The sequence below is a fragment of the Haliotis asinina genome, chromosome 10 (genome assembly GCF_037392515.1).
Source record: "Haliotis asinina isolate JCU_RB_2024 chromosome 10, JCU_Hal_asi_v2, whole genome shotgun sequence".
NCBI lineage: Eukaryota > Metazoa > Mollusca > Gastropoda > Lepetellida > Haliotidae > Haliotis > Haliotis asinina.
In genome coordinates this window covers 40,667,110-40,739,198 of record NC_090289.1, presented here as the reverse complement: position 1 = coordinate 40,739,198, position 72,089 = coordinate 40,667,110, and the positions used below count along the sequence as shown (strand labels likewise).

At 40.9% G+C, this 72,089-nt stretch overlaps 3 protein-coding genes across 4 annotated transcripts in view; 1 reads left to right on the top strand and 2 right to left on the bottom strand.

The window, feature by feature from the left end:
* LOC137298693 (melanoma-associated antigen E1-like) overlaps positions 1 to 466 on the top strand; it is a 1,065-nt gene extending 599 nt beyond the window's left edge. The window contains exon 1 of the mRNA XM_067830974.1: positions 1 to 466. This exon is cut by the window's left edge and continues 599 nt beyond it. Within this exon, the coding sequence (XP_067687075.1) occupies positions 1 to 466 (466 nt within the window).
* A 13,825-nt stretch (positions 467 to 14,291) lies between these two features.
* Positions 14,292 to 54,715, bottom strand: LOC137298389 (innexin unc-9-like). 2 transcript variants are annotated; one of them, XM_067830646.1, is made up of 3 exons: positions 54,444 to 54,715; positions 35,359 to 35,631; positions 14,292 to 18,151 (listed from the first exon to the last, which is right to left on the bottom strand). In XM_067830646.1, coding segments are annotated over exons 2-3 (1,227 nt in total). In that variant the 5' UTR covers positions 35,361 to 35,631; positions 54,444 to 54,715; the 3' UTR covers positions 14,292 to 16,926. The 2 variants fall into 2 exon arrangements, with proteins under 2 accessions (XP_067686747.1, XP_067686746.1); XM_067830645.1 differs by lacking the exon at positions 54,444 to 54,715 and having other exon boundaries at positions 35,359 to 35,716.
* Positions 54,716 to 60,033: 5,318 nt separating this feature from the next.
* Positions 60,034 to 67,131, bottom strand: LOC137298390 (uncharacterized). The gene is made up of 2 exons (XM_067830647.1): positions 66,994 to 67,131; positions 60,034 to 62,318 (listed from the first exon to the last, which is right to left on the bottom strand). Exons 1-2 carry the CDS (start codon positions 67,066 to 67,068, stop codon positions 61,185 to 61,187), a joined length of 1,209 nt encoding a protein of 402 aa, XP_067686748.1. The 5' UTR covers positions 67,069 to 67,131; the 3' UTR covers positions 60,034 to 61,184.
* Positions 67,132 to 72,089: the final 4,958 nt, after the last annotated feature.

Sequence of the window (72,089 nt, the reverse complement as noted above, 5' to 3'; positions counted from 1 at the left end):
AGAGTTCACTACTCCATCGCCCCTCTTTACTGAAGGAGAGTTCACTACTCCATCGCCCGTCTTTACTGAAGGAGAGTTCACTACTCCATCGCCCGTCTTTACTGAAGGAGAGTTCACTACTCCATCGCCCGTCTTTACTGAAGGAGAGTTCACTACTCCATCGCCCCTCTTTACTGAAGGAGAGTTCACTACTCCATCGCCCCTCTTTACTGAAGGAGAGTTCACTACTCCATCGCCCCTCTTTACTAAAGGAGACTTCACTGCCCAATCGCCCCTCTTTACTAAAGGAGACTTCACTACCCCATCGCCCGTCTTTACTGAAGGAGAGTTCACTGCTCCATCGCCCGTCTTTACTGAAGGAGAGTTCACTACTCCATCGCCCGTCTTTACTGAAGGAGAGTTCACTACCCCATCGCCCGTCTCTACTGAAGGAGAGTTCACTACTCCATCGCCCCTCTGTTACTAAAGGAGAGTTCACTACCCAATCGCCCCTATTTACTGAAGGAGAGTTCACTACCCGATTGCCTGTCTTTACTAAAGGAAGGTTCACTACCCTATCGCCCCTCTGTTACTGAAGGAGAGTTCACTACCCCACCACCCCTCTGTCACTAGACGAGAGTTCACAACCCTATCGGCCCTCTTTACTAAAGGAGAGTTCACTACTCCATCACACATCATTATTAAAGGACAGTTCACTACCCCATCGCCCCTCTTTTACTAAAGGAGAGTTCACTGCCCCATCGTCCCTCTTTATGAAAGGAGAGTTCACTACTCCATCGCCCGTCTTTACTGAAGGAGAGTTCACTACCCCATCGCCCGTCTTTACTGAAGGAGAGTTCACTACTCCATCGCCCCTCTTTACTGAAGGAGGGTTCACTACTCCATCGCCCGTCTTTACTGAAGGAGAGTTCACTACTCCATCGCCCCTCTTTACTGAAGGAGAGTTCACTACCCCATCGCCCCTCTGTTACTAAAGGAGAGTTCACTACCCAATCGCCCGTCTTTACTAAAGGAGAGTTCACTACCCAATCGCCCCTATTTACTAAAGGAGAGTTCACTACCCGATCGTCTGTCTTTACTAAAGGAAGGTTCACTACCCCATCGCCCCTCTGTTAATGAAGGAGAGTTCACTGCCCCATCGTCCCCCTTTATGAAAGGAGAGTTCACTATCCAATCGCCCCTCTTTTCTTAAGGAGACTTCACTACCCAATCGCCCCTCTTTACTAAAGGAGACTTCACTGCCCAATCGCCCCTCTTTACTAAAGGAGACTTCACTGAGCTATCGCCCCTGTTTACTAAAGGAAAGTTCACTACCTGCACGCCCGTCTTTACTAAAGGCGAGTTCACTGCTCCATCGCCCGTCTTTACTAAAGGAAGGTTCGCTACCCGATCGCCCCTCTATACTAAAGGCGAGTTCATGTAAACGTGATAACCTTATTCCATCAATATATATCTAGAAAGTATACATTGGGTTCACATTTTCGCTCAACTTTGTATACAGTTGTATACTTTGTATACTATTTGAAAGTAAAATATCTCAGTTTGATCATCAAACCAGATTTGCATGCTTACCTCTGAAAGTATTTAATATTTTCACAGGTACAATATGTTTTACATATTCATGAATCTTAGGATTCTTGTGACATTTATACACATGCAAGCAAAAAGTAAACATTGTACAGACATACGACAACGGCGTAGACAATAACAGATAACTCTAATCTGCAAAACCCCACGTCGCCCGTCTCAGTCCGACATCACAGACCTCTTATGACACTTAACCATCCTTAAGTTTTTCCGTTCATTTTTTTGTGTGGCAAGTTGAGTTAGCTTACGTCATAGGAGTCCACTCCGTTGTTTGTTTAAACCATTGGGTACTTACCTGGTAAAGTACGCCTTAAGAGATAAAAATGAAATGAGTGGAGATTATATTACAGGTAAGTTTTAATTCCCTGTTGTAGACAAATCCTCTCAGTTGTTACTGGTTACGTGGTCAATGTCACTGTGACCTGTGTGGAGGTAATACATGTGTCACGTCCCGGGAGTCGTAAAAACAACATGCGTTGCTCATTACGTGAAAATTTTTATGCCCTTTCAAAATGCATTTATTTTAATTTTGGACGTGCAGTTTCAAAGGTCATCACAACGGAGATTTGTATTTAGTCTTATTGTAGAAAATAGCTGGCTTGTATTTGTACATTTGCTTATATTTATTCATGTATGCGTGCGGTGGTGTGTTCACACGTGCATTTTATCCCACGAGACAGCACATGCCCGCCTCGTGTTATTTGTGGTAAGACTGCATGCTGGAGGGTATGGATTCCACGTGTGTTAAGTCGACAAGGATTAAAAAGGTGTTTGTGTTAAGGAGCAAAAAAATATTCTGGGATTCTTATACCGTTTATTAGATTAATATGACAATGGCTTTTAATATCCATTAGATTTAAATGTTTATAAACTTTTACGTCACGAATTTTTGTTTGGCATCATTACCGATATCATGATTGTGGAGATTATTATAATTATTATTATGATCGTATAATAATACATATTTACGCAGGCACCAAGCAACACACACACGCTCGCTCGCCCGGACGCACACACGCGCATACATACATGCACACAAGTATACAGCCACAGAGACAGATACACAGGCGGGCGGGCAGGCAGGCAGGCAGGCAGGCAGGCAGGCAGGCAGGCAGGCACGCAGGCACACACATACATACATACATATGATACATACGCACGAAGCGTTAATCCTATGCCCACACATTCTAATCTCCTGGTTCTCTATAACACCACTCAAAACATAGGTTACACATACAATGGTGTAATTAATCCTAACCCTTTGAGGTAGACATAACCCTGATAATCTCTCGTGTCACAGAACACGTGTAAACATGTAACATATACTCCGCACAATTGTTGATGTGATCTCACCCATAGCAGGGGGTGACATATACTTCGCAATAATATCTATACACACAATAATACCGTTCCCAATGTAGCTTTGATTAATTGAAGCGTGTAATTCTAACACGAGTTTCTTTACAAATTGCACGAGAGCAGCTTATTTTTGTTTAAAGCTTCGTAATAATATTCTGTTCATATGAACGTACATCAGTCCATAAGAATGGCTATGGTCAGTAATCTTAATCTATATATTATTAAACCGATACTGGTAAGTTTGTTCATTTGGAAAGATTATAGTCAGATGGAGGTCTGCCAATATACAGTGGTTATTGTAACAGCATTTAGTTTAATTGTGTAACCAACCGGCGCAACATGCCAAAGAACACTATGAATCTATAGGTTGTTTCAAATAGGTGATATAAGTACTAGAGCCGTGATATGGTTAGCCTACACAAGCTATATTACAGCGATTATTTTGGTGAATGAGGGATAACACATTCGTCTTATTGTCGATATTACTGCAGATTATATACTCGTTAACAAATTCTGATTTATTGATTTGATAACACCATTTTTCTCTACCAGTCTAATCTTCTGTCGCGTGGTTTCGGGCGGTTGGGTACCCGGACTTGTCGCGTTGAATACTAGAAACAAATTTCCCATATGGACACTACGTGCTCCGAAACTGCTTACATATTGACAAACGCGGCACACAATCATACTCACTCAACCACATGCTTATTCATTTATATTGCCAGACACTCACGCAATTATTCACTTCACTGGTTTCAAACACTTGTAATGCCATAGACATCGTATCCCACTATCGTAAATCGATGTTCATGTTGTTGATCACCAGATTGTCTGGTCCAGACTCGGTTATTTACAGACCGTCGTCATGTAGCTACAAACCAATCAACCAATGTCATGCCATAGCACTTAATCACGTGTGTTCGATGTTTTTTTTAGCGACAACACAAAACCCTTTGAAATCATACTACTTCTTATGTGGGAAAAGCATTGATCTAGATATTACCATTTTCAAGGCTTCACCTCACATACATATTTATTCCGATTTCCATATGGTAGTTTAACCGCCTAACCACAGTACCTATATAATAATGGAACGACATATACCTTTACTCTCGGGTTTTAACTTTCACAAACAATTGCGGTTTAAAAAATCTAATACTTTGATTCCTCATTGCAACTTTGTCTACTTGTAATAACACGAACTCCTTCAAGTTCAAGAGCACTTGAACACAACAATGATAATGCAGATATTATCCTTCGTTGTAAAGGAAGGGTAAAGACGTGCACATATATTACGTTCACTGTACATTTCAATGGTGAATGGTGACATTGTTAATATACATTGTATGTGGTTTCAAAGGAGTGGTTTGCTGTTACCGGTTATACTAGAAATCTATCTGAAGACAGAGAAAGTCCGTGTTGACTATAAAGAAAGGGTGTGTGATCTACAGAAATAACGCGAGGAATTGCGTCATGCAACGAGGAGGGCAGTAACGCGCTTATTTGGTGGTCTAATCTGTGTGACAAATCGATCTATGTATGACTCACCGTGGTAAGAAGTGCTGCCAAATTGTTGAGTGACTTTTAATAAGGAACTTAACACTGTTTTGTGACTGTATTGAGTGTGTATGGTTTTACGCCGATTTCGGCAACAGTCCATCAGGATCATAAATAAGCCTGAAAACACTTTACATATTGTACCCATGCTTGGTCTCCAATGTGAGGAGCGGACGCGTCGGCCATATTGGGCTATCCCGCCCTGACACTGTCTTGCTGAGCTCAGATTAATTTCAAATGAGCTTGCGTTGGTTTTATCTCACACCAGTTTGTTTCGAAAATGTTGGAAGTTATCAATGCGGTTCGGTGTGATCTTTGAACCTTGAAACGCTTCCGTAGTGAGTGAGTGAGTATGGTTTTACGCCGCTTCTAGCAAGATTCTACCAGGAATTAGGCTTTACAAAATGTTCGTAATTAGCAATGTGGAGGAAACGTTAGCTCGTCAATCAGAAGGTTGGGTTCGATTCCCAATATGTACGAGATCTATTTCTGGTGTGGGTGATGGCTGGAATACACGTATATACTCACTCACTGAATACATGCATATTAGGTTGATATAAGTAAAAATCTTAGAACAACGTCCAGAAACCAAGCTCGGGAAATTTTGTCCGCTCTGAAAGTGAGTTTTACTGCAGTTTTACGCTGCACTCAGCAGTATCCCAGCTATATGGCGGCTGTCTGTAAATAATCGGGTCTGGACCAGACAATCCAGTGATCAACGGCATCTGCGCAATTGGGAACCGATGACGTAACAACCTCAGCAGCGGGCCTGACCACCCGACCCCGTTAGTCGCCTCTTACGACCTCCTCTTCAAGACGCCCTGGATGATAAACCTGATAAAAAAACGAGTTGCAGGACAATTGGGAGATTATTTACAAGCTGGGAAAGAGTTCCTTCCGTTATTTCGAATGGGGGAACGGGAGGAACTCTTGCCGCAGGCTGACGAAATGAATATTTTAACTAAGATTCATTGCAAAGCGTGTTGTTCGACCACACCTCTCGAACCGATTTCACCAACCTGTGACCAGTGTGCTGACCGGTTCTTAACCCTATTATTTCCCACGGGATTAACTTTACAAAAGTTACAAAGAAAAGAAAGATAAGAAAAAGGCAATTTAAGCCAAAATGAGACGGTGTCGTGCCGAGTCAGCACTATTTTAGCAATATCGCAGCGGGAGACACCAGGAAAGGGTTTTACATATTGCATCCTGGGGTGAATTGTCCGGGGTGTTTTACCTGACGAGCCAAAGCATGGACAATATGGCTTCAAAGTCGCCCGGTGGCTTCCTGTAATTGACCATTGATGGTCTTCAGTAACCCATGCTTGTCGTAAGTGGCGACTGCCGATATCGGGTGGTCAGGCCCGATGACTTGGTTGACACGTCATTGTATCCCAATTGTATAGATCGATGCTCATACTGTTGAGTAATGGATTGTCTGGTCCAGACTGAGTTATTTGCAGACAGACGTCATAGAGCTGGACTCTAGCTGCGTGCGACATAAAACCTATTTATGACGAGCTACAGCGTTGACAATATGGCTGCCACATCGTCCAATGGCTGCTCGTAATTGTTCTTTAGAACCATCTCTTCGAATAACCCTGACGTACAAAACTTACTCTGTAGATGCACGTGTATTCCTCTAAGGATGCACGTGAAATGCCTGTGGTTCGTGCCCCACGCAGTATATCTTCTCTTGCCACATTCCATAAGTGCACGTGTTGCCTCTCCAGAGCAGGAGGCACGATATCATCTACATGTGTACAGCGAGTTGTTTCACGTGGAAATGTCAACTAGGAAGTTAGTTAGATCATGACTTGATGCCTGTGAAAAATAAATATTGGGTGAGTGAGTATGTTTTAAACCGCTTTTAGCAGTATTAAAGCATTATAGCGGGACACCAGAAATGAGCTCTGTAGGTTCAACTGAACCATGGCCTTCGGCGTGTGGAGAGAACATTCTAATCACTAAGCCTCCTAAACACCCATGAAAAATAAATAAATGTATTTATCAATGCATTTGGAATGCATGTAGGTTCTAATTAACTGGTACGTATTTGTACAAATGCTGTATTTTGAAGGTTTTGACCCGGAATGTTTCCTGAAGGTCACGAAGGAGATGTGTCCAGGCTTGTGATCACATTGATCAAGTCATTAGTTTTTAGACCAAGGAAGCAATTGTTAAACAAACAAACCCTTTGGCAATGATGTAGATGGAAAAACTTAGTAGATGAGCCCACAGATGGTATTCTTATGTTGTCAGCTTGCTAACGGAGCTAACCATTTTGGTCACGTGGACAAGGCGTCCGACTTTGGACCAGAAATTGTTCGAATCCCGGCCCGATTAACTGACCAGATTATTAGGTCCCGTACAGTGGTACCCATCGTAGGCTGAGAACAATATTAATCATGATAATTTTGAGCAGAAAAAAAAATCTCAGTACCCTGCCACACATCTCAGTAATCGTCAATTGACGATGATGTCTGTGTAGCAGGATCTGAATCTTCCAACAACTCATATACCTTGGTAATGATGACAAAGTGTCCAACTTCGGATCAAAAGGTCCATGGGTCGAATCCCGGCAGGGTATCCCTGACTTTTATGGCCGCTGAACTGACAAGGTTACGGCAAGGAAAGATAACTCTTTTGTTAAATTCCGAACTAGCTCACATTTAGAATAAGAACCGGATCAAATGGTGAAAATCATAACTCCTCTTTCTTTTTCTCAAGATGTCAATGTACATGCATGTTTTGAATGCCCCGCACAACACTGATATTTTTTAACGTTTAAGGCCAATGAAAAGAAGAATGATTTTCCGAAGTAGCGTAAAATCTAGTGAATTTATCGAGGCAAATCCCCCCAAAACAGTTCACCGCAAAAACTTTGATTGCCCAAACCATTAGCACGCCAACATGGTATACGTATTCTAGACAGTGAAACCATGGCTACCAACAATTCAAAATACAACAGTTATATTACCAAATTCGGATTTATAAAAAAACAAACCCCCCCCCCCCCCCAAAAAAAACAAAAACAACTGTACAGTATTCTTTTCCTGACACCATTTCTTTCGTAGATGTGTCTATTTGACTATCCTTCAACACATAAACTTCCAGTCTGCGGATGACATTTCATTTTCGATGGAAACAACATATGATTGCAGGCATTCAAATTTGTTGTGGTTAATCAAATATCCGAAGTACCAAAATAACAAAATGATTTTCTGACAATGCGGATAATAATGTTGTGCTTTTGTCAAACTTATCAACTCTGACGGCCACAGATGACCACTCGGCATTAGTGAGTGAGTGAGTGCGAGTTTGGGTTTCACACATGCTGGGCTGTACCCATGTGGGGAATCGAACCCGGGTCGTCAGCATGAGGAGCGGACGTTTTAACAATCAAATTACCCCATCTCCCCTTATACCTGATATGTGTCGTCTGAAAGCAATGTTGTATCAATAGTACCCATACAAACTAGACTAGATATGAATTGATGAGGAATGTTGCGTCCCATGGATTCGAGGATGCTGTTGTCTGTTCGAATTCCAGATTCGCTCCAGTAATGAACGCTAAACGGCTCACAAAACAACAAAACCCCATAACAATAAAACTCACAAGCAACTCCAAACAAACACAAAAAGCAAGGCTCCTCTTACAACATTGTTAATGTGGACAAATTCTAACCAGGTTCAACGACGCCACACAACACTTATTATGAATGTTTACTATGGGATTCACTAGCTTACAATAGGCTTCGGTAAAGCTGTGTGATACCTTAACTGTACACACACATGCGTTATGCATTCGTGTTTGACGTAAGTACTGTTTTACAAACACTGAATGCATCCTGCCTCTGTGTATGTAATTGCATGGAACACAACGACGTGCTTAAAATCCATGGACCTAAATTGATACAAAACGTCGTGAACAATTCAGTAATATATATTTCATGAATATATCACGAACTGAACACTGTGTTTACACGTTACTCCAAAACACACACGGTGCCTAGCGTGTTAACATGCACATGGATAATGCAAGTCATTGCTTGAGTCATTATTGTAAATAAATATCTTACCCCTACAGTGTACCCTAGTGAGGAGAGGAGGAGAGGAGGAACAGAGAGTCATGAGCGCACGCACTAACCACAAGACTACCGGTACCCCCACCGTCCCCTGTCATGAGTGAGTGAATTTAGTTTTACACCGCACTAAACAATATTTCAGCATATGACGGCGGTCCGTAAATAATCGTATCTGGATCAGACAATCCAGTGATCAACACCATGAGCATCCGTCTACGCAACTGACACGTGACCCGATCCCGTCAGTCGTCTCCTACGACAAGAAGATCAATTCTAACCCGGACGTTCAAGGGCATCCCTTGTAGTGATAAAGGAGACACGAAACCCGACAAACAAAGAGACTTCCCACAAGGCTGTACATAAATATCTGTAGTCGGGATTGTACATTCCGGTTGACAATGATAATGAGACAGCACGGTTATCAAGATTATACATATGACTTGCCGCTACGAACGCGCATGCACATGCGAACGTACTCAAGTATTTATTACCCAACCGACGCTCTATCCTTACCTAAGTATATGTTTGTCAATCACATTCAAACATCCATTCTGTCAACTGGTCATGAGTTTTCTTGAGAGTCAATACTTACTGTTATGTGGTCGTTGTGATAGATTGTCGGTTTGCTATCAAACAGTGAAACAACCCAAGTAATTATTGGAACTAAGGTCTACTCAAAAGAAGCATGGCAGTTTAGTATACAAGAATTACGCTTGCAACGAGTGAGTGAGTGAGTGGATGAGTAGGTGCTTGAGTGAGTGAGTGAGAGTGTATGGGCGGGATGAGTGAGTGAGTTTAGTTCTTCGCATCTATTAGCAATTTTCCAGCAATCTCAAGGCGCCGGAAAACCAGAAATGGGGCTCACACATTGTACCCATGTGGGGAATTGAACCCGTCTACGGTGTGACGAACGAACGCTTTAACCTCTAGACTACTACACCGTATCCATGCATCCTTAACGACTTGTTTTCAGTCTCGTTTTAGTATTGTAATAAAACGTCAACAACACGCGTGTCGAAGTATGGACGCATACCAGTTTACAACCTGGTATACCTTTTGCAACTTGAGCATTGAGTGCCTGGATACGTTTGTTAGCTATAGGATTATGGTGTGTGTTAGGTCGAGTCTTCATTGCAGTGTGTGGGTGTGTCGGTGGGCGAGTGAGTGAGTGAGTGAGTGAGTGAGTGAGTGGGTGAGTGGGTGAGTGAGAGTGTGTGGGTGGGCGAGTTAGTGATCATTGGTTTACGGACCAGTTAGGTTCTACTGATAAGTTATTAACCAATATTTCAACTACAAAAATAAATAAAAAACCCACAAAATTAATAATTAAGCGCCGCTAAGAGGCCAAAAATAAAACTATCAATTGCCACGAAATTCTTATCTCAATCTAAATATACAGTTTGGTCTGAAGGTATGCATTTCACCGTGCAATACGTACCTCTTGGCAAAATCCCAGTGTAATATATGTAAGGAGATTAGCCATGTCATGTTAATGTCGACTGTGTCAAAAAGTCAGGGACACCAAGTAGTATCAGGAACGCGACAACAGGTAGACACCTGGTGCCTATCACGTGTCTACTCTGCTGATAATTACTGTACCGCCAAGATCAATCCAAGGTTTCATGCACTCATATTTGTGACTATACCATATATATTAAAGGCGCGTTCTTCATTTTCCTTGTCTGTCTTTTCTGTTGTTGGGTACCACAACCCTCTGCAATGCACCAGCAATACCCCAGTGGTCTGTAGATGATCGAGTCTGGATCAGACAATCCAGACACTAGCATCATGAGCATCGAAATGAATCAGCCAGTCAGCATGCCTGACCCACGATCCTTTCTCTCTTACGACAAAGCTCCGCTTGCTAAATACCCATATGCATAGCTTTAAAAAATACATTGAAATGTAAGTGCTCGTCCTACACGATTTGTGGGATTTTATGCAGATATATGCAGATTTATTAGCATTTCTATATGTGAAGACAAAAGCGTTGTCACAAATGTAATGTATGTTCGGTAGAACTGCGCATCAAGAAAGCCAACATGTACAGGCATAACATGTATAAGCCGATGACGCATGTGCAAACGGAAACTGTGAACTAAGATCAGTTGTTCTTGAGTTACCAAAAGGTCAAGGTCGTTCATGTGGCATGACGATGCCATTCGTTTATATCCGTCTCAACTCTACAACAACGTATATCGTAAAAGATTGTATTCTTGACTATTAACTCGATAAAAGTGATAGGGTAGCCTAGTGGTTTTAGCGTTTGCTTGTCAAGCCGAAGACCCTGGTTCGATATCCCACATGAGTGCAATATGTGGAGCCCATTTCTGGTGTCTCCTACGGTAATATTGTCAGACTATTGCCCAAAGCAGCATTAAACCGATCACACTCACCCACCCAAAGTAATGACGATCGCTATCTCGATTAATAGCATTTTTAGTTAGCACTGTCTTTGTCTGTGTTGATGTTTTCGAAGGTTAGATATTTTTTTATTATGAGATCGTTGCCAAACTCTAGGTCAAGAGAATAAGTTCATATGCATAAAGTAAGTTATTGTACCGACGAAATACCGACCTCTATTGAACATCTCACCTAAGGGGCTCAGGATTTTCCAAACATGACTGTTTCAAAAAGACGGTATGCAAATGATCAAAATATACTATTTGGTGCTTGGTTGGCCGTGTATATCACATCATGTAAAGATCGGTATATGAACAAGCCTTGCGACATGAACAGAACCTATCTGATTTACAGTGAAGTGTACCATGTTCTTGCAGATTACTTGCTTAAAATGTTGCGGGAACAATTACCCGGAATCTGATAGAAATGTCAAACCACCAGCAACTGATCATCAATGTTTTCTTATCATTTTTCAGTGTTGTTGTCGGCGACCGATCCTCCTTGTAAATATCGGGTCGGGGGCAACATGAATGTCTTATCTCCTTGCTAAATGGGCTCCATATGAGCGCCACCTTGCGGAGGAAGAGAGCAGGTTCAGTGTCATGGAGTAGTTTAGCAAGATGGCCGATGATGAACTTCCGGAAGGTCAGACATTAGGCGTGTGTTATCACGGTAGCTGTTAGTTGTCTTGGTAGATTTCTATGGTTTTCTGTCGGGTTTGGCGTATTCCTGTACGCCATGCAGTGGTTAAATGGTAATAGGTAGATTCTGATATGGAAAACATAATCTTTGTTGTGCATAGATAGAATGGGAAGTGGGAATCGTAAATTCGTAAAATTAAATTCATTTATACGAAAACCGAGTTGGAGTGTTCCAAAGTTGTGAACAGCAAGTGGTATCAGTCGAATTCTAGAGAAACATGTTACAGACGTTTACCAATGCTGAAGGTTGGTTGCTGGTTGTTTAACGTCGCGCTCAGTGCTATTCCAGCTATATGACTGCGGTCAGTAAATAATCGAGCCTGGATCGGACAGTCCCGTGATCAACAGCTTCATCATAGATCTACGGGATACGATGTTATGTGTCAGCCAAGTCGGCAAATATGATCACCCAGTCCCGTTAGTCGCCTCTTACGAGGCAGCGGTGACTTCTTAGGACTAATCTAACCCGGATGTAAACAGTTTCCTTTCACAACAGACCCTGTGGGGATTCCGGGTTAATATTAATCCGACGCTCCGGGTTAATATTGAACCGACGTTCATTGATACAAGGGACTTAATGAGTCAAATGGTCAATGCAAAACTGCACAGATCAATAATTATGATGTGTATTGCCTGGTGTTTGTGCACTCAATAGTAGTCCGGCTATATAGCGGCGGGCTGTTAAAATCGAATCTGGACCAGACAATCCAGTGACTGCTATGATGAGGACTGATCTACGCAACTGGGATACAATGATATGGGTCAACCAAGTCAGCGGTCTTCACGATCAACGGATCCTGTCTAAATTAACCGCCGTACTTTTGAAATAAGTTATGAGAAAAAAAGACAAGGGCATAAATCATATGATGACACGTACACAACGAACCACTTACTTATCACGGAAACTTCCAAACCTTATCTCACAGTGAGATAACAAATCCCCCAACCTACTATAAGTAACACGTTTACCAGGGGTTTAGCGTTTAGTGGCCCGTGCTGTAATCTCAGGCCGCGTCTACGGGTCATAACATGTCTTAAGAGTCTCACAATAGACTCAGGTCAAGTACTTCATCAGGCGTGTGTTTGTCACGTGGACTGGCCTGTGACAATGGCTTGGGGAAGATGTGGATGGCATACGAGAGTTATCTCCCTTGCATTAACCTCCTTCTCCAGGTGCTGTTTTCGACATCGAATAGCTTGTTGTAAAGTTTCCTGTATGCGCCTGTCGTCGAATTTAGGGTAAATAAACAGTATTTCGGGTGTACAGTTACCCGCGTTAGACTGACTAGGCGAGAGTTTACTGTTATCGCTGCTAGGGCTTTTAAGCCGATATATTTCTTCATGCATCGGATTGTGAAAACTAAACATTGTTTTCAAGGTCGTTCTTCATAATTAAAAAAAATAACATCCGTTGTAATACGCGAGTGAGTGGGCGGGATTTTACGCCGCTTTTGGCAATATTCCAGCAATATCACGACGGGGGACACCAGAAAATGGGCTTCACACATTGTACCCATGTGGGGAACTGAACCCGGGTCTTCAGCGTGATGAGCGGACGTTTTGACCACTAGACTACCCCCACCACCACGCTCCGTATGTGGCTCCAATCCAACGGGAATCCGACTTTGGATTCTAACATAACGTCCAATACATTTCGATTTAGCCGTGTCAGTGACTTTGATGGTTGACTGGCATGTCCTAATGCTCGAGTCGTTGCTAAGAATATCAAGTCTCTGGCTTGTCTGGATCAGGCTCGGGGATTTAGAGACAGCCTCATATAGCTCATAAACATCTGAGTGCGGCGTCCAACAACAGAACTGATATTGTAACATGATCTAATCACTAGTTGGCAGGAGACACACATAGGGAAGTCCCCGAGTTGTGGAGAGACAGAAGGGGTTGATATTAACTGACAACCGTGGAAATGGGTGAGGGCCTTACTCTCACAAGTGAGTTAGTGTTTAGGTTTTACGTCGGTTTTAGCAATATTCCAGCAACATTACGGCGGGGTAATGGGACAACGGATATGGGCTTCACACATTGCACCCATGTGGGGAATTGAACCCGGGTCTTCGACATGACGAGCGAAGGCTTTAACCACTAGGCTACCATCCTGACGCCGACACTATCTACAATGTCCATATCGTCATTGTGATGCTTAATCGTGGCTCACGCCAGTGTGCATAAATTGTATCAATTGTTTAACACAGAAAGTGCTCTGATTGTAATAACCCATGCGACAAGTGTTCTGAGGCACTGCAATTGACACAATGTCCAAGTTATGTCCCGCAGACCTCACAGGATCCGATATGGATTCGAATTTCATATAAGCCATGACAATTACAAATAGCCAGGTGACACCATCCCGTATCTCCAGCGATCAGCATTTCTTCAGGATTTATTCCCACACTGACCCAGCACGCTGCCGATGTAACATGACTATGCCATTTTACGCCGCTTTCAGCAACATTCAGCAATATCACAGTTGGGGGACACCAGAAGTGAGCATCACACGTTGTGCCCACATGAGAAATTGAACCTGACGAGCAAACAAATGTAATCACTGCCGCCCACAAATTAACTAAAATAACTTCAGTCAAATATCATATATTTTATTTGTTCTTGTCTTTTTATTACACATTCAAATGTAGACAATAAAATCAGTCTGGAGAATTTCGTCATGATAACAACGCAAAATTATACATCTCCTTGAATGAAAATATACATACACTATCTGTCAAAAGGAAGACATTTTATTGTCGAATGATATCTCACTTGAGGAGAAAATTGTTCCAGAGAACGGATACAGGTCCAAAGTTATACACCTTGCCAGAGAATGAAACTATGTACAGTTCGTTGTGTCAACCCACCTATATCGGTTTAGCGTGTGGAAGAACAGTTCCTGCATCCTCACGTTATGAAATGAACGTGACATGAAATATGGAGTAAATATCTTTGTGGAACATTTATATTTTGGTCCCTCTAACTCGATCTAACTGCAAACCTCTCTACACATATACACAGTATACAGTTGGCGCTTGGTTGGTATTTGCTTCTGTTCTCTCAGAAATGGAATGAATAAGAACTCGACATATTCTCAGAAATAACGGAGAAATAGCTTACATTGTTGAGAATGTATCCTGGAATGGATTCATGAAACGTTTGTTACGAGTATTTAGAGTCAAATGCCATTATCCGTCGACTCCTAAAGTGACGAAATTCCCTCGGAAGGTGCTGGACCTCTGACAAATCTTGTCTTGTCCTCAGTCACTAGCCATTACTGAACATGCACATCGTGGAGTTTCCAGATCGCCATTTAAGACAGACACAAAATGGCTGATTATCATGTAAAACAAATTTTACTTAATCGCTTAAATTTGAAATTTGGATATGGTCATTTCCGGTGTCATTTGATCCCAGATCTGTTGCACGCCTCGTTAATATTAATAAAACGAATAATACAAATAAAACACATATATATTTACATTTAGCAGACTGTGACCACCTGTCGGTTATGTATAAAATGTAGAAAATATATCTATGTTACACGGAAGAACAGTACAGACATACTGGCTATCACATGTGTCCTTCGTTAAACATTCACGAAGAAGAGCAAATCACACCATTCAGTAACGGCGACAGTTGGTGGAGACAATTTGCATAGTCGACTATTTGTGACAGACCATACAGATTCACGTCATAAATATAACAGCATAATGCCATATGTCTTACTGAGCCTTGTAGTGGATTGGAAAGACGTTGGAACATACAGATATAGTATAGGGTGCCGCTGCACAAAACGATCTTAGCGCTGCTGTGACCGTAACTCCCATATCTTAACATAGACTAAAGGTAGACTTAGTGCTAAGGTTGTTTTTCGCATCGACACCCTGATGTTAAAATAGCATCTACAAGCCGATATGAAATGCAACAGAAAATTGTCAGCAATTCATAAATTCGTTTAACATGTAAATGGTATAATTTCTTATAAAGTAATTTCATAAACGGATGCATGACATCACCAACTTTCATATATCTGACGACGTACACAAACCAAAGCATTATTATTTTCTATTCTACAAGCAATAGGGTATTACTTACTACATACATACTTTTGATTGAACAGCCACCTTGCTAGGTATGTCAGTTTTCTAACTCTATACCAAAGCCTACCTACATATATCCAAGATATGGTTCACTACTTTTATTACACACCAACTTGGACATTTTTCATTTTGATTTTTTCGTCTTTCGGTATGTGGAATGTGGAGTTTATGAAGTAGGACCGAAATGTATTTATTTAGTGAACATAACCTGTGTGTTTAATGACTAGATAAACACATCACTAACATGGAAGACTAACTACGGGATGTAGGTAAAGTTAGCTTAAAGTAATGTCCTTATTAAGTCAGTTTTGAGAGATTACTGAGTAGGTTATTAAACCCTATCACTGTAGATCATTAAACCCTATCACTTACGTATGTCACTTGAGACTGAAGGCGGTCTTGTTGTGGCAGTGATTAGCGATTAGGGCAAAGTATCGTATTATCATCCATGATACGCGATGACTATGATTGACCGCAGTTATTTACAGTAAAAGGTTATCCTATGCAAACGGGTCACGTCAAATCAAACTAACTTATCACAGAAACGAAACTGTTTGAGTTGCCATTGCTACGTCACCAGTCATCTACACTGACTATGCTAGAGCACCTTGTGTTGATCAGAACGTGGTGGTACTTCGTGCAAACAGACATCAGTATGTTCATGATTACAGTTTGTATTATACTGACTATATTTTAGTGACGAAATGGCCAAACAGTAACCTCAAAATGTAAATGACCACGAAAACGAATTAGCGTAAACGGCAAAGCAAAAAGTAAAATGCATTAAATCCTGTAGATTAAAGTTGGTGGTTGTACATTGCATGTACGTGGAAGACAATTTTGATCTTAAACTCACTGGAAATCGCGTACACACACCATTCTTGTTCTTACTTGCAAAACAAATTTGAGTGTTTCTACAGCATAGAAACATGTGATACCAAGGTACGTCACTTCCGTTTCGTTGACTAACTTGCCTCTCACATTTATCATCACAATCTTAAGAAAATCGATTTTCGTTGATACAGCTTAAACAGAAACTGCCATGTCACTTCAATCGTCTCTCCTGTTCTACTCAAGATGTTTTGCCGATTGGTGTCAAAAGATTTCTAAATGTCCGTATGTTTATTAAGCCAATGTTTCCTTCGCATCCTCTCCCATTGGCTCATCATCTTCGGGGTGTTTGGATGGAAGAGTTTTATCCTTGTAGATCTTCCACAGCTTATACACTAAGTCTGTAGCAACGAGATCTGTGGAGTTCTTCGAGATGACTCGAATAACGAAAACACCATCATCCCGAAGATACTGGTCGGCGAATTTGGCGCACAGTTTCTTGTCGGAACCCGTGTGGAGTTCATTGCTGATTTTCAGGTACTTCTTGATGTAGGCTGGTCTGTTTCTCTTGAACATGACCCTGTACAACCATGCCACCATGTTGACGCATGTGAGGGCGGCTACAAGGACTAGCCAGAACCAGATGAAGATGAAGATCTTCTCGTTGAAAAGGTTGATAGGAAGGACGCACTGCACTGTCCACGTTTGGATATTCTGAAGTTGACGAATCTTAAAATCACAGAGGGTGACTCGCGGGAACCTTGGTGACTCTTTCCATTCATTTCCTGAAGCCAGCTTGGCCATTACGTCAAACCCATACATGTTGTATTCTGTTGCGAGGAAGGCGTTCAGAATGAAAAACTGGGCGATGACGTTTGCGGCGTATAAGACTTTGATGAAGAGGTAAAAGGCAGTTAAGTACGTTCCAGCTCTCTTGTTGCAGAAGAAGCAGCAGAACCTTGCCATCTTCTGCTTAGCTCTGACAATGATGTTCCAGTGATACTCTCTGTGTGTTTCCAGCCACCTGTCCATGTACTTGGCGATATGTTCGATCGTTGTGTTACGGTCGTCAGGAGATCCCATTTGGGTCTGTTCAGCCATTTCAACAATCTTGTCCAGATTGATTCCGGCGCCGCCATTAAAGACCCTCCACAAGATGTTTGGGAACTTGAACATAAATGCCTGGAAGAGGAGAATGAGAGGAACCCACTGGTAGTAGGTCAACTCCTCTGAATCGCGTTCCGCATGGTCCACAGGGATCGGCGTGTCCATAGGGATATAGTACGTGTTTTTAATCCAGCAGTAGGATTTGGCATAATCGACATAGGCACCAGTAAATTCTGCTGGGCACCAGCAGTGAATCGGGTCGCCAACAAACTGTCCAGTACTCACAACGATAGCGAATAAGGCGAAAAGAAAAACCGTCCATACATGGTTCAGTCTGTCGATCCAGTCGTCGTTGCTCGCCCCTTGAAGCTTCTTCAGGGACGGCACCCCGCCGATTATAGAGCCTATAGACCTGCAACATAAAGGATCACATATGAATCAATGGTGTTAAATCATCATGCCATGGGTTGTTTGTATTGGTCTAACACAACATATTTGACATACTTCGGCGGCCTATAGATTATCGAGTAAGGACAAACCACTGGTTAATGTCAGTGTGAGTGAGTCAGTTTTACGCCGCTTCTAGCAATGGCCCAGCAATATCACGGCGGGGACACCAGAAATGGCATTCACACATCTACCCAGATATCTGTCAGGAACACACGACCCACAGTAAGAGTATTTTAACAAGAAATCTTATGACGGCGGTTATGAAAATGTTGAACACAATCCAGTGATCGACACATCGACTTAAGCAATTGTGATACGTTGAAAAGCATCAACCAAGTCAGTGGACCTGACCACCCGATCTCGTAAGTCGCCTTATACGTCTATCATGGGGCAACAAGTAGATATCGAGCTTTAATAATCAACAGCGAACGGGGGTATGAGGACTGTCTGTCAAACTATGTGTAGAATATATAGGCGTCTTCAAATTAGCAAATACCAACACAAAAGAACGGCAACCGCAGTTCGTCGATTAGTGTCATGTGGTCAAGTTACATGTAATTGTTTGATTGACGGAACTGCTTTCTTACAAAACAGCCACTAATCCTCGTTCATACAGCGAACTGCATTTGATGTATTTATAAATAACATAGGTAATAACACACAGTGTGTTCAACAGGGTGTGCCGTGCTGTATGGTTTATTAGTTGGCTGCGAATCGCTATGAAATTTTTATTGTAGTCAGAGAATACCAGAACGCCTTTGGTCTTCGATAGAACAGAAGAGGTCGGTGTTAGCCGCCGACCCAGTCAAGTTAGTGCAGATCTAGGCCAGGAGTACTCTCTTACACGTACCCTGTCTGTGGCAAATGGCTGATTTATGAACAGTTGTGAGAACCACAACCATAACGTTTTATAACATGTAGACTACTTTGTGTTATAACATACGGCTTAAGCAATAAAGTAGTCTTTTTATGAGTAGTATCGATTTATATCCCAATGCCTGTAAAAATCATACTTACACCTGGAGTATGCAGATATTAAACAGATATGAGGCGTATAATTGAAATTTGATACCAGCTAAGATATTCCTGTGTACCGTGTGTCACGTTGAAATTGATTTTTCTGTTTCAGTTGCATCACAAAAGACTTTAGCTTTCACTCATTATTTGATAATATATGATGCATATACCTCTAGATTTTTAACATCAGAAATTTGGAGGATGAGGGCATTATATTTATTAAAGGAACAATTTTCAAGGGTCAGACATTTTTGGTGTTTAATGTGTGGTTACGGCGGTGTAGTTACTACTAGGAGGACAATAGTCACACTGCGTTCAGTACGACAGCTACCATGGATAGATTGTAACAAAGCTGTCAACAAACCCCGACATATTTCATTGGTGTGCAGGTGCGTTGCTACCTTGTCTGACATGTTGAAGTCTTTGAGAGAGCGCTTGTATTTCAGTGTTAGCTTTCCTGGAGACGGTCTCGGCACAGAAAGATAAATTATCTATCCGAGGCGCTTTCAATGCATTTCAAAAGACTGGTTTCAGTTTTGCCCTACCAGATAGAGTGTAAAAACATTACGTGGCTGTGAGGAATTATGTCTTTGTGTTGCGTAAAGTCTCTTCAAGAAGAAACAGGGTTATGAGCGCTTTCCGAAATGACTCAAGGGATCATGGCTTTACAATGTAATATGTATACAGGGTTCAGATCCTATCTACGTACGTAAGTAAGGCTTAGCTACATCATAAGTGCGTCGGGGGTCGTGTACAATCGTGTCAGAACATTATAGAAGGAGGCATTTCCGTCCCCCCTTAGTAATGAACGTCACGCAGAGATTCCTTTCTCATTACCCATGGTCATTTGATGATACGACACATTGTTTCATTTTCATAATGATGGACTTAAATTAATGAGAAGATAAAAATATTAATTAATGTTCTGTTAACTAAAACTGTTCCTTAGCAATGAACACAACGAAAGTGTGAGCATGTGGGTTAAATATTTGATTCGTTTACATCATACTAAATAATATTTCTCTTTGATATGTCCGTATATCGTACCAATACGTTCCCTTATTTCATTCATACTACTGGGGGTGGCGGCTCAAAGATAACTGGTCCACTTATGGGAATGAGTGGAAAAAAACTGTGATTGTTCACATTACCTCTAATAAAAGATACATTTTTTACTTGACATATTCATACGAAATCTCGATCAGACCAAGAGTGCAGTGTGCAATTCAAACCTCAACATGAGCATGCTTACTGGAATCACGATTAAACAGTGGTGTCCAAACCCGACGGGCGGTATTTCGTCCAATTATGAAACAGGTGTTATATATACGGCTTCGTTCCTATAGAGATGTGAAAAGCAAACATCATTTGGACAGACTTTCCCAAATCTGAAATGCCACATACAGGTAAACGTTACTACCTGAAACCCCGCTAGGTAGTCTTACACCCTCATCTCACCTGACAATACAGGTATGTGTGTGTAAGTGTAGTGCGTACCTTTGTGCAATTGACGATAAGAAAAGTGTTTGTACGAGGCTTTCAAACCAAGTGATGAGATGAGGTTCATTTGATAACTGTGCAAATACACTCCTCAAGAATGTCTCGGGCACAGGCGTATTTGTCTGTCCAAAACTAATCCGGCGGACGATTTCTTAAAGGTACCATCTCTTACGGGTATCACAGCTCAAATTATTGTAATCATGTATTAAAAGTCAGACAGCATTTAAATCGATATAACCTCGGCTTGAGGTAATCGAGTGAGTGAGTATGGCTTTACACTGCGTGTAGCAATTTTACGCTGTTTCTAGCCATATCGCAGCAACATCACGCCGTGGGACACCAGACACATTGTACCCATCTGGGAAATCGAGCCATCTAGGTACCCCTGTGACCTTTGTGGTAATCAAATATAACCCTGTGAAACAATGACTGACAAGAACGATCTATGTTGGATTGCGAATGACACGTCCTCATTCAGATATCGATAACACTGTTAAAGCTCTATCTGTGTAAGATATTGACACTGAGGACATCTTCCAGTATTATAATAATAATTGTACATTTCGTTTTGGTTTCGCTATCCTGAAAGGGAAATGGGCGAGTAGGTACGCTATACATCTCACGTTACAGTTTCTGAAAGCTGTTTGAAATTCATTGTATTTAGGTGTCCTGTTTCCTCACATTCAGTGTTACGCTGGTTGGTTTTCCACATATAGAACGAAATGTTAAAATCACAACTGACTAACACTAAACCCACTTCTCAGAAACAGGCTGTTAGAAACTGAATCGGATGTCCTTGTCAGAGGCGTAAAGTTTAGATGCCGCACACTCCATGACAGTTACTTTTTTGTACAAGTCACAGTGACTGAAAGACGATCCCACCTAAATACTAGTATAGTACCACTGGCGCAATACTTTACAAATCCATGACAACTTATGCATATACACACACATTTTAACACATGTAAGCCTACTTATGCAACACTGTTACACATAGCCTCATACCCCCAGATACATCAAATAGTAAGTGAGTGAATTGCTTCTAGACATATTCCAGCAATATTACGGCGGGGACACCAGCAATGGGCCATAGTACTCATATGATGAATAGAACCCGGGTCTTCGGCGTGATGAGCGAACGCTTTAACCACAAGGCTATCCCACCGCCCAACACATCAAACTGATCGGTGACCTTTACTGGAGATTGCAGTACAGGTAGATTAAATGAAATATTTCACTTGGTCACTATTACAAAGAGAAGTCATGTGCTGTAAGTGGAAACAAAAACCCCGAACAAAAAAGTTTTAAGATTCAACAAGAATTATATGAACTCATACTGTATATTTCAACAACTGATGAATAATCTGTGACCAAACATTTGAAATAGAAATAGAAAAGAACTTGTCAGTGAACTACTTTACTTGCAAACAATACTGATATCATCACAGTTATTGAAAAGGACTAAGTGGTACAACCCTTGAGGTTGAGATCAATCAGTATCTAAAAGCGTGAACATCACATGTACAGGCACACAAGACGAACGTTCTGCTTGTTTAAAAGCGTGAGAAATCGCCAGCGTGCCCCAGTAGCTTTAGGCATGACAGACTGAAAATGACGCTACTGCAAAGCACCGGAGTAGGTCACATAGGGTGTAAGAATTACGTACCAGAAGGTACGCTTTGATCTGACCTTAGCCAAGGTCGAAATGAGACGCTTGGGATAAAAATACGTGATGACAATGTAAAGTGATGGTAGTCGTCATCTGTTGATCTACTGTCAAGAGAAGCATGTCCTTCAGCTGAAGGTGTTTCTCTCCCTCAAGGACTCATTACCTGTTTGTCGAGAATGCTGCTATGATTTTAATGAATAGTTTGCTCCGTGAGTTGTTTCTGTATGTAACGAACTGTGGAAATCTGAGTCGAATTGATTGGGTTGCATCTACGTTAGTACACAACTGTGTACGAATCTAATTGCTTTAATGATATTCTAGAAGTCAGTGGGAGCGTCAAAACAGTGTAATAATGTTTAATGATGTCTGTCCTCTGTATAGCTGCCCAATCCACCAATTCAGCTATTCGTTTGGCAGTGAGGTCGTAGTATCTTTTCAATGAAAGGACTTAAGAAGAATAGAAGCGTGTGATCAGAGACAACAGGTCTCTACTTCGCTCACTGCAATATTCCAACCATACGACGGAATTACGTCAATCACCGGTCTTCACCAGTGAAGCGATACTTTGACAACCGTACTACTCAACCGCCCTCGTTTCTCTTTACAGTTCCGGACCTCTATGAGGTCAGGATCGTACATTCCCACTCCGTCTAATGAAGTCCGGTTACTTATGTCAGAGTCCTGAAGATACGGCTTAGAACAGGGTTCAGCATCCCCTGACCCAAGGAATCGGGGTGTAAAGCTCAAAGCTCTACATGTCATCGTACGCCATACGCGTAAATCTATGCTCATGCTGTTGATCCCTGGATTGTCTGGCCCAGACTCGACTATTTACAGACCGCCGCAATACAGCTTGCATATTATTGAATGCAGCTTTATACAGCAAACAAACAAATACATATTTCAGCATACCCACACCCCATAATTGTGATAATTAATTGTGTGTGTAACACACAAATATTTACATTTCAGCTTCTATAACAAGTTGATAACATATAACTTCCTGCATTAAAAACATTGTCGTAATTTATGGATAAACACAGGAGTGAACATCCCCAAATACACCTGCATATGTAGCGGTTACCAACATAATAAACATAATTACATTTCACGTTATAATTATTGGTATTTCTGTAACAAAGTAATAAAACGCGACAACACAACAAGCTGCTATCAGACATGCACACAGTTAACTTTGTTTTGTGACTAACGTCAAGGTCCAAATTTCGAGGATATCTCACTGGTTCGCATTCATCAGACACAATATGACGGGCTTCCTCCCTGTCTGTAGCGCCCATCCTGTCCCCGGTCTCAGAGTCCGTATGCATATAATCACATGTTTCCCTCACGTCAAACCCGAGCGATATAATTATCTCGTTATCTCGAAAAGGAACGGGACGTCAATTGACAAAGGTATTGTCATGTAACCACTATGTGGCATAGATAATGTAAATATTTTGGATTCTGACTGATCTTCTAAAACATACTGACACAAAAAGAATGAAATTTTCCTCTTTTCTAAAAGAGAACATTTTCTCAACAACGCATTATCAATGCCTAAACATGACCTAAATTGATCGCCAGAAGTTTTGATACTGGTTCTTAAAAAACAAAACTATTCGTAGTTTCTTTGCAGATAATATACAAACTATAAACAACATGGTTACTTAAAAATGATGGAAAGCTTGGCTCTTTATCTTTCGGTTCTTAACACACCCGCTGGTGGCTGTTGGGTAGTCTTGTGGCGAAAGCGTTCGGTACGGTGAAGACCCGGGTTCCCATATGGGTAGAATGTTCAGAGACCATGTCTGGCATCCACCGCCGTGATAATGCTGGAATATTGCTAAAAGCGGAGTAAAACCATACTCACTCACTCGCTACACACTCAGCACAAGAATACACACAATAACCATAAATACGCCTGTTAAGTTCTATTGGCTCTTTTATCCCGATGTTTCGAAACATCCAAATCGACGATCACAAATACTAGTACTTGCAATGTAGAAGAGGCTGAGGGTGGGTTCACTGTTAACTTTCATACATCCTAGCTGAAACATTTCCCGAACAAATACTTTCAGCTTCTTGAAGATTTCCCTCCGCCCCTTATACAAAGTGCAGCACAATACTCCCCACATATCACACCAGTTTAGACAACAGGACCTACCCAGGACAAGACGCTAACCGTCAATTTGGTAGGCAAATAACGCTGTAGCATTCAATAGGTGACCCAACCCACGGGGTTATGACTTACGTTAGACACCGTCCAGGGCCTTGAATTGCGAAGCTCTCTTAGTCTTAAGTGCTATACCTTAATCTTAACTTAAGACAATCTTAGAGCTAAGAGAGCTTAAAAATCTTCTCTAGACCAAGAGCCCGTTCCACAAAGCGAAAGTAGCGCTGAGGATATCGCAGCACGCATACTTTAACATACAACATTTAACTTACGACTGTCGTAGGGCTGAGGACATCGTAGCACGCATACTTTAACATACAACATTTAACTTACGACTGTCGTAAGGCTGAGGACATCGTAGCACGCATACTTTAACATACAACATTTAACTTACGACTGTCGTAGGGCTGAGGACATCGTAGCACGCATACGTTAACATACAACATTTAACTTACGACTGTCGTAGGGCTGAGGACATCGTAGCACGCATACATTAACATACAACATTTAACTTACGACTGTCGTAGGGCTGAGGACATCGTAGCACGCATACTTTAACATACAACATTTAACTTACGACTGTCGTAGGGCTGAGGACATCGTAGCACGCATACTTTAACATACAACATTTAACTTACGACTGTCGTAGGGCTGAGGACATCGTAGCACGCATACTTTAACATACAACATTTAACTTACGACTGTCGTAGGGCTGAGGACATCGTAGCACGCATACGTTAACATACAACATTTAACTTACGACTGTCGTAGGGCTGAGGACATCGTAGCACGTATACTTTAACATACAACATATAACTTACGACTGTCGTAGGGTTGAGGACATCGTAGCACGTATACTTTAACATACAACATATAACTTACGACTGTCGTAGCGCTGCTACGATAGCGTGGAGGAACGGGATCTCGTACTTTGAGTTGTCAAAATGCGACCGTTCCATTGGCGTGATACGTCTTGTCGAATACGTTGTCATTTTGCAAGATGTTGTGTCTAGTTCATTTAGACCTCCCAGCCAGGTAATATGACCTCATAATCATAATTACAATTTGACTTAGTAAACCATGTTCTCAACTCATCCAAACTTAACTCATCTCATGAATCACAATTTTCTGATATATTCTATAGTGTTTTAATTTTCGTAAATTGTCTATTTGTTGTAAGTAAAATTTGTAAATAAGTTGCGTTTCATCTCGTCTTAAAATAATCACAGGGAGGCTCCACATGTCCTTGTCCAAAGGGAATACAGATCCCTGGTTTCGTCTCAAAATAAACTAAGCTTAAACGTCAGATATTAAAAAAACTGGGAAGATAAAATGAAAGGAAGAGATGCTTACTATTCTAGAGTTAATGTTCAAATATAAATACGAAACACAATCACACACTAAAAATAGAACACACACATAAATAAAAGTATTTTCAATAAAAATGTCCGGACACCACGTCCACCATCCATCATACCTGTTCCTTTATTTCCCTCTCTCAGTACATATCGAACAGGTATTACTGGCGTCTTTCCAACCAAGCACAAAGGTCTCACACTGTAAATTGAACCTATTTACTTACGTTTGTTAACAATACGGGAAAGGATAAGGCTGACAATTTATGAAGTAATGATCACAGACACGAATGCATTGTCAGGGCCGACGCGTGCCGGCGAACAAGAACGGTCATGATTGTGAAGGTCACATGCAGCAATGGTGACAAATGGTCACTTCGTGGTGTAACGTAAATCCTCACGATTGCAAGATGTCACGTAATCTGAAGGTCACAAAGAATAGACTTGATCCATACCTACTTTCTTGCGTTTAAATGTACGTCATATTTTGAAAAGCAGCTTAATAAAATAATCCTTACCGAGCACTCAAAGACGTTTCCTGGGCTTATATATTTGTGATTGACGGTAATGCATTTAGCTTAACGCTTGCCTTTTCTTTCTAAAGGTCTTATAGTGACTTACACATTTAATTTGTTGAAACTGCTAAAAAATGTTCATCCAACTTTGAAAAACTTTGAAACTTCAAAGGGATTACGTGTTCCAGCTACGTAGTGAACGTGGACAAGCCCTTTAGTCTTCCAGAGATTTCAACCAGATAAAAGATTACTTGAACACACCAAAATGATAACATCTGGGTGATATTAAATACCACTGAAAATGTCATTTCTAAATAATTTGAGCATACACTATTCTCGATAATTTGTTTGACATGCTTTCAGCAAAGGGTCATCATCAGACGAGCACCGGGTGTTCTCTCTGCCCTGTGTATTAGTCTGAAAGGATGAAGAGGACTTCACAATGCTGCAACCACAAGGCCAGATTTATCACATTGTACTGGAGGATACAAACCGATATAATCTGCGTGATACGTCATGGCTGAACAGCGCCATTCTTAGAAACTCTACTGTACGACAACTATATTCCTTATCATCTTTGTTTTCAAAATCACTTGGCATAGAGAATGAATGAGTGAGTAAGCTTGGCTTTAGTTAAGCAATTTCACGGCGGGTTACACCAGAAATGGGTTCCACACGTTGTGGCCATGTGTGGAATCGAACCCTTATTCTCGGCGTGACGAACGGACGCTTTCATCACATGGCTATTTCACCGAACAACATTGAAATTTCTTGTCGCCCACTGAGCCAATATTTTGAGTGATGTAGCCGGGTTACGTCGAGCCGACGTGGGATTTTGTGTACCTTGGTCCTCTCCACTAACAGCCAAGATATAAGGATCGTGTCAGTGTTTGGTCTAGTGTGTTTGACAAGGATCAGTTTGGGATTCATGTAGGTCAGACGACTGGACAATGGGCACTTTCGCATAAAGATATCTCTCGGACCAGGTACACAGACCAGGTATATAGTCTGTGGCCATAATGGGCGTCAATCGGGGACGGTCTATATAGAAGTAATAGACCATGCCCCTCAGGCGGTGAAGGGTGTTGAAAACTGGCATGCGGTGGTTTTTGAGGGACTAATGGTGTCTTGCTTCTCCATTTACACTTAATAGCAGGGTGGAACTTTACAAAAGGTTTGTCCCTGAATGGCCAGTCACGGCTCAAAGAGTTGACGTCCATAATAAAAGACAATCTTGCTCTCAGTTTTACTTGGTCATAAATATATTTATTTATTCATTTGATTTATAAATTCATACTTTAGGCTGCTGGTTTTGAAGAAAAGTTTGATAGCAGAGTTGGGTTAGACACATACCATGGCAGTTTCTTACCTGCAGCAGGCGTTCCAAATCATTGTTTATCTGTTTTTAAAAAGTACCCTTTTCTAAGCATTATTTTATTTTTTCAAAAGCATTTTACCCTTCTGAACAATAAAATACAATAACGCCATGACGCATGTATACAACATGCTTCAGTGGACGTCGTGAGATTTACAGACATTAACAAAGAAAAGATAGGACACAATGAAGAACCTTGCAGTACACCTGCTGGGTTGAATACTGTTCATGACTGTTACCATGCTGAATCGACTACAATAGGCAATGCAATTAGCAAAAGGGGAGTGACATGGGTGATTGAATGAGAATGTCGGTACAGTTGTAAAGGTGTTTCCTTGCACTGCACGTTGGTCAAGTCCTGGGACAAAACAGATTGTGGAAGACATTCAAACGTCTAGTCATTGTAACATATGTTGCATTTGGGCTTCGTCATACAAAATACCGTTAAGAATATCAACTACAAGAATCTTGTGGTAATCAACGGCTACAATATCACTTATTTCTGGACGTCACACTCCGACGTCTCAGTATGACTGAAATACTGTCGAAGTGACGTGTTTTAACTCCCTCGAATTGCATCATGGTATTTCGTACCAAGGACCGTTTCACACAGCTCTCATAGCACTAACACTGTCATAAGTCAACGCCACAGTACAGGAAGTAGGTATACTACAAGGGAAGTCAAGAGCTCTTAGTCTTACGAGATCTTTGCGAGACTGGTCCAGCTGTCCAGTGTAAGGTCTCATGTATGACCTCTGGATGTCAGGTTATACACTCGTTCTTAACAAAGGCAATATTTCAGTATACAGGGCTATGAGACAGCCTGGGACAGATCAACATAAAATGTGTATTTATGGCTTTGTCCATGACGTCAAAGTAACACCAATGAAAAGGTATTCAGCAAATACACAAAATGAAGACTGTTTGGGATGCTCATAGTTGGGCATGAACAGTTGTGAGATATATGTTTTGGAACTGTCATTCATCCGATACAATAGCATCTGGGCGTGTGAACAGGCTTTCAAAGTTTCAGCAAGGGTCCAGTGTATGCTTGAGGTTTCAGGATGGATGAATGACATACAGAAGTAAGCATAACACGTCTGAATGAACACGCAGTTAAGGTTGGAGGTGGTTATTTAACCCTGAGTGGAGACAGGTAGCAAAACCAGATTGGGACTGGTCTGAGTCATAGGACTCTGAAACCACGCGTGTGCAAGGTGAAGGCCATTTTACATGTCTGCTTTGACTGCTAATAGCAATGTTGATGGGTAATGAGGCTACATTTGTCTATTTGTCAGCTATAAGTGATGAGAAGAGTCTCTGTGCTCAGGAACAAGGGACGACAGAGTTATAAAAAGTAGAATATTTCTTTCAATGAGTATGGAAGGTTTTGCGCCGCTTAAAGAATTACTCCTGCAACATTGTGTTACGGAAGTGAGTGAGTGAGCATATTTTTTACACCCGTTTTAGTATTAGAAACTTTCCAGCAATGTAACGCTGGAGAACGCAAGAAATGAGCTCCACACATTGCATCTTGTATGCCTGCAAGATAACAGTAGAATGTCTTTACTTATGTTCAAAGTGATCCACAGACGGCGAATTGAATAAGCGCAAGAAAATTATGCAAAACCCCGTCCAGATACCCAAAGGGCAACGGATTGTTTGTGTCACAGAATAGGTGATATCTCAAACACTTGACACAAGTACCGCATTTAGAATGTCGCTAAATACCGGTTTGACACTCATCTGCATAAATTCAAATGATCATTTTTAGTATCGTCTATCTGTTTGAGCGAGCATGCGTGGGTTCGAGAGGTCACAAGGGCAGAGCTATGGTAGGAAACGGGAGCTTTGGACGTGGGTCAGGAATGGCCCTTTTCACACAGAACAGCAGGCCAGCTTCAGGGGTGGTAGATAAGGGTCCAGACATGTTGGACTTTGGATTTCGGTCTCAAGAATACGTCGATCTTCTGACACAGGTGATCAGTGTAATAACTTTCCCGTCAAAGGGTTTTGATCGACTTTATCTTATCGAGCTCTGTAAAAGGATTAACTATTTTCAATATCATTGGAAGGTCACAAAGGGACGCGTACAAGTTGGACAGACGTGGCTGGTGTATTGCACCACATCAACGAGGACGATTTGTTGCTCGTTCATTTGTCTGAACTGTCATGGAAACGAGTGAATAAGATCTATCGTCGCTTTTAGCAATATTCCAGCAATATCACAGTACGGGATGCTAGGAATGGGTTCGATACATTGTACCAATGTGGAGAATCGAACCCGGGTCTTCGGCGTGACGAGCGAACACTTTATGTTAATCACTAGGCTACCCCACCGCCCCACCGTGACAATGACAAAACTGCATCATTCGTTGCAGACTGTAAACGGAGTGCATAAGCGCAGCTAGAGTGGAATGCAACCGTTTAAACAAGGCAAATGTTATGATTTATATGCAAATCAAACCGAGTGAAGGAATGTGACATTTGATGAAGCAATTATTCCAGTGCCGCAATAACTGTTTTGCCTGATGCAATAACTGTTTAGCCAACGTCACTAAAATGCCCTCGCGGAAACGATCAAGGAAATATATGAAGACGCGTTACTTGAATGCGGAAACTTCCTCTAAAATCCAACAAACATTTAGTTTTTATTGCGAACGTTCATACGGAACTTTAACTTCTGCACATAACGAGAATCGGCGAGTGTGCACCTCACGCCCGTGGAAGTAAACACGCCGTCGTCGACGGACCCTCAACGTGCTTCGTGTTGTTGTCACTCGGTACGTGACTCGCGGGGACGCTAGCCAAGCCCGTGTTTGACAAGGGGGTCTGACAGGAGGGGGTTGGGGAGGTATGCGGGGAACGTTGTATGACAAGCTATATCTGTCTGTGTGTGGGTTGGCGCAGTCGCGAGGAATGATGGTCAGGTCGTCCATCCTTGCACTCGGTAACGACTGACATCTGATACATGTTCTTACATTTCTACATGATGGGTAAATTAGTGACTTCAAGGAATATATAGATCATATACTGAAATACATAAAGCGATGCCCAAAAGTTTATATCTGCATTATTTTCGAACCTCACCACAATTAAACTTTTGTTCAAAACACATCTGAAATATTTTGTCCAGATCTTGATGATTATACAGGGGCAAATATTCAACCTTGAACAGAAACACCGGGATAACTAGGTGTCATATATCAAACGTGACCTGTATATTCAGTTACTCTTCCATTACACCCTGTGATTAAACAAGTCTTCCGACGTGCTAGATGGGACTGTAAATATTATGAAGAGTGACATATCAATAGGATATTTGCATAAATAAGACCTTTGATTTGAGGTGAATTCTAGTTATGCGCTGCCCTTTCTGTCTGGAATAAATTAGATTAGATGCTTCCTACTATCTCGGATTGATCTGTAAAGTTATTCCTGGAACCTAGGAGGACTCCTGCCTATCTGACATTAATTCGTTACCAGCTGTTTAACGCCACGACAGTAGCCAAAGGCAGGCTATCCCGAGATTGGCACCGCCAGTACACGTGAACGCCATTGGGTTAGTACGTTCCCTCGTTGGGGCGACTAACGGGATCGGGTGGTCAGGCTCACTGATTTGGTTGACACATGTCATCGGTTCCCAATTGCGCAGATCGATACTCTTGTTGTTGATCACTGGATTGTCGGGTCCAGACTCGATCTTTTACTGCCATATGGCTGGAATATAGCTGAGTGCAGCGTAAAACTCACTCCCTCACTCGTTGGGATGTACGTGTTGAAAGCGATCCACTTTCGTCTACTTTGTTTCAGTGTTTGTGTCTAAAATAAAACCGATTCCTGTAACGTGTTCGATCATGAAAAATACATCCTCGGGAAACTTTTTTTCAACCTTTCCTCTGCTAAAAAGAACGTGATATTAACAACCGACTTCCAGTACAAATATTTAGGTTCATAACACCAACTGTTGAAACGGTCATTGTCTATGTCCGTGATTAGAGAGGCTCGCCCCAAAACTGATGGGAAAAGATTCCATCCCGTGGTACCAAAAGACGTTAAAAATGTACGTTTTGTCACCCTGCCTTGCGCCCTGCGTATGGGTAAACAAGGACCGTTCGGACAGGGGAGGTTTACTGTGTCTATAAACTTGGTCTATAATGTTCGGACTATACTAACGACACAGACGTAGAATTATCTTGACAATCGCCGTTTTTCGTTCCTATTCTAACATTTCAGCTGATCGGAAAATAAGGAATAATTCGTTTGGACTGTCTATATCGCATATAAAAATTGGAATTTGGTGAAAACGTTTTTTGTATTATTAGAAACAGGTAGAAGATGAATTTATCTAAACGTTCCATCACTAGCCCTTAGTGGTTATTCTGATATATAGCTTAATACTCACGGCTATATTATCATAGCACCCGGATCAATGATATTAAATCTGTTTTGCAAACATATATCTCTCGATTGGTTGAGTATGCGATATATCAACAACGGTTCATTTAATATATAAGCCCGTGTACTCGCCTTAAGCAAATGTACATAGTGTTTATCAACAACGTTTTGTTTGATGTTGTTTGTGTAGACCACGCAAATATTGCTATGACCTCCCGAAATACGTCGATTTCCTGGTCCCCCAAAGTAAGGTGATCTTTTGTATACTATATCATTTATTGCCGAGCACCAGGCAGGTTAACAACAAGTACCATCTCTTAACGTCATTTGGTTTAAATGAGTAGTAAGTTTAGTTTCATGGCAATATCACGGCGGGTGATACCAGAAATGGTCTTCACACATTGTACCCAGTTGGGGATACTAACCCCCGGCGTCGCCGTGACGAGCGAACGTTTTAACCATTAAGCCACCCAACCGCCTCTCTGCTGGTATGACCAGACCGGGATCAGAACCTCTGCTCTCCGGGCTGACGCCCTCTCTACTTGACTTCTGGAGGTTTCGTCTCGAAAATTCGTTTTGTCCATTCGATTTGAGGAAACTGGTGTACATATCGACCAAATTATTGACAGCTACGAACAAAGGACAGCTTAGCAACCGCGACAAGGTTCACACGACTTCCCTTCACATATGTATAAACCAGCTATCGCAGTTTCATTGGGTATCAGTTTCAGACACCAAATCCGCTTTGGATGACAACATACGAGCAACATTTATCAATTCACGAAAACTAAATACTTACGACATGACAGAGGCCCTGTAGTTAGATTATCCGTGAAAGTTTTTCTCGAGACACGGTTTCAGTGTTGGGAGTCATCGTGGCATGTTCATCATTTCACTTACATCAATGAATACGGAAGGTCTACACAAATACCATTGTACCAATTAGTCCCTGGTAATGGTCGATCATACACTATTAGCCCTCCTGTATAATAACCCGAACTACGTGCAAACGGGAGTGACCTTTAAGTCACAAGATAAATGTTTTCTGCAAAACGAATTTAAACTTCCTTGTAGAAACAAGACTTCATCATTTCTTGCCGAAACTGAATCCTTTGTTATGTTATCACAACATTCGGAAATGAATATGAAATGGGAGACTGGCATCATCCGTTTCATGTGGGTACATGGGTAACAAGCAGGCTGTTAAATGCAATTATTTTGGGGTATTACGTGACAGAATACGTTTCTCATTTCTAGGAGAGATGTGTTCGAAGCACCCCTCATTTCAAGCTAGAAATGCAATGAACAACAGTAAATTTCTTCAGATATTACCCTCGTCTATACAGTGATCTTCACGGCTGTTCTATCTGGACGAGCACTGAACAGGAAAAGAAATAACTCTGGCTTTTTATATTTTTAAGTAGAAGACACGAACGCTTACTTTTATGACAATATATTTATTCGAAACCTACGTTTCTTTTGCTGTTCAGTACATTTAAGCAATTTTCAAACATTCAATAATGACAGGGACCAAAATTTAAGGGTTCAGTTATTGCCGGAACTATACCCATGGCGTCCTGAGCTGACCAGAACGAATCTGCAGTGACCTGTCTCTTCCTAAACACATATCCCCGAGGCTACACGGTAGATAGGAGTGCAAATGTGAAAACAGACCTGCGTGACAAATTATGGCTGGGTGCCGCCCAAGAAAACAGGTTACGGATAAAACCCTAAATCCGATCCCGTTAAGATGGATTGTTGCAGCTTATCCAAGTAAGGGTCTGAAAGGGTCTGACAACAGGGGCACGTAATAGGGGTAGACACGACAGTCTCTTACGCCCGAAAACATTTCTTTCAGCATAAGGAACCTATGGCTGCACGTTTTCTAGTACATTTTTTTTCAGAAAAAATACCTCTTTTTTCCTTTTATAGATTTGGTGGGGTAGGAGTCGTTTTTGGATTAAATATCGTGTTGTGTGTTTGTGCGTATGCGTTTGTTTATGTGTGTGTGTGTGTGTGTGAGAGAGAGAGAGAGAGAGAGAGAGAATGCCACATTGTGTAGTTGTGAAAAGGCCCGTTACAACATACTGATAAATTTTCTTCACATGCTCACACAACAGATAAACATATAACAGTCGTCTCCATGTAGGCTATTGTTTCTTAAGGTCAGTTTTGCAATGATCATAATATTTTGTGTGCATGAACAGTTGACCATTAGCATGTCACAGACAAACGTCCGCACGCAGCGTCTTGTACAGGTTAAGGTTCATTAGCGGAGTTAGCACGTGGTTAAGAGTGCCAATGGTTGTCGATGACATGGGTAACTGGGAAACGAGGACGACTTTGTCCGCCTTTTGGAGGAAGCAAAACCACTTGATGAGAACAGCAAAAGCTGGGGCTCAGTGGATTAAGTGAAAAGCTGCTTCACGTCCGGGATTTGTATTGTTTGCACCACAAAAGGAGCATATTCGAACGTTTGCGTTTTTATTGCACAATACGGGTCATTTGTACACTGAGTGTAACCGTGGTGAATCATTCAATAGTATTGGAACTAGGCGATACTTAATACTAAGAGTAAATCAATACATAAAGCAATACAGACTATTAGTAAACTGAGTGTAACTGTTATGAACCACACAAAAGTAATGAAAATTTGGTGATAACGGGTGACAAAACATTACTAAATATGAAGGGGAAATAAATAAATAAATAAATAAATAAATAAATAAATAAAACCGAGTGTATAATGTATTAATATATATTAATACATTTATATCTATTCAAAACTAAATTTGTACCCAAAAAAATACTAGTATACATCCGAAAGATAACTTAGCGTGCATGCCTTTAAATCACTGTCGTGACATATATCCCCTCAGTGTGGTCAAACGTATATTCACAATATCTGTAAGTCTGGACAAACGGCCTTACATGAGACCATTGTTAAGCATACTTTTACAAACGAAACAACCAGCGTTCCACAGAGGCTGAGCGAATTTATGTACAGATCAGCTTGCCCTGTCGCGTGTTTTCCCACGGGTTCAGCCATGTACAACGCTGTCAGTGAATTTAGGACACGACACACAGGTAGATCACGAACAGGTGGGTGACACCAGCATACCACCAGAAGCAATCGACATCGAAATATAATGTCAGTTAATACTTACATCCTCGATGCCTCTTTCTTCCTGTTTTAGTAAGTATCCCTCTCTATGTCGAAAAGAACACAGGTACTTGTTTTAAAAGTTCTCAACTTCTCAAGTTGGGCGACGATCCAGCCCTTTCGCTGTGCCTCGTTCTGAGTTATGTTTACGAGCTGGGTGCAGAGAGCGTGTGTGTACCCTTGATCAGCGCTCAGGTTCGAGACATTGTTCTTCTGTGTTAAATCTGAGAGTAAAAGTCTTTATCCGAGGCTTTGTCCTTGGTCGGGTGTACTACGTCTGCAATGTGAAGGTTTAACTTTATTATTGTGTGAGATATTGCAAGTTGGGAAAGAGATTTCGACACTGTGACCTTTGACACGAAGCCTGTGATGTCACCAATGTGGGTGAGTCTCTGTCAACTGGGACTGGCTGGCCTTCTGTGACGTCACAATTGACTTAAGTAGGGACTCCTGGTAAACAAGTGGAATTTTTAAAATCCATTTCACAGTAAATTTCAAAATAATCATATGCCAAAAGAATTCCATATTTTTCATAATACTTTAGTTAGAATTTAGTTTATTAAACTACATTCATGGAAAAAATCCTATTATCCATACATTACTGATTATTTATTTTACAACACATTAAAGAGTAAACATAATTAATTATGAACAGGGCTGAAAAATAGGTTAGTTAAACAAATGTGGAACGTTCTCTCGTTCAAACTGACAACATGTGAGAAACTGACAAGATAACAGTTTGAGGTGACAAGCAAGATACTGACAAGCCTCTTGTACTTAACAATGTCGACGGGAGGGGGGCGTGAAATGCCAAAGGTTATCCCATGTGTCACCCAACATCTTGCATACGAAATGATAACAAAGGAATCCTTAATATGGCATGTAAGTCCAACATTAATAACCAGTTAAACAACGGTAATACGCAAATATGTCCTTGAAATGTCAACTAGGTTAAGTACTATGTCTGAGAAACAAGCATGGGATAAAGAATTGAAGACATATATTTCCTTATCTGAATTAAAAACAAATTATTAAGCTTTTCCATATAAAAGGTGAAATTAATTATGTATTCCATCTAAAATGCTTTTCGTTTTCCTTTTGCTAAACCCTGCAATTTGCATTGCATTTTGCATCGCCCAAAGCTCATTACGATTTTCATATTATTATAATTCCATTTTTAATAAAAATTATGTTATATGGGATCAGTGCTCACATTAGCCGTACAGATCGTTCAGCCCCTATTCATTCAAAGAATAATGTTTAAATCACATTTACCTATTCCATCCCCTTTCAGTAATGTACAACTTCAGGCACAGTACGTGTATGGAATTTTGAACGATAAATTATGTTCTGAAAGAGGAACAGCTTTGCTTAATGCTCCTCCCATGAAGTACTTAATCAACAGGTGTCTATACAAGGGAAGTAACTCTAAGTAAGAGTACGCTTGTTGCAAACACAGGGCGCCTTAAAATCACTATTAACGCAACGTTCCATGTACGAAGTTCCGATATATATTCGCAAACTTTAAACAATACAGATCAAACTTTTATTCGTTGTTATCCATAACGTTTGTTCTGTATTGTACGTCCCAATTTATAAAATACCTCTCAAAAAGTTAAACGTCTAAACAAACAGTCCCAATACATCAAACTAACGCTGAATGGGTCGTTGTCGGCATAGGAATTACAGAAATGTAACCCAGGTACGTTTCAGTGTACAGAAATGCCCCCTAGACAAAGTAAATGTACAGAAACGTACCCGGTACCCTAAACAGCAGACGAGTCCACTTTTCTCAAGCCAAAACAGAAACCGGTTTGTGCTGTTGTTCCAGATCGCCTGATTCGAGCACTTTCTGGGCATCGAAAATCGCCTTTTATTCTAACGCAGTGGAGCGGATATTGTACAACTGACAGTCGAAGGAAGGTATATTGGTGTTCCTGACGAACACGTACTGCCATGCTGAATTGTTTTTAGACAGGAATAAAAGTACGCGTTCGAGAAACCGGTTCAGCGCTGATCGTGATGCAGAATGGGATCGTCCTACGGTACGATCTACTTTGGTTAGGGTACACTTCTGTATACAGAAAGATACCTGAGGTACATTTCTGTAGTACCTGTGCTGACAACGACCCCTTCAGCATAACGAACAACTGAAGCAAGTCACCAAACAATACAGCTCTATAACCAGTTTAGAAGTAGACACATTTGGTCCTTACATGTGATTATCAACCGGAAGATTGAAGCCAAATGCACCCAAGTCAGCCGGGAAAAAAGTTACAAGTTAAAAGAGACAGATCGCTACGCTCATCCTCACAATTCATCACCCTGAGTCTATAAAGACCGTTGCTGCTTGCCAGATTAGACATACGGCCATTGTATTGTTCGCACGGCGCCCCGACGTTCCACACATTCAGGAATCCCAACAACAAAGTCAGTCTCGTCATAACCACCGGGCTTTTGTTATCATCCTCAGTAAACATTCTGATGGACAGGGGGAGGTCAGGGGTCAAATTGAAAGGGACAGTGCCTTGGGGTGCATGGTCCTTGGCCACAATAGGTACCATGTGGTCCTGGGCACCTGGTGAGGGATGGGGAGGGGCTGAACCAGGTGGGTATTAGAAGAGTAGTCCTGTAGCCTTTGGTAAATTCCGCCTGAATACAAGGGATTAAAAAGAAACTGATAAAGCAAAGTTAATAAAATACTTCAAACACAATATTTTATTATAAATGCTACGTTCTACATACAAATAAGGTTGTAAACTCAAATTGACTAACATAAACAAATTCACCACGATTTATGTGTGATCCTTCGAAATGTCATCCAAAGATCCAATAAAACTAAAATGTTTTTACCATTTATATGCTTACGTCTAAATATTACACTCATTCATGCATCACCGTATTCGGTTTCTGGAAAGTCTGGGTTAGGTTTCTTTCAGGAATTAGTATTTTTGTTAACCCTTTTATGGAATAAATAACGCTAGCGTTTGCTAATCACTAGCTTTCTGATACATATATTTCTTGAACTGGTGTTTACCTCCACCCTTTTGGTAAATAATTCCATTTTTATTGCATAATGTTCAGCACTATTCAGTATAAACAACAACCGTTGCCAGCTCATTACCTGGAGGTATTTACATAAGCACGTTTTGCTTGTTTGCCGATCCAGATTTAGTCAGAAATACAAGTATGCTTACACCAGTACAATCTAATTCAAATACAACTGTTGTTGCTTTAAGTGTTCGAATGGTCGCGTTCTGTCAAAATAATTTGCATTTCTCTTCAAGACCATTCTTTGGGTGGTCTGTGTAAATACTGGTATGTAACTAGTCTTAATAAGTTTCTTACTTACCGATTGATATGATATTAAGTTTGATTTAATTTGATATTAAAGAAACTGATTTCATGGACCCTCATATGTATATTTAAGCTTTTCCTTCTGAAATATAGTAAGTATGGCATTCGATGTTGCACCTCTTGCCAAATTCAGACAACATATATCATAAAAGTCTCCTTTTAATTACATGTTGATACGAATTTAGTTTGTCACTTTCGTTTCAACAGAAACATATGGTGAAAGAATTAAAATAACTAAATATATTGTATTTACATAATATAAAACTTTCATTATAAATTTCCTTTAATGGCACATAGCCATATACAGTATCGATCCCCTACCTCTAATACAAAGCACGCCCATTGGTCAGATCTCAAAGCCGAAGGGGTCTAGGGTAAAAACCCTGAGACGTTAAGTCAAGTTGACATCCATAATGTTTCACTGGTAAACTGTCAAAACAATTTTTTGAACAGGCAGACTTAGAACACAAACATATTTCGTAAAAATAATGAAAAATGATAACAGGTACTGATTGTAGAAACGTCCATATTTGATAGATAAATGTCGGGTTGAAAAGATCCATATGGAGAAATGTCGGGAGCCCATAAAGTGTAGAAACCACTGCAATAATTCTATAATCTGGATAACATTTTGATCATTTTACTTGGAACCCTACCAATCGGATAACGAATCTTATCTTGGCTCGGTAGCGTTAATTACATTAAATCCCTTCCAAAGGGGTGGTGGGGTAGCCTAGTGGATAAAGCGTTCGCTCGTCACGCCGAAAGCCCGTTGTTTTGATTCTCCACATGGGTACAATATGTGAAGCCCATTTCTGGTGCTCACTCACCCAATATCCCCACCAAACACGAAGCTATGGCATATCTTTCGCAATCAAGGCATCCTGACGAAATTCCTATTCACTCCAAAACGCTGTGTTTCTCATACATATGAAGTTTTATCCAAGGCAATTTTATCCCTTGTGTGTGTCATTTCTAAAAGGCATTTGAAAGACCTTTAGTTTTTGGTATGGGTGCACTGTCGGAAGGTCTGTCTTATGTTTCGATTGTGATATTTGAAATTCCCAGATGTTATATGAGTGCGGAGTACATTTCTCCGACGTTCCCTGAAAGTCATTCATCGTCCCGGGTCAACCAAGTTGGTCAGAACGGACGGACGTCCTGATGTGTACTGTGATACGTGCAGTGTCATACATTGTCAGTATGATATTGCGTTACAGTAGTACTATTTGAGGTTATACTGACGTTTTCCTTTTTCGCTATGAACCCATACAGTTAAGTAAGAATGAATGTTGTTTTATGCCGTTTGGGGTAAAATCCAATGACCATGCACACCACGACAGGGATTCATATCACGCCAGGTACTGAGTGAGTGAGTTTTTAGTTTTACCCCGCACTCAGCAATATTCCAGCTATATGGCGGCACACTGTAAATAATCGAGTCTGGACCAGACAATCCAGTGATCCAGATCTTGAGCATGACAACCGATGTGCCAACCAAGTCAGCGAGCCTGACCCCCTGATCACGTTTGTCGCCTCTTATGCCAAGCATAGTCGCCTTTTAACCCAATTTAGTAATGACAAAGCACAATATGTTCCTCCTGTCATGGAATTATCTGCATAAGGAGCTTGTTTCTGTGTATTTTCTGAGAGTCTTTCTACAGGCAACTGATATTCGTGGCTACATGTCCGACTGTTACAAACCCAAATCGTTACAGTTACATAACGCAGTTTTTTTCTACATCAGCATATTTTAAAGTTGCACTTTGAACATCTTTCACTGGTATCACATCATTCTTGAAATTCAAACATCAAAGTCAAATACATATGGCAGTCATGTCGAGGAAGACTGTAGAATGGCGCCCTTACGAAAGAACTACGTTAAGCTTACTTTTATATTCCTTAACGCTTTTCATTTTCCTCGCCTCGCTTTCATTGACGTGTCACAGAAAAACGATTGTTTTCTAGTGATGCATATTTTTATGAATATTCATGTACCTTCTTAATGCCTATAATGACCGATGCAAAAGACTACACACAATTCCATCTGTAAGAGGCTCAGAACTTATCAGTCAACTTTATAAATTCCGACACTTTCCCAAACAGGCAACTGCGGTATCTGTCTACGGACCCTACCACAGATGCATCCAGTATAGTCACTGTATAGAGAAAACATGTTGCAAGGCACGATGTCTACAGTTCATTCCAGAATTGCGAAATTCCAAGCAATTATAGCTCCACCGATTTGAATATGTCTCTGGGATCCTTCAGTTCATGTTTCATTAAATTAATTAAAGGCCGTTTTCCGGAAGGATACCTTTGTTTCAGAATCTACACATACATTAGTCTGGCAAATCCCAGTGTTTTCCCTGCACAGACTTCTTCTTCCGGACACCGTTGTAAGAGGAAAATATTTCCCCTCACCATACACTTATGTAAGAAGTAAAAGAAGGAAGTGGTAAGGAGAAAGCGGAATATTTTTCCCCGTAACAGTGTTTTCCACATATCCCCACATTTCCACATATACGGCCCGTAGATAAGCTCTGCGATCTGAAGTCACAGAGCTGGAATATTGCCGAGTGTGCGGCGTAAAAGTAACCTCACTCACTCACTCACTCACTCACTGAGCAGTCACAGAATACTATGTGCATAGGATATTATTTTTGTTAGTGATTTTTCTTAATTTACCAATGAGCATACGAAGCATTGGTGTTTGAGGATATCAGTGGTTAAGGTTCACTATTGTAACTGTTGATATATAAACTTTCCTTCATGAATGGTAATTGTTTTCATGAGGGGTGGGGGAGGTAAATAAACCAGAACATGCACATCATGGAAGATCAGACTTGTTAAAACCCGACGTTTTTCTGACTGCATAACAGAATGGGTCAATGAAGCTCCAATGTAAATTACTAAACTTCGAATTTCAGTTCCTGTTACTTGTCCCAGATAAGACTGAAGACACTGGTGCAGGTGCGATGGGGTATAAAACAAAGAAACAGTAAATAATGACGAGGACTGTCTGCAGGAGAACTAGCCATTGTTCCTTTTGGCCCCCTCAAGGATCTTAATTGAAATCAATTAGCTTTGTTGACCCTCGCACGAGTACAGCCCCACACGCTCTGAGTGACAGGGCTATCACCATGCTCCTGATAGTCGTTGACCTAAGAGTGTCGGTCTTGGCGCTGCCCACCCTATCCCCCGGGGCTATCGAGAAGGTATGTGATCTCATGACCCGGTCACCCTGATCAACACAGTGTGATGGCACACAAAAGGTTCCGTGTTCCTTTGGACACCAAACATGTCTACGGTATCTTAAATAGACGCAGAAGCTGTGCGTGCCAGAACACAGATGATACCGATATTTCGTCAGCTGGATATTGTAGTCATGTGGATTTGATTATCAGCAAATCTTAGACTCAGATGTCTTGAATGTTCCCATGGTATTAGGATATTCGACAGTCGTGACGTAACTGTGAAGCGGTGGCGGTGGCGGTGGCAGCTTGTTGTAGTATTCCAATTATATGGGGAGGTTTGTCATTAATCGAGCTTGCACCAGACAATCAAGTGATCAATAGCATGAGCGTCGATCCATGCACATGGGATGTGCCAACGAAGTCAGCGAGCCTGACTATCCTATCCCATTAGCCGCCTCTTAAGACAGCATGGTTGCTGAATCCTAACCCGGATCTTCACGGGTGAGTGAGTGAGTGAGTTTAGTTTTACGCGGCACTCAGCAATATTCCATCTATATGGCGGCGGTCTGTAAATAATCGAGTCTGGACCAGACAGTCCAGTGACCAACAGCATGACCATTTCACGGGTAGCTAAAGTAAGCCCATGTCATAACGGTGCAGTGCACCAACAGTACACACATGCATGAATACCCGGAGCATTGCACATGCCTCCTAAACCGTCAAAATAGATTCAAGAGGAATCGCACTTAATACCTGAGGATATGGAGATAGTTGTGAAAGTTCCACTACTTCTCATGTCCTACTGGACCTCGACTGCGGTCACAACTACTGCTACTACCACTGACCATTGCTACTAAGAACAACCTCTCCCACAGCTCACTGTCAAACTCACTGTTTTCGAATATAAACCAAGACCAATGGCATGTTCAACATTAACTGGACATTTTGCCTGGGAATTAATACAGTTATACTAACCTAGACAGAAGTAAGAACATTGGAGTCACTGGAGCAGTCTTCATGTAAGTTCTCTTGATCTTGTTGACCAATCCAGTTCATGAAAATTCTGTCGCTGCTTTTTCATGAACTAAATATGTTTAACCCAGACAGGAGCCCAACTTGTTCCTTCATCCACTCTGAGGTGTGTTAACACACACCTGTCCACTGACAACTACTGTATATGATCTACCGTGGCTAACAATTTGAAATTTAAAGTCCCATGGCCAGGTACAATCTTTTCACGTCTACACAAACTTCACAATCTCAGAATGTTACACAACTAACACACATTAACATTATTGTTGATGAACCATAGTCGTATTTGACAAGAACCAAATCCATTCGTCAATTGCAGGTGACATTCAACATGTTTGAGCAAATAGGTTACTGGGTTTGACTAATCGTTTGACAATCTCGACAAACACCCTTCTTTGTTATCCGGGGTTATCACACGTCGCTGAATGAAACTGTACATCACTGAATTGGACCAAATGGTTATGTATGCCTAATTCCTGCCCAGAGGCAGAACTTCGGTTATACCCAAGGGCACATGTAATACCTACAGCGCTAAATGACGGATAAGTACTCAGACAAATCGATTAGAATACCCTCAGGTAGAAATATGGACTTGAACGGGGTCTTGAGACGGCTGATGCCATCTCGTAACACCACACCCTAAACCATGTGGGATTTACATAGTACCCTTCAGGCAATACAACATAACCTAATACATATCAACTGAGGGGAGGACAGACGCCGACAATTCCATAATTATGTACAAGATTTGAATGGAAGAACACGGCGGTTGCACAATAGACTGACGGGCTGTGATATACATGTAATTGAAATCTACATGCATATGTATTAACCCATGTGACGTTAAAAGCTGCTCATTACTTGTAAATAGTTTAATTATTCTGCAAACATGGGCGAATTGGACGGACTCGTTTAATGAATAATTCACCGTTTACATTTGTGTTATGATACCAATTACAGAAAATAATTGTACTTCTGTAAAGAACTGTTACTACATATATTACGGATTAACATTATGTCCAAGTAAGCAATGCGGTGAGTTTACGTTTTACGGCGCTTTTAGCAATTTTCCTGGAATATCACGGTGGGGCAAACCAGAAACGGTACACGCACTCGCGTGGGAAATCGGACGGGTTATCGACGCTACAAACGAATAGTTGACTACGCCATAACCCCTTACTTACGTATGTAATATGTAAATTTTGTAAATTACATATGCGAACAGGGCATTGCACAAGACTTGATTTTCTTTTTGTAGACTCTTCAAATCATCATAGACTTGAGTTTGGAGGACGCTATTAATTCTCTTGGATCTGGGAGATATACATTCTTTGTTTGATAAAAGCAAACTAACTCTTTCCATATTTTAAGTATGAAAAGCAGAGAACCCAACCTCCGAGTGAACCACGATAGTGACAAAACCTCCAGATCCCAACATCATGGTCATTTACAGTGGAAGCTGTCTAAACCGGCACTCATTGGAACAGAAGAAATAATCCGGTTAAGACAAAGTGCAGGATTGTAGAGCTGATGGGTAAATGTACAAGCCATGGATGGAGCTGAGATTTTATGCCTGCGTTGACAACTTGCCGGATTGGACAGATGCCGGTTTTGACAGCTTCCACTACATATTCAAACATTTCCACTCATCCGGTAGACTAACAAATAGTTTCTGAAATGAACATATTGTACTGAAAAAAGTTCGCAGTGAAAGAAACTAAAATGAACTGAAAAGGAGCCCTGAGACTTTCTTCAATCTAGACTTGTCACATTTTCTAGACTGGAGTGGGCTTTCTTGGTTATATTTGCTTCAGGGTCTGTACTAGAGACTACTCCCTCGGATGCATGTTTAAAACTTTAACCAACTCACATCAAAGTCACAAGACAAACTTGGATGGGATTCTCAAGATACGATTGTTTACACAGACAGTACATTGATTTTTCATCGACAGTATCGAGCGATTAATGTACGAATTTTCAGAGATGATGTGGACCTTTAAAACCCAAGAAATGCTTTATGAGATCTAAACTGCCAGTTAAGAGTCCTTTCGTAAAAGTGAGATGCACTTATACAGCGTGCCAGGAATTTATTTTACTTTTAAGATATCTTGACCCTGGCTTGTCAACCTCTTAAAAATCGCAATGAATAGAATTTATGATGTTATGATGGTTTTGCATTGGTTCTTAAAGTTTACTGAATATTTTGAATCACATATAAGAAAAGGAGTGAGGTTAATTTAGGAAACAGTGAGCGTCTTTGATAACATAGTTATCTTATATCACAGCGTCGCTGTGATAATGAAACTGTAAGATAACGCTGAGATGGGGTTATCAACACAGTGACATGTATCCAAGTTGTCCATAAACAGTTTGAACCGACGAATGAGAGAATCACCATATGCAGGATAAAGTACAGGATTGCATTTCAGGACTGTACGGTTCGTGAAATATTTGTGTTAAGATTAGTTTGGGTTGACACCATATTCTTAAAGATAACTGTGAGAAGTACGGTGATTGTAACTTAAACTAACTTCTAGTCTCTGAAACGAATGTATTTACAGAAAAGAACAGTATCCAAACTATCTCCATAAAATCAAGTAAGAGGAACCCCGGGATTTCTTCATTATCAGAAGCTACGGTAATCTAGGCTTGGAAACGTGCTGGGGACTTCCATGATCTGCATTGGCTCCATCTATTTCATGGCCTCTAAGGCCGGCTAAAACTAAACTTGCCAAGCATAAAATCGAACAATCCCACATCAAACATAGCTTAGCCTGCTTTTCAATGAACCACAAAACCGCTTTTAAATCGTTATAAAATTAATCGGTACAACATCCACCCAGTCCTTTTTAGACACCATGGTTAAATATCGACCTTCTGCTAGTCTCGAAATAGGGATAAGCCAATGTATATGCCTACGATTTTGATTAATAACAGTCTTACTGAACACACAAGCTACGTATTTGCATATGTACATGTATTTGCATATGTACATGTATTCTACTGATCGGGCATACGTCTAATGTGTCTTTAATCTGAGTAAACGTTTGACTTCCAGGTGAATTGGATTTTTAAATCCGTATTTTACATTGCGGCATTGATACATTTTCTGTTAAGAAGTAATATACTGTAACCATAAGATATTGACGATATGCTGCTATAAGATGACACACAATCGTTCAAAGTACGTTAAATTGCACTCGTTTTTGTGTCAACACGATAACTTAGCAACTTCCAGTAAGACGAGATTCATCACTTTTCTTGCAGGAGTTGTGGATCGTCAATAGTTGTACCAAAGTATCAAGTTCATTTGGCTATCAGTGTAAAATATGCATGATAAATCACCGCAACCCAAATACTGTTTACTTGGCAAAAAATGTAAATAAAAATGTTTAAAAAATTAAATATGACTCTGAAGCCTATCCAGTTTGCCAGCCAAGTCTTCATTTATGTTAAAGAGACCTTTCTGTCCCTTGTCCAAGCGATCATTAGCCATATTTACATTTGTCATATCTATTACTAAGTAATTGTCGCGAAATTCACATTACAGTCACTTTTGAATTTAAGTATATAAAAGAAAATCTGACGAAAACATGACTGGTTTCGAAATGACCCAAATCCAACACATACGAAATACGACTTTAAGTACACAAAAGCAAATTTGACAAACTGCCTTCTAAATGACCGACCCAAACCTAACACATACGAAATACCCAGTAGCTGACTAACCTGAAAATCTTCCAACCAGTCTTCCAAGACCACTACAAAGTCAGTCCTACTTGAAATAAATAACTGGGTGGTTTAGCATGCTTTTGACCGTGTGACAGACTGAAGAACACAGAGTCATATCTCTCACAAACGCTCTTGAGTCTTCATTAGTTCAGGACAAGGCAAATATTTATGTATACAAAGAGCCCGAGTTAAAAAGTCCCGCTGTTATATTACGCTTCGTTGACAGGTATACCATTGCTCAATGTTTGCATTCAACAGTATATCGTGGAGCTGTTGCCAGATTAAACGTTTACTCGTGACTAAAACGTACACAAACTCTTGTGTGCAGCCACAATGAGAAAAGTTTTATGCGTTCACATGCTTGAAGGGCGTATGTGTAACTGTGAATCGAGGTTTTGAGTGGGGAGACATTTGAAGCGGAATGAATTGCACATAGTATTTGAATGTGTGCTTTACAATAGCGGACATTGGTCTACGCGTTCCTTCAGTGACATGGAAGCGCTAGTTTAACATTGCTTTCAAAGGTTTCGCTGCGACACACAGAATACAATTTAAATATACAGCTTGCAAATGTTATTTTATGTCTTGAATGGAATCTTAACATTGACCGTGGTAGAGCCCCAACAGCTAACACATATATCAGCACTCAAAGTGCATGATGGTATCATGCTTGAAAATACTCCGTACCGCCAGTGAGTGAGTAATTGATTGATTGAGTGAGTGAGCTTGCTTTTACGCCACACAGAGGAATATTCTATATGTCATATGTCAACCAAGTCAGCTAGCCTGACAACCCGCTCCCGTTTGTAGCCTCATACGACAAGCATAATCGCCCTTTGTGTTGGCTCTATGATTGAGACAATTGCGAAGTAATGTTTAAGTAATGTGTCTCTGATGTTAACCTCCTTGGTGAGACCTGTGTGGTGTCAAGAGACATGGTCGGGTCATCCCGGATTCAAACCCACGCTCTCAGGTAGCTACTGTTCCAAGGGGGGCAACTCTACGCAGCACGAGCACTACGCTGACAACCCAGAAATACAATTACGACAAAGGAGATACTCGTACACTCAAAGGTTTCCAACACGGCTAAGGGAGGCAACTGCTGCAGCGCATTGATGCAATACGGGAAGTTAGTAACACTGAGTGAGTTGGGCTTGAGAGCCTATATAATAGATTCTCTGGTTTTTGACATGGGCCTCTTACGCATTGAACCGATGTTGGGAATCGAAACTCGGACCTTCAACTTTGTCGGTGGCGGATCCAGGAATTTTCTCAGGAGGGAAGGGTGACCACCCCACTGACCCCTGATTCCGCATATACAGTACATTAATTAACTCCAGTGTGGACTGCAGCCATTCTCACTATCCACCTCTACATCCGCCAATGCCCACAGAGGCAGGGGCTCTTGAACTGAAAAATAGAAAGCCATGGTCGTTTCAAGCAAGAGGCCATAGAGTTAGTCACGAACATTTGCCTGTTGGTGTGGAAATAGGATTTGTGGCTTCACAGGAGGCACTGATATTAAAGAATTGCTTTGATCCCCATGCTATGGATATTGAATGCACTGCACTTTGCTTCCGCTTAATAATTTGCAGATGCAGTTGCTTTCATGACGCTGGTGCAAGTGTGACGTCGTTTTCCACGGGAGGGGGCTGGCTGACACATTCCTTACTTAGGCAAACAAAATCGACATAACTCAACCCCAAGCTTCCTGAAGCAGGTCAAATGTCGGTTCTTGTGAAATCAGACAGCTTATCGTCTATATATGTCTACAGAAGTCTTACATGTACATAGACTCCTTCTACGGATGTTTAATCAAGCTGTTTTCTCGATAAACAATTTCCACAAATTAGTAGAAATGTCTACGAATAATAGAGACCATTCTACGATTCCGATCACATCGTAAAATGCGTGTTTGTAAAATATTGATGATACAAAGTGTTCGCGAAATGGTAAGTGTATGCTGTTCCTTTTAGTGGTACAAACACATGCAAAGGCAAATCAATTACCTCATAAATCAACGACCACGGGATTCAACTGAAGTCAAAACAGGGACATGCGTTGGCGTTATCATAAACGTTATACGTCCCTACGTTCTGAGCATTTCATGATCCTATAGACTAACATCTAGTCTCTGAAATGGAAATATTTTCCAGAAAATAATTCCTTGATTATATTCATCAAATATAATGAAAAGAAGCCCAGAGACCCTCTTCATTATCAGAAATTGTAAAAATCTAGACTTGTCACGTGTTCTAGACGTGCATGGGTTATCTTGGATATATTTGTATCAGGGCCTGTACTAATCTGCCATACTAGACTCGGAAGTAAATATATCCAAGGAAGTCCATGCAAGTCTAGAAAATCTGGCAAGACTATATTTCCACAGGTTCTGAAAATAATGAAAGTCTCGGGGTCCCCTTCCTTCCCAATGTGTTTACTATGAGTTTTTCTGTAAAATATGATAATTTCAGAGACAAGTTGTTAGTCTGTGACTAACGATTTTGATGTGATAAGTCTTCTGTGTCGCCAGGAAGATATTTCCTTAAAGAGCATCAATCACATTTGTCAATATAAAAATGACATATAACTGCCAAATAAGTGCATGCAGCGTGGTGGACATGCTTCACCGTAATTACAGGATGTAGCACTAATTAGACGAGGAATGACAAAAATGTGAGCTGTCGTTACTCCGAACAACCATCGATGTTGATGTGTGTATCTATCCCGAATATCATCAATGGTTTTATGTGTCATTCATTTTCATAAATGTATTTTTTTATTTTTCAAAATCCAATTCCAGTTGGGTAAAAATTGAAACAAGCATCATGTTTGCGACTGGTGTCACCGGTGGAAGAGGAAATGGTTAGACCTTTTCTAATACAGTTTGTGTTGTTGTTATGCAGTAGTTATGTGATAGTTATGTAGTAGCTATCGATACAAAGTGAGTGAGTTTAGTTTTACGCAGCTTTTATCAATACTATTCAGAGATCCAGATAAGGCGCTAGTTTGCGTATTTTACTCCATAAAATCACATTTACTCAAATGATTACGAATCTTGGAGTACACAAACCGCATAAGAATCACTTGAAACTCAATAGGTCAATAATACTACTTCACTCAATAAACTAATTTCTCTTTCGTGGCACCCGATCGCGAACTCTACAACAGCATTAGCAAATGGTAGGCAATGTCTGCATATATAGAATCTGATACTATTATACCCGTAGCCAATGTCTGGAGTTTACTTTGATAGTCACACGACCTCCATGTTTAGTATATAAAATAGCTGCTAACTATTTAACAATGTAACAATTACTAAAACACTTTAGATGCTGAGATGCATTATTATTTGTAAATTTAGGAGAGATGATTGCCCATTACGGATAAGAAAGTCTGTGTAAAAGTACTCGAAACAAAATGCTTGTTACTCCTAAAAGACCCATAAACAAACATGAGAGTAAATACCAAATTGCTAGAAAATGTATCTGGAGCTCTGATTAATATTCTAGCAATACTACGAGGCGGCACCAGAAATGGACTTCACAAAATAACACAAACACATCAAAGAATATTCAGTCTTGATTAAATATACATTTGGTCGTAAAAGGGGAAGTATTGGGGTAACTAATATATGCCTGTATCCAATGAATATCAGTGATGACAGTCAAAAGCAGTCAAACGTTGAGCATATACTTCTCTACTTGTAGCATTCATTCAAACGGTTTGCATAAACCAAAAAAATGTCGTTTTTAATGTGAGCAAAAGCGTTTCACCGTGATTGTCTGGCCCTCCAATTGATTTATACCAGGTTTGTTAACAGAGTAGTCTGGCAAGAGCTGTGTGACTGAGTAATACTGCCGGTAGGACACAATAAGCTTATCGTCATGGACAAACACCGGGTGTCATAATGAAGTGTCAGTGATCCATACATAGACATTTCACTTTTACTTTCACTGAAAAAGGGGTTTGTGTCGGCAGATAATCGAGACTTTTCTGGCGTTGAAGTCATATATCAGCCACACGTATTACAATAGTTCGGCCATTCGGTTCCTGTTAGACTTGCACGTCTCAATATATATAATCAATAGTTCGTGTGATTGTTTATATCAATATATATATTCCGATAGCTTTATCACCTCCATTTGCTGTGGCTCCGCGTTAGCCAATCAGCTAAGCTCTCGTTCGTTACAACCGGGTTTGCCAGTGCCAACAAAGATACCGGTCGCAGCTGCGAAGGTTTATCTGCAGTGCGACTCAGATTTTCTGGAAATCAGACAAATTGATAGGTCCGAAACTTTAAACAAAATCCATGCAAGAACTCGTTATTCCTCTTTTCATCGGTTAAATATTTTAAAAAGCGAAAGTGAGTTGTCAGTGGTTCGCACAACTTACCAGCGTAGACACCCGGTTGGATAAAAAGCCAGCCAAGGGAGGTAATAAATTTATCGGACTGAGTCGTAGATGCATCAAGGGTATAGTAGAGACTCATCGGAACATATACCCTGGAGATATCGAGGATGCTTCAAAAAAGTCACCATACGTATGACATCCATGGGATTAGCCTTCAGTATAGTCTTGGAAGAAAGGCTAGGCGGCTGCTTATGAACACTTGAGTCTTGATCAGACAGTCCAGTGACCCGACAGACCTATATTAGTCTGAATCGTGCAATGAGAAACGCGTTTTGTAGATTTTTTTTATTTTGATCATGAGAAAAAATTTAATTATTTTCACTGCATACAAGATCGCGAAGAGAACTGATCACTGATTTTTAATGGTTAATGGTTCATTCATAGAAAAGGGCTTTTGCACTGTAATTTTAAAGTCAACTAATTTTATTCTTTGGATATTCCTAAACTTTGAAGAATACAAGTGTACATCCACGAATGTTCAGTTCTGGGTTAGTTCCATTAAAGAAAACTACCACAATGCCCGCCATATATCCAATTAGCAAAGGCATGTGATAGGTAGCTTTCACTCATGTCGGCCCAATGGTTGACTGACATTTAGTAGAAAAAGTTTGAATTATTTGAAACATCAATCTGCATAGAAAAAAATATCATGACAAATCCAAAAGAATTCATAATTACATTCTAGCCCAACAATTCTTTGACCTTGGCTGAACCAGTGTTAAGTTGTAAATTGAAAAGGACCCCTAATGAGATTGGAGATTCCTTGAGGATATCTGGACTTGCTTCATTAGATTTTAGCATTGCAGGGAGGGCTAGGCAGTAGCCCAGACTTTGAGAGAGACTACATTTGGGTGAGCAAGTTTACCGTTGAGTCGCACTGTTAATGACAGTGACCTATGAAATCCACCTAAAGGTCAAAGATGGGTACACGATCAATCATGTCCATTATAGTAATTTAAACTCACCATATCTTCACACAAATAATCACTGTAGGTTGTACTTTGGATCACAGCGTTCCAGTTTTCCAATGAATGCGTTTAAAGGTCAAATTCTTCAAATGATTATACTTTTCAGGACATGTGTTGTTTGTGACGGGTACATGGGATTTAATGTCGCACTTAGGCTCCTTTTCAATTTAAAGGGGCATATTTGTTACAATCAAATTTAGATATGGTCAGGGACTAAGTTAGGCTTAATATGTTTGGCTAATGAATTCATATGATTACTCAAATGATTTTGTCATTTTTATGTAGAAAAATGCATTGTACTCATGTTGTTGTACCTCATATTTACTTAAAACTGTTTACAACAGAGTTATTGGTGTGCATGGTGTACAGACGCTGAATCAATATGCACTGGTAATGCTGTGCTAAACTTAGAGTTACTGTGCCGAATCACGGAAATTCTTCAGCATTCGATCATCTTTTTTCTACCCTCATGGACATACCTGTCTCGAATACATTTATATGTCGAATTTACTGCTTGGTCCCCAGCAATTCGACTCATCGGGATTTGACTGCATACAGTTCAAGTCAGTTTGGCAAATGCAGTCAGATAAAGTTCTAATTTGGGCCAGGAAACCGTTTGTCAGCCTTTTAAAACCTAACAAAAATCCAAAGACAACAACTGTTTTGTTAATATTTGGAAAGTCTCTGAAGTTTCAGGATTTGAAAATGAAGGCTGTCTTGGCTTCTTTGTATTATAATTATTCTTGGATCCTTTGACAACGGTTTAGTCCTTAAAATATGATAATTTGATAGAGAAGATGACTGCTGCGTACCATGTTGTGTGATATAGATACGCTTTTTCTCAAAACATGTGCAATTGAAAGCAATTACCCTGATATCCATCAGAAATAGGGAAGAGGGGAGGAAAAGCAGGGCAAGTGGATGGCATAGGATGTTTATGCTTGCCTGGAACCCCTTGGCATTCCGGAAGGGGGTTGGGGGAGTGGGATTCTAATCTAACACAGGGTGTAAGGTTCCTTCTCTGGGACGTCGTGTATGAGGGGGTGGGGGGAGAGTGGGGACATGGCGGAACCTGAAGCGTGGGAAGGTACAGTCCAACCGAATGGGGGTAAACAAAACATTCTGAGAACTATCGGTTTCTACTTTGTAGTGACTTGTTTTTCAGGGAGACTGCAATTTGGGGCGGCGTTGAATATTTTTATTCATGATGCAAACAGTAAAATGTGTTCTATCAATAATGTCTCGTGTGAGTATGTACCTAGAAGGTTGGTGAAACAACCTTACGAAAAGATGTAGATATTAATCCCTCTATTTTAGGCCTCGAAAGACACCGTAAAACGTAGTTTTCTCACTGGCGAGACGGTGAAACTTTGCACAGAACGATACCCACTAAAATGTCAGTATGAGAGCGAGAGTGTATGAGGGTTGTGTTTGACTGTGAGTGAGTGAGTGAGTTAGGGGTTGTGTAAGCGTGCGTGAGTGGTATTAGTCTGAACGTACTTCACAACAATCACAGGCAACTGCTGCTGTGAAAATCAGTGTGAAAAATGGTTATCAGAAACCGATAGTTCGTTTAAGTTATAGCAGATCGGAATCTGGCTCGCTTGCTTGGTTGATGTAAGCCATTAGGTCCAAATTCGATACTCATGATGTAAGTCACTCGACTGTTTGGTCCCGGCTCGCGTTAAACGACAAAAAATCAAACAACAAACTTAATACATAGCCTATCCCAAATTCTATTGTATATTGTAAATATACGTTATGAGAAACCATATAAAATCAATGCATTGACAATGATAAAGTATTTCAATGGTTAAATTCACACCGCCTTAATTCACATGGAGTTACAAGACAAACTTATCTGGCCTTTTCAGGTAAGCTTTATAGAGATGTTAAAAGGAGGATAGAATTTGCGTAATGTGAATGAAGTCCACAATGAATTATGTCCGTTATACGCACTGACAAAAAGCATTTTGTTCAGTTTTCATGTTCAGTTTTCACGTACGTCCGTTTCAATCGCGGCAGTTAAATCTGTAGTCAGTCAACAAAGGGAAGTAGCCATTATCTATTGGAGACATATGAAAAATCGAGATTCGACTATTCCAAACCAACCACTTGCAAAATATTTTAAATCAAAATGCGACCAAAGAATTCCAACTGTCAGGATCATGATTGTCGCGAAAAGCTGAGAATGTATAGTATGTTTACAAGTTTGTCCTCGCATGGAGTCGAGATGCTCAGATGTAGGTCAACAGTCATTTGCCCTATGTGGCCATTCTCCATCTAGGGACAGGGAACAACTGAGTTATAATGAGTTAATGTGAAACTACTTGATAGCTATGTGTTAATCAATGTCTTGAGATATGGACTACTTTTAAGTATGTACTTACATTGGCGGTGTTCTGTGACTTTGGTATCCAACTTTGCGCACTGTAAAGTGTTGAACGAAATGTCGTCTGGCGTTTCTGTGACGTCACATGGGCGCGTGAGACTTGTCGTCTGCTACATGTGGATGTGTCATTCCTGTTGAATCACCGCATCTAACAGTAACAGGACACATACATACTGGGGTGCGTATTGCGCAAATTTCAGCCAGTGAAATTTCTTGATTTGGCATGGAAACCGGTTGTCAATCTTTCTGATCCTTACAAAATCCCCAAGTCACCATATGGTAGCGATTTACGCCGAAGAGTAATCGCGTGCTCACAGTGTGATATTGATATCTAGTGCACAACAAAACAATACAAAACAACATAATAAAGAAAAAAAAACAAACGGAAAAGACCCCAAAACAACAAAAAAAAAAACACAAATGAAATTGGAAAATCAAATGAAAAAAATAATAAACAAACAAAAGAAAAATAACAGCAACATGTCACTGGCGAAACTATATACTGCTACCGGTGGTTGTTGTGGTACTACTGGCGGCAGTAGGTGTAAGGCACCCTTCATAAATTATGACTTGGGGTTGCGATGATGATTTAGAGAAACATGTACCGTGTGAACATACAGAACGAAAGCTGTTCGCATGAGTGTCACACCGTCACCTTGGAGATTCCATTGTACGTTTGGAAATTACCAAGTACAATTACACAGTGTCTATAATTACAGCAGGGTTGAAACCCAATCCAGTATTTCATTAATTACCCTGATTTTGCGCGACTGGTCTTACGTTTCCGTTTCACGAACACCTGACGTCATCGAAACTCTGTTCACAACTTGCATCGTAATTTTTAAAATCTTAATATTTCACCCTTACTTTCTCATGTACTACTCCACATCATTTAATACTGGATGAATGTATCACGTTCGTATGACAGTTATGTATTGCATGTTTGTATTGTATAATTGTAATACTATTGTATTTCATTGTATGTATGTATGTATGTATGTATGTATGTATGTATGTATGTATGTATGTATGTATGTATGTATGTATGTATGCATGTATATGTATGTATGTGCGCGCGTTTTGGTACACGTATGTGTGAGCATTTGAGCACTTAAATAAACATTCTCTCTCTCTCTCTCTCTCTGTCTGTCTCTCTCTCTCTCTATCTATCTATCTCTATCACTCGCTTGTTGAACTTGGCTTGGACCCCAGCAGTCTTGGCCATCCTCGAACTGATCTCGGCGTCGAGAGATGTTGAGCTCGACACGGTGGAGCCTCGATAGGTGAAGGCGCCCACAACCTCGATGTCCCCAAATGTGGTGGAAGGAGAGGACCCATCTTGTGCCACAATGGTGGTCTTCTTGAGGCTGACCCTTAGTCCAAACTCTTTGTAGGCATCCAAACGCTTGTTGAGGAGGTGCTGTAGTCCTTCCTCGCTATGAGATGTTAGAGCTCCGTCGTCTGTGAGCAGGAGCTCGCGTATCAGGACCTCGTAGGCCCTGGTCTTGGCATTGAAGAGCTTGCTGTCTTGCCTCGTTCGGATATCGCAGTCGGCAAAAGCATACTAGAGGAGCATCGAGAAGAAGATCCTGAACTAGTTGTGGACTAAGAAAAGGGTCGGAGGTCGCCCCATTTGAAGCAGACCGTGCTCCGCATGTCCTGGTGAAAGGAGGTGATGACCGTGAAGAGTTTTGGGGGACAGCCGATCTTCTTCAGGATCTGGAAGAGCCAGCTTCTGCTCACCATGTCGAAGGTTTTGGTCAGGTCCACAAATGAGAGGACTAGTGGCTGCTGCTGCTCATGACACTTCTTCTGAAGCTGACGGAGAGAAGATCATGTCCAAGGTGGACCTTCCAGGCCTGAAGCCGCATTGCGACCCGGGATAGACGCACGAAGTGAAGATCTGTAAGCAGTTGAGGGCAGCTCGGGCGAAGACTTTACTGACGATGTTCAACAAGGTGATGCCTCTGTAGTTATTGCAGTCGCTGCGATCATCCTTGTTTTTATATAGAGTGACGATGTTGGCGTCCCTGATGCCTTGGGGGATGAATCGGCTGCAGGACGGTTTCCTTCCTATGTTTCAGGACCTCTGGTGGAATGCCGTCCTTCCTCGGCGCCTTGCCGCAGGCGAGAGAGTCGATGACTTTGCAGAGCTAATCCATGACAGGTAGGCCGGGCAGAGGGTCGTGGGCAACGTCTGTGACAACGTTCTGCGTCGAGTAGAGCTTGAGGTAATGCTCGACCCATCCCATTGATGCTCGTAGGGCCGGTGGCAGTTTTGATCCCCTCATATATCCCCTTGGCGTAGCTACAGTTGGCAGCTCACTGGATCTGGGAGCACAGGTTCTGCCAGTACCCGTTGGCGCAGTGGCGGGCCGTCCGCTGGGCCTTGCTTTGAGAGCGTCGAGTGCGCTTGGACAGCGGTTCTGCTTGTGGTCCAGCAGTACTTTTCTCTTTTCCTTGGTGACTGTCTGCATCTCCTCCCAATGCGCCTCGAACCAGTCAGCATTCTTTCTTTCCGAACACGGCTATGGCAGAGTCGTAGATGACGTCACGGAGGTGAGACCACTTGACGACGGGGTCTATCGGGTCGTTAGTGGATGGCTGGCCAATGGATTTCTCCTCGAAGAGGCTGCCGAAGCTCTGGGTCTTGACGGGGTCGGAAATGCCACAGGTGTTGATGCGAGGACGACCCTTGGTTTTGGCGTGGTGGATCTTTCGGGACTTCAGCCTGACCTTGCTGGCTGTGAGAGAGTGGTCTGTGTCGCAGTCAGCACTGTAGTAGCTTAGTGTGTGGAGGATGCTGCTGAGGTCTGCTCTCCTGTTGATGACGAGGTCGAGCTAGTGCCAGTGGTCTAGCTGGTGCCAGTGGCCTGATCGGGGGTTTCTCCAGGACCCTTTATGCAGTTCCTTGTACATGAAATTCGTGTTCGTGATGCAGAGTCCGTGGTGGCAACAGAACTCAAGCAGCCTCTGCCCATTCTCAATCACCCTGCCATGGTCGAAGTGACCCAGGCAGGTTGGCCATGCCTGCCAGTCGGGTCCAACGCTGACGTTGAAGTCGCCTAGCAGGCATAAGCCTTCTGAGCCCCGGGATTTTGGTTACTGTCTGTTCGAGGGCCTCGTAAAACTGGTCTTACACTGTAGTGATGAAGAACGGAATAGGTATGACGTATACTGTACAAAATATATGGTTGAGACATGAAATATGCATAGTTTTAAAGAATAGTGTATTTAAGTATGGTATAGAGATGAAGTAAGTTGTACGGTACAGATGAAGTATTCCACATTCAATTTCTGTACACACATGAAAGAATTTGTATTCAGCTACGGTACTGATATAGTGTATAATGTATTCAAGCGGTGAAGATATCAATATACTAACGGAAAAAGTAACTATACGTCACCAAGGATAATCTACAACAGTTGCAGACTGTTACAGTCTCCCTGGGGTAATATAACATTACATAAAATAAAGATTCTGCGGGTCTGTGACACTGGGAGTCATGGACAGTGATGTAACTTAAAGCTTCGGCAATATAATGTCTGTCCACATGTCGCTCGTGTTGTGACAGCAGAACAATCCGGTACACCCCTGGCCAGTTGTTTCTCCGGACTTTACGGTATCGGGCACGCTTGGGATGAAATGGAGCGACGTTTACGCCAAGTCCAAAGTAAAGTAGATATGAAGTGTGCTGCAGTATTAGAGAGTATTACAGATCTGAAGTATGTTGTAGTTAAAATAATCTGCTGATCATGATAGAACCCATCCTCGATATCTCCAGGGTATACATTCCGAAAAGTCTCCACCATACCCTGGACGCATCTACCGATCGGCCCGATAATTTTATTACCTCCCTTTGCTGGTTCCGCATTCTCACAGTAGCCAATCAGCTAGACTGCCGTTATAACCGAACTTGCCAGTGTCAACAAAGGTAGCAGTCACAACTGCGAAGGTTTGCTCGTCGTGCGATACACAATTTGGGGAAATCACACAGACAAATTTATAGGTCCGAAACTTTTGAATATATATGCAAGAACCCCATCTACCTCTTCCAGAGAACCTCTGCTTGGTTTGTTTGCCAAGTTTAATCGGTGAGATAATTTAAAAAGCGAAAGTGAGTTGTGATTGGTTCGCTCAACTTCCCAGCGTAGACACCTGATTGGATAAAAAGCCAGCCAAGGGAGGTAATACATTTATCGGGCTGAGCCGTAGATGCATCCAGGCTATAGTGGAGACTTATCGGAACGTATACCCTGGAGATATCGAGGATGGATAGAACCATGGTGGACACAGGTGCGATGCGTGGGATTTGTTAGAGGGAGCTAACTCTTATCACCTTTCTTAGCGAGAACGTTGTGTTGCGCTTACTGTTCGGAGGTTCGCTTTCAGCATAAAGGGCTATCACAATCGACATTGTACAATTGTGTACGGAATATCTTAAGCCCATTATGAATATTGACGACGTTGACCCAATACTTTTCGTAATTGAGTGTATGTTAAACCAAAAATGTAAAGTTGAAAATGTTTTTAGCAGGGAGTCGCCACAACCAGGCAAAACTAACGTTTAGTTCCTGAATATATTATAATATTGCTAGTAACACATTCCCATTTTAACTGAAAGGGTCCCTAGTATGGAGATTCCTTTGCTTCATTTTGGGTTGATGAATTCTGTGCATCAAACTATTGTTATAACACTGTTTTAACGTGGATGGTACCCCCCTTACTAAGAAAAGTATACTACGTCTCTGACTACGATTGTACATGTGATTCATTATGTGTTAAATCATTATGACACGTGTAGTGTAACTATTAAAACTTTTGGATCCGACATCATATTTTGTAGCACATATACATTACTATATCGTTCAAGATTTTGTCACCTTTGCATAAACTGGTGTTTTTTTCCTGATATCCCTGTCGCTGCCGCAATCTGCAGCTAGTGCTGGATCTTAGACAGTCACAGGCACTGCTGCTGCTGCGTCTACGTCTACTACTACTTCTACTACTACTGACCCGTGAAGATTCGGGAATGTATCTTCAGTAACCCATGCATGTCGTAGGAGGTGACTAACGGGACAGGGTAGTCGGGCTCGCTGACTTGGTTGACACTCGTCATCGGTTCCCAATCACGCAGATCGGTGCTCATCACTGGCTTATCTGATGCAGACTCGATTATTTACAGACCGCTGTCATATAGCTGGAATGGAGTGCGGCGTAAAACTAAACTCACTCACTCATTCACTCACTAACTGATTCACTCACTCACTACGGCCTGCATAACACATGCTACTTAAATATCGTTCTCCGTTGTTGGGTCTGCCATTCTTGAAGGGCTATCATGCCTCGAGGGCGCTGGACGATGCTAATGATATCTATCACCGGTTTATCTGGTGCAAACCCTGTTATTTACAAGCCAACGGAATATTATGGTATGTGGCGTTACAGTACAAACAAACAAACTGCCACCACAGCACCTTGTTACTGAATTTTCCGTACTACTGCAATAGCAACTGATATCAACATTTCACTGAATCAGATATAAACGTAATTTCAACAAGAATACAAAAACGTGAAAAACCCTATCTTGAAAAAATAGATTTTATTCCAGCAGTTACGGTCAATGCACACGGACATATAAAAAAATCTACAAAATATTAAATTGTCATATATACATGAATGTGTAAATAAATTGAATGTAAAAACGGTCTGAACAGGAAGCCACTCAAATGATATTATAGACATCATTTAGGATATGAAAGACAAATCACAAAATTATCAAGAAAACTATGCATCGCTGACCTTGACTAGGATGGAATAAAGGAATAAAGATATGAAATACCAACTTCCGTTCTCGAGGTGGGATGGGGAGATGGGACAAGATTCACAGTTATTTTTGGTGTGATAGGAATTAATGGTATGAATTGTTATGATATGCAATGACCTGCTGTCTTACAGTTGAAAAGAACAGCGACTTGTGTTATAGGCCGCTTTCAACAATATCCTATCAATATTTCACCCACCATTGTTCGAAACAGAACAAGGATCTTCGCGCGTCGCTAATGTTTTACCATATTAGGCTATTCAACCACAGGCTCTCTCTCCCCAACTCCATGTTTCCGCAAGTTGCAAACACTGTGTTAGAAACTATCGGGGCACTAACATCACACAATGCTAACGGATATTTATCTCCAACAAAGGATCATTACACTGCGGGTAACACGTAGGCTGTGAGATGATCAAGAATCTTCCTTTTGTAGTGTTATGAAGTAAATCAGAACGTCACTTCAAATGATTTTGCGCACGTCGGTGTTACACGAATGCTGAAAGTTTCATAACGTCAGTACACATATCTAACATAAATGAAATTGAAAATACACAAGCACCACAGCAAAAATGGAATCATAATGAAATATTTCCCAGTTCCAAAGTCATGTACATAAAAATGAGCCTAGAGATTTTCTCTATTTTCCGGAAACTGCGGTAATCAGTCCACATATCGGAGACTTGCATGGTCTGCATTTGGTATAATTGTTCCATTGTCTATATAGAGGACTAGTTTCCTTAAAGTCCAGGAAAGAACAATAGAACAGTTCCGTGATCGCCATTTTATATTTTACGCAAAAAAAAACTTGAGTGAAAATGCCGAACACCCCTTACTAAAGTCAATGATCCAGCGTTTGCCCTGCCAAGGAAGACATTTACTAGTGAGCTGTGCCGTTAATGGAGACAGAGTTGTTACCTGTCTATTCGGTTATCCATGCATGCTTTCAGATCGTACATTATGTAGGGCAAAATATTGCCTTTGTCCACTTCCGAGACTAGTGTGAACAGCAAGAAGCCGTCATTACCGAACACATTCTGTAACGATGTTGCATCTTCTTTATCCATTTTCAGACCATGTCTTCCATAAAACGATTTCTGATTGGCGACGGACATGACCTTCACAAACGAGCAGTATTTGTACCAACCAAATATTGAAAGGAGAACCAACCAAACGATAAGAACTGGCGTCAGGATCTGAAGCAATTCGCTTGCTGGGAGAAGACAAGTTGTTGATACCCACTTAGGTGTGGACTTGCTAATGACTTGAAACTGACAGAAAGCATTTGACGGAAACACTGTCATGCTTTGGTTATGTAGTGCTGACATTAACGTCATGGGGTTCAAGGTGAAGGCTTCTTTGGCACTGACCCCTGGTATGAAGGTCAAGGTCACTGGAATTAGGAATGGAATTAGAGGTCTCAGAATGTGCATTAACAGAATGTTCTTGTAAAAACTGCCCTGGCAAGACCTCAGGAAAAATTTCATGTCTCCAACTATCTGATTCACGCATGTTTGTCGTGACACCGTGCTTGAATCGGTTCCGGCGTACGCGAAAGTATTAATCATACATGTAATGTCCTTCTCAACTGATGTATATACCCATACAAGTTTAGGTACTGACAACAGTATCGCAACAGCTATCAAAATAACAGCATAAGCGTTATACAAAATCAACTTTGATCTCAAAATGTCGTATTCATTTACAGAATTTGAATATAGTCCTTTGCCGCTCGTAACGACTTCCACGCGAATCTTGTGTGGCTTGATGATCGAGGAATGTTTGAATCCTTGAGATTTTGATTTGGACATCTCAGAAATAGAACCTTCGTTATTCGACATCTCCCTCTTCAACGCGTTGACGTCAGTTTGTACAACGTCATAGTGCGTGGTAACGTCACCCGATGGCTCAGCACCAGGTCGTTCAGAGTTGGGAACAATGGCTTCTTGGTTGACGAAGAAGGCCTGCGTCAAGCAGACCATGTTTGTGTAGTTACACTGGGCGTACGTGAATCCCCGCGGGCACTTGCAGGAAGGGGGTTGTGTCACCTGAAGACCAAGGATGAATAGTGCCATTAGTAGAAATACTGCCGCTGTTGAGTCCAGGAGGCGCGCCTGGAAATACCTGGGGAAGAAAATGAAAATGTTAGTGTTATCTATAGTCTGTCTCGTAGTTCCTGAACTACATTATTTTCCTACTATCTAGCAGTCCCCGCAAGACAAAATGAAGCAAGTCTAGATTTCTTCGTTTTCAGCCGGATCTCTAGACTAACAACTAGTCTCTGAAATGAACATATTTTACTGAAAAAACGTTCATAGTGAAAAAAAATATACATATAATGAAATGGAGCCCTGTGACTTTCTTCATTTTCAGAGACCCTGAAGGTATGGAAATCTAGACTTACCACATTTTCTAGACTTGCGTGGGCTTTCTTGGATATATATACTTTGGGGTCTGTACACAATCCAAATTATATATGTTTAGAAACTAGAGTTAGTGTATGCTATTTTCTGGAGGACGACTTGGTATTTACGTTTTATTACAGTAAAACCACGTCGAGAGACAGCAGGAATGAGATGATATTGTAGCCTTCTAGTGAATCCAACTTGTCCATGCACCCTCTGTGTATGATATTCAATATAGCATCAAGCCAGCCCCTACATAACTGCGGCCAACACCCAACTCCCATCACTCAATCCAACGAGTGTAGATTTTAAGACGCTTCAAAGACTCTTGAGCTTTGCACATTGTGTTGTTCATCAGAAATACGGCAATTCCACAGTCGGTCAGCGGTAAAAATGTTAACCTTATTGAACGTAAATGTTTATTTATGAAATAGTAATATATGTTTGGTTGTAAACATGGGCTGTGTAACGTGCGAAGGCACAACACACACAAATAACTTGTGCCCTTATATAATACTAGGATTCTCTCTTTCCCCACCATCTCTCTCACTCTCTCTCTAAACACACGCACGCACGCAACAAATACTCATGATACATATTTGTTTGTTTTTGTATTACTTAGGGCTGCGCAATAGAACCGGTATTTACCGCGTCAGTCATGAAGCGATACCTATTGCGATACGCTGGTCGAAAACCGGTATTTGGACTTGCATTCGACAAACTTCGTGACACTCGGAAATCTTTGGGTATTTCCTTGTGTCATTTGTGCCAGATAATATAATAATTCATATTTGTATTTTGTCATGATTGAAAGTTGTTATTAAAGCTTTATCAAAGAAAGTGATTCTCTTGTAGTTTGGAGATGTAAATCAGGCGCGACTATGCTTGTAAGAGACGACGAACGGGATCGGGTGACTTCGCTGACACATGACATCGGTTCCCATTTGCACAGATCGATGCTCATTCTGTCGATCACTGGATTGTCTGGTCCATACTCGGTTATTTACACACTGCCGCCATACAGCTGGAATATTGCTGAGTGCGAAGTAAAACTAAACTCACTCACCCACTCACTCACTTTCTCACTCACTTTCTTACTCACTCACTTACTCACTCACTGACTCACTGACTCACTATATATCAAGTATTAACTCGATTATGAGTGATGTTTTGGTTAAAACTACTTCACTCAATATATTGCAATTATACGCATCCCTAGTATTACGACTACATGACAGAGAGCCGGCAGATAATGGAATTATTGGATCAGTCATTCTGGTGACCCACATCATGAGCATTCATCCTCACAACTGAGCTTCGAGCAAACCGCGTCAGCGAGACGTGACATTAAATCCCGTTAGTCGGCTCTTATGGTAAACATGGGTTACCGAAGATCAACTGAACCAGATCATCACGCATGCTATAGAACAGACAGTTAAGGGTTAAGAGATGAGAATGTAGGGAAGTCAATTTTGTTTATCATTATACTTTATTGACATCCATATTTGACGTCATGAAACTCTTTGTTAAAGGGAAAACAATCACTTTTAAACGCCATTCAAAGATGAGGGTTGTAACACCCCTTTATAACATTAATGTTCAGCGACCTATATGTATGTATGTATTGGATTCAGAGGCGCTCCCATTGAAATGTGTAGCATTTCGATGTCAGTAGATAGGTATTGACTAAATTTAAGAAATTCCAAGGAATTTAACATATCTCTCCCCGGGGTCATGAAAAAATCCAAAGTCGAATCTTTGCTTAAGTTTAAAAACATTTGCTGAGCTCAGACAAGAAATGATTTTAGTCTTAACTTTTAAGGCTGAAAAATGTACTTGATAACCGATTTAAGACATTTTTTTACTGAGGCCAAAATCACAGATTTAAGCAATATTTAGACTTGAGTCACTTTAAAGAGCAAGACAATATAAATACTGATATAATACTAATGTTTTACCATATAACACTCATATTACACTAATCGTTATCAAAAACTAAAGACTGAGTGACAAGTCGCTTTAAATAAACCCAAACACGTTTGCAATTTAATCTGAATCACTTACACACAGTGTATGCGCTGGCACATAGAAACAGAACCATGACACCCGTCTTCCTGTCATAAACGTGTGGATACCCGATTACGGTTCTTCGACCACGTACAACAAAGAACGAGGAAACATTTTGAATAAAACAGTCGCATGCACGAACACGTTTACAAACATTCTTCTTACCCCCCCTAACAAAGAGAGTCGTATTTCGTTACACGGTAAGATCCTCTGATGAAATAACACAATAATTGTTTTGACGTAACTGTGAGTGCAGTGACTTAACACTGAAAAGGTGAAAAATAACGCTGAGCTCGTTAACTCATACTCAGCCAACAGTGTACATTAAAAATAAACACGTATCATACGCACAATGAAGCCAACAATATACTTTCCAAATCGTTTTCCTCGAATTTGACATTAGTCCCATTTGTAATAATCAATTATTGCATTCTTTTTAATAGTTTCTTCAACTGCTGAAATCACTTTGGCGCTAAGTCTTTGACGGAGTTCAACTGTTATCAATGTGTTAATTAACGTACTGAATTGGTAAGGTTACAAATAGTATTTTGATATCAGATAAAAACGACTATGAAAACAACTTCTGTCAATACAGATTGGAAGAAAGACTTAATAGACTATGGTTGTATTGCCATTTTATTGAAACATAGTTTTCTTTGTTGATAACATCCCGAGGTTTATCTAATATACTTAAATTATTTCCATAACGGCTTGACCTTGTCTACAGACATTTATCATGAGATCGTTTCAAAAGAAAATACTCATTTGTATTAATGTTTTGATTGCCGTAGGAATTCACAGACAGTATTCGTATCTAGAGAACATTCATCACATACGAAGCAGTGCTCCACATGTGGTGAATTTCTTCCCAGAATGTCAGTAATGAATAATAAGCGACGGCTTGATTACCACGAAACGGCGATTACGGCAATTCCTAGAAGTCGATAACCGGATATAAGGTGATTCTCGAGAACCCACAGAGGAGACTGGAAGGTGATGAGAGAGAGAGAGAGAGAGAGAGAGATAGAGAGAGATAGAGAGAGAGAGAGAGAGAGAGAGAGATAGATAGAGAGAGAGAGAGAGAGAGAGAGAGAGAGAGAGAGAGAGAGAGGAGGAAGATATTATGCTTAAACATCTGGGTGGGCCGGGGAGGCATTTTGTGCTTGAGATGGAAGGGGGTCACTTTGTTAATAAATTTTAGGCGAGGTGTGTTTCACTCAAACTGTACATGCTTCTCCATAAAACAATTATCATCACCACCTGGTTTCAAATTATGAACGAGCCCTAAATTAAACATCAGTTATTAGCATACATCAAGATACTGGCGTTCGTGTTATGAAGGTTTTACTTAAGGTGCAGAGTACTTACATGTCACTTCAATAACTGAACTGTCTAGTCCTTGCACTGCAACCCACTGTTTTGTGAAAGGATACATTTATATCATTCCACTCACAACAGAAAGATGTGTGAAATCATTTTCTGGTGTCCCCCGCCGTGATATTGCTGAAATATTGCTAAAAGTGGCGTAAAACTAGACTCACTCCCTCACAGAACAGAAAGCTTTATCACAAAGGCAGATTTGTATAAGGACAAGCAGGATATGTGTAGCGTTTTGGTGTAAGAAGCCAAAATCGTTTTCCAGTCTCTGGCGCCATCTAACTGATAGCATGCTGCTTCTACGCGAACAACATTTGAAGCAAAGGGAGATGGGGCACGACCAGCTGCAGAACTGGAATAAACAGCCCACATTTTCGCAAAACCCTACTTAATATTGAGACGGTACGATACTGCTCCGGGTTAACACTGAAACATGAAGCGATTGATGTGTGGAATATGATTTAGTACTGTTCCATTTTCAATATTTATTATAATAAATAATAAAACCAACATTTAATCATTCACTGTAATTTGTAAACATCTCATGAGTGTTTTAAGATATTTGTACTCTTTAATCATTCACTCATTATAGCGTGAGGCAATTTCCTCTGAAGCATAGCTTTGCGATGGTTCATTTTATTTAACTGTGTTAATTTAAAATGCAAACATAACCAAATACAATGCTATGTTGAAACCGACAATCTGAAATGAAATCTGTGTCTACGTCGCTTTGCGGTTACTATACAGAATGGTTCTGCCCGTATCCGAGTTCTGGTCGCTAAACCCATTCCCAACCACGCACACATTGCACATTGATGCGTCGTGATATGCGTCAGATATTGCAGTTGTAAGTAATTCATAAAATATTACTCACATTTTTGCTGAAATGCAACTCCACGCTGAAACAAACTAGCTGTACATGTGTTCTTCTAATGCCTTGCGCAATCATAATGGCGAGGAGGCTGCTCTGCAGCCGAGCCCTATCCCCCGTCACATGTGGGGATCCCCCGGATTATGTAGGCCATCTCAGGAGTGATAGCGTTGCGTGTGCCTTAAAATAGAGATTGATTCGGGACTGAGCTTGTCTCGGTCTAATGTAATATAGTAGTGTCCTGATTATTGATAAGACATACAAACGTTGCACACGGGTTGTACACAATGTGAAACTTCCAAGAAACTACTGCTTTCTGTAAAAGTCAGCGATACCATGCCTTCGCACTTATCTCTTTGTCTTGAAATGGCGAGAATCTCAAACATGTTTATCTCAGACCTTTGCGAGTATGAATGTGTACCAGCAAGTCGTATTGAGCTGTGCGTATTTTCCTTGAAGTGTAATATTCTACGTGATGGTTTGTTATAGTTATATATTTGCTTCGAATTCTGTGTTTAGGCTAACTCATCGCTTGAGTCGAAGAATCATTTCAGAAACCGTGTCGAATTGAAACATGCGAACTTTTCACTATTGTTGACCGTTCAGGTATCTGTTTAAAATCGCAGTTTAAAAAGAAACGTTTTTGGACATTTGCAGAGGGTTGGGCAGTGATAAGTCCTACCTCCACTGCACGTGGTCGATAGTATTCTTAGCGTTATCGTTCTTCTGAATCAATCAAGCTGGCTTTTATGGTCGACCCCTCTTTTTACAGCAAGGCGACTACACTAGGCCTCATTGGGCCTGGATTGTCACAATATTCCCTAGATCAGATGGAGTAGCCAGCATGGTCGCCAGACCTCAACCCATTTGACCATGCCTGGGATGAAGTCAGTCGTGTGTACACACACCAACCAGCACTAGCGGATCTCCTAGGACTCCACAAAGCTCTAGTAGAGGAGTGGAATGCAACTCCACAAGCTATTTTTATGAACTTAATAAGGACAAGGTGCCCCTGGGTCTTGGACTTGCGAGGAAGGCACACAAGATGTTGAATGTCGGAGAGTTGTTTTATTTCATCCTGTAGGGGTGATCATCTATACAACTGATGTCAGCTAGTGCTGTTTAAACATTTTGTCAGTAGGCCACGTCAACATAATCAACATTACGATGACACTCTTAGTTTTATCATTTCTTAGAAACTTTCTTTACACGTGCTACATATAATTTGACCCCATGTTAAAGGCACTTAGTATATTTTAAAAATTGCAGCATGTGCCTGTTTCATTTGAAGTGTAATATTCTAACCGGTACATTCATACCTGTATACATTCATAGCATATATCCGTATAAACGTGTCATACTACTGAATCAAACAATGTTTTAAAAAATGTGTTTGCTGTTCAATTCTTGGATGGTTTGAGAGATAGTTTGTTCAGAAACCCCATACTCCCTGGTTTTGTATGGAAGCTGATTTTATTTCGCCATACTGAATTCACAGGACATTAACTGTTGAATACAATTATATTAGTAAAGATGTTAAATGCCATAAACCAAGCACTGTTATACAATGTGAGGCTCTTTCACACTTCATTATGATAATGACACATAAAAAATAAAAACCTATCCAACTATTGTTTAGTCCTAAAATTGATTATGACAGACTCAAATTCCAGGGGAATCGTACATTTTAATGTTACACTAAAAGTGAAATTATCATTTCATGGCCATGTTATCGATATATTATTGTGCTGGACCTGTTGGCTGAGGCAATAAAGGTTCTGCACCTGTAGCACGTGCATAATGTAACGCATGCATTGAGCTTCGGGTACCATTTGAAGGTGAATTTCATTATCGGGTACGTCAGCTGTGGCCTATCGAGCTGTGTCCACACTAGAGAAGTGTATTCACACCTTGTTACCGTGGATCTCGAAATTGCTGAGGATGAAGCTCAGACATGTGCACATAATGCATTCATAATAAAATGACGAATATAATCCCAATAAATACAATGACAGCAGGTTTCAGCTGTGTGTTTGAATTAACAGTCTACCCGTTTTAATCACAATCAAAATTCGTGAAGCGGCTTAAAGCCATATTCACTCACTCACTCATTCACTCACTCATTCACTCTGACAATTCAATTTCGTTACAAATGTATATCACTGTACTAGTGTATAAGTCTAGTATATGTGAGACTGTTTGTCATTTAAGCAAATTACATACAGTGACTATATTTAAGTAAGTGTGCCTTCGCAACAACGGCCTTTTAACGACAATGATATTTACAATTTCTCTTCAGCAACGCTTGTTTTTCGAACAAGGATCCGGTGGTCAGTGATCAGTGGTCAGTGGTTTTCACTTGCTGAATGCATGCCATCGAATTCAATCTACGTGGATCGGTGTTCATGATGGATTGGATCGCCTGATAAGGAGTGAGTGAGTGAGTATGGTCTTACGCCGTTTAAGCAATATTCCAACAATATTCCGGCAATATTCCAGCAATATCACGGCCTATGACACCAACGCTTTACACATTGCACCCATGTGGGGAGTCGAACCTGGGTCATCGGCGTGACGAGCGAACGCTTTAACCATTTACCTACCCCAATCAACGGCCGTCACAACCCTAGTGAAAGTCATAAATGAATGTATAATTGCAAAATACAAATTCAGTGACGCAGGGCGAACGTCTGCCGCCTGTCTTGTATTGTCATACTTTGTTCCACGTGAAAATGCTTTTGCGTCGCTTTTCATTTACATATGCATAAACATGATGTTTTAGAAACAGTTTGTAAATGGCTGTGCTACCGGTGAACTCCCAAATGTCAACAATGAGATCCATTCAAATAGTTTTCACAATTATGTTTAATTTCCTTTCGCTCCAAATGGAATTTGTTTTTGGGATAGTTAAGTCTGGTTTTAAGACTACCCGAAGGGATCTTAAAATCAATTATCCACACCAGATGCTGTTGTTAGCGTGACTGAAATTCTAACGCGTGTGCCTGTATTTGAAAAACACACACATACTTGTAATGGAATCTTTCCACAAAATATATTTGACGTCATACAAGCAAATCAAGAACAAGCAAGCTGTATGACAGAAACGTGTGTATTTAATTCAGTGATTGATATTGGGAGCAAGGGCAGAATGCAACACTGCATACGGGCTTAATCACGCGTTGGTGATCGACAAAGCCAACTGGTACGACCGGCTAGTTTGGCTCCAGTCCAAACCAGAAGTTCAACTAGCGTTCAGTGCAATGGAATAAAATTTCACAGTGTTATAGATAACTATGACGTGTACATAACGTGTGTTCTCGTTCTCAAGAAAACACAACCTTTCTCAGGAAACAGTCATACGATATGCGTTATTCACTTTTTTCCTTTCACACGAATGAAATGTAAAATATGGCTACGGATAGCATTATTTGACTAAGTAAACTTGTGGACACCCTGAGGTCGTTAAAGAGTAATAAAAGTTAAACAGTGACAAACATAGCACTACATCAGTGCACGCGCGTTGCAAACATTGTAGCATTGTCAGAAGCTTGTCTAATTTGCTGTCCGCTACCCGTACGTGACTCATGGCTCTATGGTCAGTCAAAAAGGAAGCATAACAATGATGCTTCACAGGAGGTTGGTTTGGTTTGTTGTTTTACGCCGGTCTCAGCAATATTCTAGCGTACGAGGACGGTCTGTAAATAATCGAGTCTGGACCAGACAATCCAGTGATCAACAGCATGAGCATTGTTCTCCGCAAATGGGACACGGTGACATATGTTAACCAAATCACCGAGCCTGACCACCCGATCTCTTACGACTCGCATTCAGTTACTGAAGATCAGTTCTAACCCGCATCTTCATGGGTCTCATTAGAATCATATTTGCAAATCAAGTTTTCAGCCGATGTACTGCGATTGGAAGCAAATTAAATGATAAAACACGTGTGAGTATGAACTGATTTTATTCATATTTTTGGGCTTTTTTTTATAAATTAGCACTGATTGATATAAATATGAAAATAGACAAATGTAGGAATACACACACACACACATATATATATATATATATATATATATATATATATATATATATATATATATATATATATATATATATATATATATATATATATATATATATATATATATATATAAAATATGTCATAGCACTTGTTGCATTATCCTCTATGACAGCATCCTCGATATCTCCAGGGCATACGTTCCGATAAGTCTCCACTCTGCCCGATAAATTTATTACCTCCCTTGACTGTCTTTTGATCCAGTAAGGTGTCTACGCTGGGAAGTTGAGCGAACCAATCACAACTCACTTTCGTTTTTTTTAATTATCTAACCGATTATACTTGGCAACAGAAACCATGCAGAGGTTCTCTGGAAGAGGTAGAAGGAGTTTTTGCATATGTTGTTTTAAAGTTTCGGACCTGTCAATATGTTTGTATGATTTCACTAAAATCTGGGACGCACTGCGAGCAAACCTTTGCAGTTGCGACCGCTACCTTTGTTGACACTGGCAAGCTCAGTTATAACGGCGGCCTAGCTGATTGGCTACTGTGAGAAGGCGGAGCCAGCAAAGGGAGGTAATAAATTTATCGTGCAGTGCCGTAGATGCGTCCAGGGTACAGGTTACACAACACCAAATGTTTTCCCATAGACTTCTATAGTAACCTTATATTTTTAAAAAAAATATCCAGGCTATCAACAGCCATTCCATGTACACATGGGCACAGTTTGGCCTCTAAGCTACAATAAAACACAAGTTGTGGCCAACTTGTCCGGCACATTTGCCAAGCACAGGAAGCGGAACACATCAACCCCCAGCTCCGCACCGAATGTCACCTACTTCAAAATATATGTACACACATAAGCATAACCCATGGTGATAAAAATGACAGCACTAAATACTTAAAATTGTGGTCAGATTTAATAACAGGGTGGATGTGCTTTTAAAACACATACACATCTTACACTATTTCATCCAATCACAGCTGTCACATGCCTCTGTCCGTTTGAGTTGTCTGAGCATATGATACTGCTATAGTGTAGTGGAACCTATAGTGGAGACTTATCGGTACGTATACC

Bases quoted from the DNA above. Each gene is read 5' to 3' on its own strand.
- LOC137298390 (XM_067830647.1), bottom strand. From the start codon at position 67,068: ATGATTGCGCAAGGCATTAGAAGAACACATGTACAGCTAGTTTGTTTC. The intron at 62,319-66,993 runs GTGAGTAATATT...CTTGGTCTTCAG, and splicing joins AGTTGCATTTCAGCAAAAAT to GTGACACAACCCCCTTCCTG.